The sequence below is a fragment of the Coffea arabica genome, chromosome 10e (genome assembly GCF_036785885.1).
Source record: "Coffea arabica cultivar ET-39 chromosome 10e, Coffea Arabica ET-39 HiFi, whole genome shotgun sequence".
NCBI lineage: Eukaryota > Viridiplantae > Streptophyta > Magnoliopsida > Gentianales > Rubiaceae > Coffea > Coffea arabica.
Window position 1 is genome coordinate 30,479,113 of NC_092328.1, and position 72,089 is coordinate 30,551,201.

The 72,089-nt window shown below is 36.1% G+C and overlaps 2 protein-coding genes across 7 annotated transcripts; both read right to left on the bottom strand.

The window, feature by feature from the left end:
• Positions 1-2,791: 2,791 nt before the first annotated feature.
• LOC113712412 (beta-1,3-galactosyltransferase 7) lies at positions 2,792-9,313 on the bottom strand. 3 transcript variants are annotated; one of them, XM_027235827.2, is made up of 11 exons: positions 8,989-9,313; positions 8,802-8,898; positions 8,581-8,642; positions 8,276-8,481; positions 8,118-8,181; positions 5,652-5,724; positions 5,399-5,519; positions 5,214-5,301; positions 4,906-5,031; positions 4,461-4,570; positions 2,792-3,555 (listed from the first exon to the last, which is right to left on the bottom strand). In XM_027235827.2, exons 1-11 carry the CDS (start codon positions 9,078-9,080, stop codon positions 3,407-3,409), a joined length of 1,188 nt encoding a protein of 395 aa, XP_027091628.1. In that variant the 5' UTR covers positions 9,081-9,313; the 3' UTR covers positions 2,792-3,406. The 3 variants fall into 3 exon arrangements, with proteins under 3 accessions (XP_027091628.1, XP_071923393.1, XP_027091629.1); XM_072067292.1 differs by having other exon boundaries at positions 3,027-3,555; positions 5,652-5,709; positions 8,989-9,237; XM_027235828.2 differs by lacking the exon at positions 8,989-9,313 and having other exon boundaries at positions 3,027-3,555; positions 8,581-8,665.
• Positions 9,314-16,728: 7,415 nt separating this feature from the next.
• On the bottom strand, positions 16,729-48,129 carry LOC113708095 (uncharacterized). 4 transcript variants are annotated; one of them, XM_072068147.1, is made up of 10 exons: positions 47,701-48,129; positions 47,554-47,617; positions 46,022-46,064; positions 45,258-45,357; positions 44,850-44,939; positions 43,574-43,697; positions 34,976-35,063; positions 34,331-34,395; positions 20,311-20,371; positions 16,729-19,682 (listed from the first exon to the last, which is right to left on the bottom strand). In XM_072068147.1, the coding sequence occupies exon 10, from the start codon at positions 18,612-18,614 to the stop codon at positions 17,361-17,363; it is 1,254 nt and encodes a 417-aa protein (XP_071924248.1). In that variant the 5' UTR covers positions 18,615-19,682; positions 20,311-20,371; positions 34,331-34,395; positions 34,976-35,063; positions 43,574-43,697; positions 44,850-44,939; positions 45,258-45,357; positions 46,022-46,064; positions 47,554-47,617; positions 47,701-48,129; the 3' UTR covers positions 16,729-17,360. The 4 variants fall into 4 exon arrangements, with proteins under 4 accessions (XP_071924248.1, XP_071924247.1, XP_071924246.1 ...); XM_072068146.1 differs by lacking the exon at positions 44,850-44,939 and having other exon boundaries at positions 43,612-43,697; XM_072068145.1 differs by lacking the exon at positions 44,850-44,939.
• Between the last annotated feature and the right edge of the window lie 23,960 nt (positions 48,130-72,089).

Sequence of the window (72,089 nt, forward strand, 5' to 3'; positions counted from 1 at the left end):
CATGTAAATATTATTCACTCTTAATTGTCCCGAAATAAGGGTCTAAAGTCCCTCAAATAAAGTCGCGCGTGTGAAAACGCGTACCGTCAATTTTAACGATATAACGCGAAACTTCCGAGAAATTCTTATAACGATTGTACTACTAACTATCACTTGAGTATTTATTCATAAGATTACCTATTTTAGGACCATAGTACAAGTCTTCAATATTCCAAGCTTATTGTGCTACTACGCGGATAAAATCTCCAAGTACTATTCACTATTTTTACTAAACGTACTCCAGGAAATTAATTTTCAGAACGAGTCACTTTAAAAATATAACGAAGTTATATTTCCATGTATTTAGGTCTAATAAGGCTAGAAAATATTCCTCGTGGCAAAAATTCAATTAAATAGTTTATTAAGCCATAAATTAGGCATAAAATAATAGTTTTTACGAGTCCTCACAATAGACTTATAGATGAACCGGATGATGCCAATCAACCAGGAATAACACAACTTGACTAGCCATGCACGTGCGATGAAGAAGCTCCTCTTAGTTTCACTATTGCTGGACCTATCTCTAAAAGAATAAAATTGTAACTTGTTACTGGCCGTTGTCCAAAATGATAGAGCATGACTGAATTTTGTGGTGCTGTTGTTCTTTGGTTCAACCCACATTTTGTATAGCTTTTGTTAGCATGGTTGAACCCAGAATTGTGTTTAGCTTTTGTTAAGTTACAATTGACTTCTTCAGTGAACGAGTGCTTTTGTTACTAGCTGGAAATGTAGCTAACCACATGTATTCATGATTTTGGTTTTATATATTGTGTATGTATTAAAATGGTTGTTTGGTTGGCAGGTGAGATTGTTCATTTTTAAGGCGAAACTCTTTCGAAATTTTTTCAAATTTTAACACAATATAATGTTATGATATCCAATCTAGCCTTATATACCATATAAATTATCATGTCCAACAACAAGAATAAACAAAGACATCTTTACAAACGAGAACATTACATTACATACCAACTTGGCCTTGCACAAGTTTGTACCTACACAAATTTGTAGCAACATGCCTAATCAGTTTAAACCTACTAAAGGCTATTTTTTTCCAGCAACTACACTATTTTTAATGCAACATTTTGAGTCCTAGTTCCACAGGCTTTCTTCTTGCATTGTGAACCCATACTGCCATTAATAAGATGCAATCTCCTACCAGTACCAACATCAACATCTGGGCTTTTTCTCAATTTTTGAATTTTTATCCTCATTTCCTTGTTGTCTCCTTCGGCTTTCCTTAGTTCCCTTAACAATTTTGAAATCGTATTCTTTGTATACTCTGACAAGGGCGGATCGTACCATAAAAAAAAATTGCAACAATGAGATGTCTGCATTCAAAATTAATCCGTCATTAGTAATAAAACTTAAATAAATATACCCCAACCACTACGAAGATTATTAAAATTTAAGCATTTGGCTGGTCTCATTACACCGTAATTTCTACATCCACGGAACCTTCTTGACGGATTTGCTGCAGTCCAAGAAGACACTATTCCGCAGGATTCTTGGCAATGGCACTTCACAATTTCCTCTCCATTGTAGTATTCAGCTTTTCCTAGGCTAGATCCTCCAAAATGTGAACTTCCATATGCCTCCTTCCTTGAAGACCGATTTGTAGCTGAGCTAGATGATCATGCGTCCAAATTTCTCCATCTGTTATGCACTTCATTCTGTGTACTTGAAGACATTTTAGTTGTAACCTTGAATTGGGAATAGGTGGAAGAACCCTAATATCTTCCTCTAGCTTCTCGCCAAAGGTTTCCCCCAATTTGGATGCAAAATGTTTAGTGTCTTGCTTCCCGTAGAAATCCTACTGAATACTTCCAAAAAGCCCCTGCCTTGCCGTTGGTTTGTGTACAGAAACATGTGTTTTGGGTGGCGACACCATATAGGTCCTCAATTGGCACAATAATTTTAGTTAAGGGACTTAATTTATGCGATAAAATTTTAAGGGACCAAATCAGCTTTAGTAAAATAGTTTGAGAACTAAATTGACGATTTTCCCCCATGAACTTTTCAACATTCTTGTTTTAGAAAGAAAATGAGGTGAACTTGATTGAACAATTATTTAGTACAACTAATACATTATTATGGCTTCTTGAGAAATACCTTTTAAACTTGTTAAAAGAACTTAATATTAATTAATAGCTTTTTTTTTTTCCTTACAAGGGAATTGTGAAGTCAATCAGCTGAATTCAAAATTACCCGAGTAATGCCTCTACCGGTCGAACAACGTATCTTTCATGGCTTTAACATTTTATTCATCATAGATCTAGCATATGTTAATTTATTAATGTATTCATTTGTGTTTGAAGTTTATCGTGATAGTATATGAGAAATAGCTTGTTAGATACCCCTGCTAAGTTGGCGGTTTACCAACAATCAAATTTACAAGACAAAACAAGAAGCAAAAGAGAGAAAAGGAAAGAACTAGAAAACCGAAAACCCAAAGAATACAAGATCTTGAGTTTATTCTGATCGGTTCGAGGGGTTATAGTCTACCAGGAGATGTTTAATTTCTATGCTTGCTCGGCAAGTTCTTTGCAAGCATCAGATTTTTATTTACATGGGTGAAAAGTATGCATACAGTCAAACACATACTAAATTCACAAACGAGAGAAGAGAGAGAGAGAGCACATGAGTAAAATTGTGCTTACAAAAATAAGTGTCAAGTGCTTACATGTTTTTTTTTTTTTAATGTTTGGGATGTAATACTAGTTAAAAATAAAAAAGAACTTGCCAGACAAACTTAAATAACTTACCCAACCCTTCATAGGTGATTTCATACTTGAAAGTTTCACAAGAAGTTTGCGAAACTGGAGAACTACTGAGCTAGGAAGACTATCATAAGACAGAAAAAGGAAAACAAGAATGTGCTACATTACAAGAGATACAGAGCTACATGCCCAGGTAAAACAACTAAGAAGCGAAGCGGAAACAATATTAATTTTGCCCAAGGGCTGGCAAAGCCCTTGGGCAAAGGATTTGGAGGTGAGGAAGGAGTATTGATTTTCAGTACCAAGTATTCCATCAATACTGATGCTAAATACAGCTACCTCTTACGGGAAAAATTGTTAACAAATCCGGCATTCTCCAATAAGCTGAGCAGAATTCCAATCATCGCAAAATTACTATCTTCTCAGACCCCATCCTTACGTTAAGCTACACTGGGGTCAAAGCCAATGGGTTTCATATCAGACGGGGACAGGCTCTCTTAGCTACGACCATCCAGGGGTAAAATAGCAAGCCTTCATTGGTCTGAATGACGCCCTCTTGTTAGAGCATTAGGTGGCCAACTCAAGACAATGGAAACTGGAATCTCAGCCCACTGTCTCTACCCACAATTATCTGCAACCATACAAAATTAAAATAAAGCATTCCAGACGGCTTCTTCTCCCTCACCACACCTTTCATGTACAAATCTGATTTTCTCTACTGATTTGCAAATTCCACTGCAGCTCCAATCAAATGAAGCAACACATACATTTCCAGCCTGCGCCTTCCATTCACATTCTGCAAGACAACAATGAAGTAAAGAGATGAAAGTGATGGTGAAATAATACTTCAATGAATAACATGTTCTGTACTAAGTACATATCTGCCTATTATTATAGCATCACATATGAAGATGTAAGCTAGTGGTTCATATAACTCCCTGACGCTGACCATATTTTGTGGAAACAAAATTCAAGAGGTGATTGCTGGATAAATATATTAGGAGGAAATGCTAAACATAGTTACGCCAATGCATGAACTGGCCATGATTTCAGGTCCCATTAGGTGATTGTAGGGAATTTAAGCAGAATAGAAGTGAAAATAGTACTTTCCAACCATTAGTTGCCTTTTTTTTCAGTAAGTGCGAATCATTTTGAAAACAAACAAAAAAAATAAATCTCATCATGAATGAGAAAGTCAAAACTAGAGAAACAACAGGCTGGTCTACCACCAAAAAGCATCAAGCTCAATGTCAATGAAAAGAGAGAGTGGAATTCCTCGTTTTGTCAACAGACAAATAGGACTAAAAGCAAGAACTATTTTTTGTACAAAAAGAAGTCTTCCCATAACCTTAAGTTCATGGTTCACTCTCTGCTTCCAGATACCATCTTGATCTTTCAGAAAAACCGCATAAAATTAGGAACAACCATTTTTCTCGAGCTTGATTGCTTTCCTTCTAATAGGGGTAACAGTCTAGAGAGAAAACAAAAGGCTACAAAATTAAGGCCTTAATCTGTCTCATGCTGCAGCCCTGCTTTTTGCAGCTTAAGTTGTTATTTTTGCAGCCTCTCTCATATAATATATCCATCCATAATTACCAGTCCATGTCTAACCCCTCACTAACTCATGGTAGATTTTCTTCACCATAGAAAATATGCAATAAAAAGCAGAAAAGCTTTAATCATACCAACCAAGGAGAATACCTGGTGGGGTTGCACAGCACATGCTGCGCTCATCAATGTGCTCAACTTCAAGACCTATAAACCACGAACCTAGTGATACATCTTCATTTGCATACTTGTGCAATATCGGCCTGTAATTACAGTTATTAGAGAAACAGAATACTGAAAGTCTAACAAGAAATCAGAACAGGACATGCAAAATATGAAACTGTCAAACAAGTGTTGCACAATATTTTCCATTTTACTGTTGGCCCTTTACTAAAGAGGATTTGCAATCAGTTTCAGTTTCAAATTTCATTCAACTGAGACATCCAAAAACTTAAGAATTAGGTCCATCATCAACTTTGATCAAACTTTCAAAGCCTCAATTCACTATTCTTCTGGTGAACAGAATTTTATTTCCATTTACAAGTCACTAAAAAGAAAATAACAGGAATAGTTCAATCCGGAAATAAGTAAATCTTACTGGTTAATTGAGATGTAAGTAGCTAAATCCTTTGAAATCGCATAAATCTGCCCAGTTGCATGTCTAAAATACTTGTTTCCTTCTTCTCCAAATTTCCAGTACTCCGGCTCATGGTATTTGACATTCCTAGACAACAGATATTCATAGCACATAAGAAACTATTACCAGAAGCAGTAGAACAGAACCACCCCCCCCCCCAACCCCCAAAAAAAAACCCAAAAAAAGAAAACAAAAAAAGGGAGCATAATGTGAATGGAGTAAAAAAATAAACACATAAAAAGAATCATTGTAGAAAGCTTCATTATTACTTTGAAGAAAGAACAGGCCCAGATTTCATACATCCAATGTAAATTCTTGGTTTTGATCTATGACGCGCAAGAGTTGCACCTAGCACACCTGAAAGAGACAACATTGCTGACTAATGAGTTACATCATCGTAAACAGAGAGATCCTTAATCTGTATAAAATGAAAGGAGAGTAAGCCAGAAAGTACCCAGATTCACATGTACATCATCATCAACCTTGACATAGAAATCAGCATCCCACTTTGCTACAGCAGTGGAGAAGAAAATTTTTGTTTTAGCTGATAATTCATGGTATCCTTCTACATGCTCCTGCAAGAGATTGAGACTTGAGCACTAATAAAAAGGTGCTTACATGCGAAGGGTTGGACCGACAAAAGGGCAATGGCAGTAAATTCTTTTATCTTTATCCTGTTCAAACTGGACGAAGGGATTATATATTACCAGCCTGAGGAAATCCTTGTGTTGAGCTTCTTCAGAATCAATAGCTCGGTCCAGTATGCTGTTAGATGTTGCACTGGATTAATCAACATAGACAACTATCAGCTCAACTTTGTTTTCCAGTTTTACCTATAACAGCAATAGTGTCTGAAACGATATGCACAACCAGTATGTTCCATGCATCTATTTGAAGATGAGAAGAGAAGCTATGCAGCTATGCTAAGTTCTTGTAACAAGCGAGAAACCATAAAGACACTAAATTCTCAAATTAACATCAAGGAATGGTTCTGATGCCCGTTATGCTTACATTAATACGGCCATGTCTAGGGGGGGTAATTTGTCATGCCATTTAATTTTGTGGGGTATCAGTAACTGTTTGGACGTCAAAAATCTTAACCCTAGATCTGCCTCTTTAATTTGATTGCTTGTGATGGCACGAGTTATTTAGCTCATTCCTGTTAGTGTCTGTAAACATTACAGTATTGATTGGAAAACTTACCAAAGCAAACACTACTTGACCTACGTACAACCTTCCCCTTCCATTTACAATTCACACACCCTTACTCCATGTACAATAGTCTAGCTCAAAAACCAATAAATTACCATATTCACTTGATTCCCTGTTCATCTTCAAATATCAGGTAATGCACATGATGCCTTCAAACACTGATTTAACTTGCAGCTAACCAAAATTGTAAAGTTCATCCATCAAAGCAGACAATAAACTAAAATGTGGTCTATCTTTGGCTTCTTGATATTAACAATATATGAAACTCCACTCCTTAAGTATCTTCTCTGGCATACCAATAAACTAGAGATTTTTTTCCCAAAAAAAAAAAAAAAGATTCTTGCTTATGATGGCCTGCCCTAAATTTCAATCAAATTCAGGGCATCTAAAAACCTAACAAAGCCGTTTCTGTAACTAAACACTAGAAAATGCAGAGCACCGGCTAAAAAGCTCATGAGTTTTCACCAAATTAGGCTCAATAAATATCATTTTATATTCTAAAAGTAGCTTCTAGCTATGCTGAAGCAAACACTTTTTCACAAAGCTTATCAGTTTCCCCATTTAGAAGTTGTTGATGACCACGATAAAGAAAACGAAGCATGCTGGGTTCACGAGCTAAAAATGCTAGCATAGTACTGAAGGCAAACAAGAAAATGCTATTGGTTTCTAGCTTTAATCAAATTTTGGGAATTAGTGCACGCTGAAGAACTGGTACTCCAACAGCCATCCTACATAGACTAGAATAGCCCAGGTATAAATACCACAAAGGGACCCTACATGGGTTCCTAGGACTTAAAACGGAGTGTCTCTTTATGACCACCAAAAAATATATTTCTGCTTATATTTGACAATACACGAAAAATGAAAGAGAACAAATGTCAATCGTCCTGAACTCCTACCAGCATGTTACTCTTACAACAGAAAAGAAACTTAAGATTATTACAAGTCATGTATTCACCATGAGCCAACCCAATATGATATTTCCAGTGAAGCTTCTAAAATCAGATAGACTCGTGCCAAAATCCATTTCTAGAAGCCCGTGATAGTTGTAATGGGATTTTCCTAATAAGCATAAGCCAACTCAATTCAATAATCCTCATGATGTTTTTTCACGATCAAAAACTCCAAAATCTTAAGTCACTTATGTGTCCGTGAAAAGTGCAACAACTGATTTTCACCTAACAACCCCAGAAGGCACATCAGAAAACCCTCCCCTCCTACTAGATCAGAGAAATTGTAAGACAATACTCTTACATCTATTCAAACAGGGAAGCATGTTTTACAACAATACACTAGCACACACTGAAAGAACTAACTTTCGGTCATTGTGGCATTATCATGATCAGGAATTAGTTATTGTAGACAATAATTCATTTGCAAGAAGCTTGCTATTTGCATATTGAGATATATGCTTCAAAAGTCTCCTTAAAAAGAAAACATAGCTTAACCACCATCTAGTTTGTTATCATTCTGTGTTATCATTCTGAATACCCTTTAAATTCAAGTGCTGTTGCTTGGAAAACAAGACAAGCTTTCTCTGTATTTTGGGTTTATGATAAAACCAATAATTGGAGAAATCTGAATAAAGAACCATAAGGAGACTGTAAGCAATTCCTTGCTTACGAGTTGCCATATGTGGACCAAACACATAATTTGTTATGAACAAAAGTGGGGTTAAAATTATGATTTAGTGATCTGTTGATATACATCCTACACGGGGCTGTTAACTCTATTGGCAAGCCACACAAAAAAGACCTAGAGGAGCGCAACAGAATAGTTGCTGCTAATAAATTTGACCTTTTGCACAATTGATGTGAAAATAAGTCTTAATTTTCACAAATATGATCAAACATTTCTAGGGATGGAACAGCATCTTGGACTGGCACTTTGACATACGCAACTCTTTAAAGAAAAAATTCCTCAACAATTAAGCTTTTGAAGTGAACGAAGTTGCAGATTACCTATGGCCAATCATAAAACGGACAACAATCCCCTTCTCTTCCTCCAGTTTGACAAGCTTTTCACCTAATGTAATGACAAGAAAAGAAAAAATCTTTATATCTGAAAAGTCTGCAGCGTCTTGAGATCCATAAGGATGTGAAGAATGAATTTTAATTACCTTGAGGCATCCATGTCTCTCTAACTGAATCACGCCTTTTCCTGCTACTAAAAGCAGTATTGATTCCAATAACTATGAACGCCTTCTTTCTTGGAGCCCCTTCTTTGGAAGATGCAGATGAACTCCTATCAGGTTTCCCCATTTCCTTGCTACTCCTACTGGCCGCCAACTCCATCTGAAGCATCGAAATCGACTTGTCCAATGTCCTAGTAAAATAACATTAGCAATCTACTCAATATAAAAGTTCCACTAAAAAGACAAAGAACAAGAAAAAAGAGGAACAAAAATAATGAAAATTAACTTACTGAATTGCTTCATGGGTTTTATAAACCTCATCCATCACATCCTTATCCTGTTCTCCTGATTTCTAATTCAACCAAAAATCGTATTCTGAATATAGATAAGCATCAAAAGATCTGTACTTTTTTCACAATTCTAACTGCCCCATTAAAATTGAGCAATTGTGAAAAATAAACTCACAAAACAGAAAACAAAACTTTTTAAACTGGAATTGAACTAAACTGACCTTCTTGGTTGTACAGTCCTCAGAGATGATCTGAAGCTCTTGCTCCCGTCTGTGCTGAGATATCAGCTGACCGCCAGATTCTGGTGGGACCCAAAATCTGCAAAACCCAGATCAATTGAAACACCAAAAAAAAAAAACTAAACTAAATCAAAATCCAATTTTCCAAATTGATAAAAAGGCCGCTGACCTGTTAGTAAAGAGCATGCCAATAAAGAAGAAGGAAATAGAGAAAATAGGAATCCATTTCACAGACACTTTTCCACTGCTTCTGCTCTTCATATTTTTCTCTATCTATTACTATTACAGAAACAGTGGCAGTGCCAAATTCCCCACAGAGTCAAGCCAAGATCAAATTTTGATCAAGTGGGTTCCAATTATTTGCGTATTTTTCCTGGGTCGGGACGTGAAAGATGGCGCTGATGGAGCTGAAGGCCTTAAAGGAAGGGGAATATGGGAAAATACTCTATTTTGATTGAAGAATTGATGGAAGATGGGAATAATTTGAAATATTCAAAGAATGTGGGTGGGATACATCGGTCATATTCTAAAAAGTCATAACTCGGAGACGGCGTGGCCGTCAGCAGGCGTCAACAGCTGAGCTGCCTGGCAAATGCCGAACTTTTATTGTTAGTACTTTTTTTTATTGTGCTTTTGGTTCTCTCCTTTTTTTAGATGGTATCAATTTGGTCCTCTCACAATTGAGTTGAATCAGGGTATAAACTAGGGTTAATATCAGAAACCTCCCTTGAGGTTTCTTCTAATCACACCTAGCACCCTTCAAGTTTTCGAAATCACACTTAGCACCCCTGGAATGACAATTTTGGTATCATTGTCAACCCCTCATTATTTTTGTTCCACTTTTACCCTCCTTGTGAACTCTATTTACGTAACTCACATCCCACCAACTTTGGTAACACTACAAAATCGTGCCTGAACAGTGTAACATGTTTTGAACATTTTGTAATTTTATGTAAGTTTCTTGTACATCTTTATAATAGATTGTGTTTTTGTTATTAAGTTTTACAAATAATTCACATAGAGTTACACATTGTTTAAAAAATGTTACATTGATCTGAACGGAGATAAAAGAAAAATGTGAATATGGATTCTCATAATGGCAACAATAGTTTCAATATGTGGTTGTAGTTGTAAATAAACTTGCTCTTCCATTTTTGTGAAAATGAGGTAGTATAAATAGCTTTTTGTGCATCCTAGTTGAATGGAGTTTATAAGTTATTAATATTGCGATACCCTATTGTCAAGTAGAAATTGCTTGTTGATGCTATATACTCATGAATTCCCATCATCTTTGAAATACTTTCAGATTGTGTTATTATTCACTTAGGAATTGCAAAAAGTTAACATTACTGGAAACTCCATGACTATTTAATATTAGGGAGTGGGATAGGAACAGTTGTTAGATCAACCATCCCTATATAGTGTAACATTTTTTGAACATTTTGTAATTTTATGTAAATTTCTTGTACATCGTTACAATAGAAATGTGATAAATTGTTAGTGTATATATGGGTCCAATATGTAATAATCGTATTTGTGTTGATAAGTTTTACAAATAGTTCAATTAGAGTTACACTTTGTACAAAAAATATTACATAATTACAGAATAGTTTTACATAATTTAGGGAAAACCTCAAGGGAGGTTTCCGAAATTAACTCTACATAAATAGAGTTCACAAGGAGGGTAAAAGCGGAACAAAAATAATGAGGGGTTGACAATGATACCAAAGTTGTCATTCCAGGGGTGCTAAGTGTGATTTCGAAAACATGAGGGGTGCTAGGTGTGATTAGAAAAAACCTCAAGGGAGGTTTCTGATATTAACCCGTATAAACTAGTCTAATTAAGGTGAATACCTTATTGTTTAAGCAAGTTTGATTATTTTGATGAATTTGAGTTGCTATTCAAATTTAACTTATTTACTTACCTAATCGAGTTCAAATAAGTTTTTACCAAATTGAACTGAGGTTGAATTTTTAATTTATAAATTCTAATTTATGCTAAATTAGCTAAACTCGAACTGAATTTAAAAGTTTATCAAATATAAAATACTATTCAAATTTATTTTGCTTAGTTCACAAAACAAGTTCAAACGAATTCGTACTTAGTCGCAAATCGAGTAGTTTAATGGGTCTTTCAATCCTAAGTTGAACCTTGAGTTATTGAATTTTTTGAATGGGATATGAATGGCAAAAGCTTTTCTCTTTTGACGTCTAGAACTTTTGAAAAGGCTATATGGACCTTTAAGCATGCTTAGTCTTTATTTTTGGACTTAATTAATTATATTAAATTAAAAGAATTAGTCATAGTTGTTTAATCCACATATATGCGAAGATGCCTAATGCAAAATTATGTTACCTTTTTTTCTAGATCACATTTAATTATCTTTTTTTAGGACAAATTTTTATTTTTAATACAATATCCATTAGTATTTGGACTTGTCACATAATCTCCTCCTTAATGATATTATAACTATGTAATTTGGTAGAGCTCTTTCTGAGCATTAATAGATTCATTCTTTTTGTTATGTTGTTAATTTAAAAGATCAAGTTGGGTGTAGTGTAAGAAATTTGGAAACAAGACTAAGAAAGAAGAAAAAAAACACAAATATATTAATTGTTACAATCATCAATGTTTCCCCTAAAAGCAATCTTAGCAATTTGGGATCAAATAAGTCCTTACTTCTCCATCCTAAGTTCAAACTTTTGTTGCATTGAAAACTTGTACCTTTAGAATAAATAATTAAATAAGGTATGAATTTGAAAATTTAGCATTTTTAATATTTTTTAATTATATATACCATGAGTAATTTTGTCAACTAACATAGTTCAAATTGGTTAAAAAAATAAAATATTCAAATAATATTCAGTTAAAATTCAAAAGCAATTTGTCAAATCTATTGAATTTACAAAGTTTAAATTGCTGAGGTAATAATACCACCAAATGAAACCTTTGGGGAACATAATAGGATAATGCAAAACCGATGGACTCAAATGGAGATTGGCCCATTTAGTTCATTTGTCTTTTTACATATTAGATTTATTAGATACATCGAAGGTTGCAAATGGCGTGGATGCATGTCCACGGCCACAACGTTGGAGCCGCTGATCGGTAGCATTCGGCTTTTTCCTGAAAACCGGATTAGATGTCGTGTGGAACTTCTTGGTATTTGCGTAGAAAGTCCGCTGTCTTAGACATAATTTTAGAAATGCAAAAGGCGTGGGACAGTTTGGACCGTTTGGTTTCCGTTGTTTGAAATGAGCTAGGAGGATAACACCGCACGATGTGCGGTGTGATTTTCAATATTGCCTATAAATGCTCAATTATTCAAATTTAGATATTAAATATGAAAAGTTACATAAAAATGCATCAATATCTTTGCAGTTATGTTTTTGTAATTTTATTAAATAGTAAAAATAAGCTACAGTTTTAGCTTTTTGTAGTTTTAGAAGTTTTTTTTCATAAAAGGAACTTTAAAATAATATACAATCATACAAAATGAGAATAAAATCCCCAAACAGTCATCTTGCAACTAAAAGATGGTGGGGCATAACATCATAATAAAAGATATCCTATTGTTAGCATCCTATACATTAGCTAAACAATCTACCATCTGATTTGCTTCACTGCTTACATGCTTTGATCAAGACTTGCTGCCAAAATACGATAAGATACCTACAATCAGTTATAACCATAGCACATTGTAAATAGCAGTATCATATTGGTTTAAAAGATTAAAAATATTAATAGCATCAACTTCCAATTCCAGTTTGTAGCAATAATGATCTATGAAGATTAGAAGCTATTCCCGATCTTTTACTGATCCGATGGTCCAAAATCCATATCAATTCCTTACAACTACAGCAACTCCAAAATTGCCTTTTGAAACCCTACCAGTGATAAGTTTTCAAAAGCCATCCTTAGGACGAGTCTCTATAGAATCATAACTTCATATTTTTCCCTAGCCATGGTCTGTTTGGGTTCTGAAAAGGAGTAATTAGAGGTATTCAAAAGAGGAGAGGATTGAAGTTTGCCAAAATAGAAAGATTAGATTTGTTTTTGTGACAGCCCCACCTCACCCTACGGCGAACCAAAGGGTTCAGCGGACCGCCTGTCCAGCTCTCGCCAGGACTACGGAGTCGAATCACACAAATCCGATATTACGCGAGATAGGATCCAAAAGAAATCAACGATTGAAGACCGCCAAGCTTAAACATGGAGAAAACGCTTTCATATATACATGTCACTAGGTTTACAATTCAAATGGAACCAGTGAAACGAAATACATTTAGGGTTTGCTCATTCTCGAGGAGCTATACAACAGAACAAAAGATTTTCTAACTAGCTCAACTCGCTTCTCAAAATCATGATTTCCAAAGGAGGTTCCTGTAAGGAAAACAAAGATAACGAGGAGGGGGTGAGCTTACGCCCAATGAGGTACCAAACATGTAGCAGAAAAATCAGGTATTTCACGTTATACAAACCAGATACACATGCTCGCTATAAAGTAAGACAGGTAAACACAAGAACTCAAATAGGAAGGATACAGGTGACTCTCAGGAGCCAGCTTTCCAGCGCAGTACTTGATCCAAGCCGGTTGACTCTCCGTCAACGTATATAGAACCAACACGTCCGTAGATCCCATTTTACACCAAATTCCGTCCACCAAACACCCCTTTACCGGGCCCGCTCACCTCAATAGAAACAGAAATGGTAATACTCGAGTATACCGGAATCAAGGGTCTCAATACCGAAAGATCCCAAAACAGACTACCGTGGTTCGTTATCTAATCGTCCAGGCCTTTGCCGGCCCGACTCGAATAATTTAGCCACAGGATTTGAGCTCATAGGTCACAGAAAGGTCGTTGGTTACAAGTGTCCAAACGACGTCCGAACAGATACAGATACAGATACAGATACATATATCAGATACAGATACAGATTCAGATTGACACCAAAATTGGCATATGAACAGACAAGAGAACGAGTGTGATAAAGTACACCCTCGTCTCAAACAAATTAAACAGATTGCAGAGCAGAAATCAAGTTAAACAGCAATGGAGGGGAGTGGTACACTCACCGGTTCAAGTACAGATACCTCAAAAGTTTTCACTTCGGATTGGCTTTAATCGCCAAGAAACCCTAAAATAATCAAAGTAAACCAATTGAAGGTTTCACATCCAGAATCGAGTAAACAAAATGCACATGTAAGGCTCGACTACTAGTCGTATGCCTCGCCAAATAATTACTAATGCAAGGGTACAAAACATGATTTTTGGGAACAAAAAGGTAACATGAAGCCCTAGGTTCAACAACCCAAAAGCCCTTCATTTCTATCACAAGCCAATTCAAACTTAAAGGAACCAATCGGCCTAGAAAAATTGGACAGCACTTCCCCTAAATTTGTGACGACCCCACCTTCCCCTAAGGCGAACCAGAGGGTTTGGCGGGTCGCCTGCCCAGCTCTCGCCGGGACTCAGTCGTTCCTTAATCAAATTCGAAATAAAACCACAAGAATTCATATAGCAAACATCGAAACTTATATACATTGACAAACCCAAACGGAAGTGTAAAGATTGAATATACAAAGGTTCTCAATCCTTCATACGTCCAGCCCGTGCCAAGCACAAGGCGAGAACCACTACAAAAGAAACAAAAGAAACAAAAGAACTAAACTGGCTAGTCTGTGCTCTCATTCTGCTCGCCGTCCCCTGTTAAGGAAAACAAAACTAAAGGGGTGAGCTAAAAGCTCAGTGAGGTTCCGAACAGGTAATCAAACAAACAATTCAATATATCGCACATGGAGTATCAATAATTCAAGAAACATTTTCAATGGAAAGCGATAGTAACATTCATTAAAAGGATACGGGCTCACATGGAGCTATTTGTTTGTTCGTTCTCTTGACATTTCCCCTTATTCCTCCAATCGTTTCCAATATATTTTTTTGTAAGTAGAATCCCTCGTTCATCTCTTTTTTTTTTCTTCCGGACGTTGGCCGGACTCCACCCATCCGGACATTGACCGGACTCCTCCCATCCGGACGTAGCCGGACTACAAGGTAATACTCGAGTATACCAAATTCACCCAGGGTCACCATATCGCCCGATTCGATCGGTAACGAAGGGCAGTGGCCAGTTCAGCCAAACGGCTTACATTCATGCACAACTAGCATTTAATCATTAATCATTGAAAATTTCATATTTATTTAGGTCGAGTGCGATAAAGTACACACTCGCCTAGAAAACGCGTTTTAACAATCATTGAAAGCACGTAACACATTATCAATTCATAATAACAGGCCAATAAGTCAAGGGATATAGCAAACAAGGAACACTCACCTAGGCACGCAAAATAATGTGTAAAATATCCCTCCGGATAACCCTCAGTCACTGAAAAAACCTAAGATTGAACAAGAGAACACATTATAGTTTATCGAGCAAAACAAAGAAACCCGACTCATTAGGAGTAAAACGTGTAAAGATGACTTCCAAGTAAGAAGAGGGTTGTTGGGAACCAAGGATGAAAAACATATGGAAAAACAAAAAGACTCTTAAAATCGTACTTGAAAGTAGTTCACTTGTGACCGATAAAACCCTAACTCACACTTCTATATTTTGGGTACGGAGTAAGTAAACATTTGGCGTTTTAAATCGAAGAGGTATCATGTTTGGAAATGATAAAACAGTCATAATATTTGTCAAACGAAAATATACAAATTCCAATAAAAACTTAGTCCTTGAGTGAAAATTTGGGCAGCACACCCTTTGTGTTTACCTAATTTCCCAGCCATTTTGGCTTCATTATTTTCTCAAATCAGTCCCAACATCTCATACAAAAATAATCTCACTTCCAAAAGCCGTTCACTAGGCTTCAAGTCATTCAAGTCATTTAGCTAGGAAATTAACCGGAAAGGAAAGTCAAGCCCTAAAATATGCAAGCAAGTACAATGAGACTCGATAACGAGTCGTAAACCAATGCCAAATATGACCCCAATAGGGTTCCATAAACATATACAATCATTAGAGAAAACCAGAAAATTCGGAAATGCAATTAGCTTTGGCCCTAAAAAAAACAGTTTTTGACTTCCTTTTTGCGGTAATGGCACCAAATGCCCTATGATTATCGGACGAAGGTGTAAGACCCACCATTTCGAAGCTAAAAGATAGGGCTACAACATCACAGAAGGTCACTCAACCCAAATCCTAGCACAACTAGGTCAAAAATGCAAAATACTATACCAGAATTCCCAAAACAGGTTTGCAAATCACACAAAACTGTAATTACTATAACTCAGTCTATACAAGTCCAAATGCCGAAATTCCAAAGGAATATGATAGCTAAGACATCCAGTAACATTTCATCAGAAGACACCAACTTCAAAATCCAAACCAAATCCAGTCAAAATAGGCAATTACTATCGCAGTTCCGCACATTCTGTTCACCAAAAACAGCAACAGTAAAAACGGCATAACTCTCTCTATACTACTCCAAATGCCCTGAAATTTTGTAGACACTTCATACTCACCAATACCTACAACTTTCATGTTTTGAGCAAAGTCCAATTCGGCCTCTAGCTATGACCTAAAATTTCGGACAGAATGTAGCTTCAAGAACCCTAATTTTCCAGAAATTCTTCCAAATCCAAAATTGATTGCAATTATCAACTAGTCACACCTACTAGAGTCAAAGCCCCTTATTACCAACCATCAAAAACAACCACACCATCAAGATCATATGCAACCAGAAAATTCCTCATAAAATGGAAAACTTCACCAAATCAAGCCAAACCAAGAAATAAATCATATATTCCAACACTCAAGCCACTTCTAAGCATAAGATAACCATCATTAGGTGTAGTAGAGGTTCAAGTATCACTTACCAAGTAATCAAGAGAGATAGGGAGTGTGGACACCTTAGCTCTCCAAAAAAAACTTCACTAAGCACTCAAGAGCACCAAAGGAAGGAATTTTATGGAGTAGATTCTAGTTTAAGCACTTGAGTTGGGTGATTTGAGCTTGTTGGAAGCTTAAACTTGGAAGAGTTTTTCTTTCTTCTTGGATGAGAGGTTCGGCCATCAAGGAGCAAGAAATGGTAAGTTTTGTTCAATTTTTAAGATATTTAAACAAGTGGTCAAAAGGTCAAAAAAAATAGAATAGTAAACCATAAAGTCCACCCAATGGGAACATGACACATGGCACCTCATTAAATGCATTCTTATCATTCTTTTCTCTCTCACATCAATCACTTCACACACACTACTTATCTCTTAACACCCGACAAAATTTCCACAGTATCCGAAACTTAACCGTATTGGCCGAATTTTCCCGAACTTTTCGCACTCGTGGGTCCCACGTCCAATATATATTCTTACTGTTCTAAAACTACTCCAATACTAGAAAAATCATCTTACAACTCTAATTGCTCATAAAATCCATCAAGAAAATATTCCTAAGCCAGAAAATGCAGAAAACATGCAATTAAGGGGAAATAAACCCTCGGAAAAAAATATTAGGGTTTTACGGGTTCTCACACTCTCTCCCCCTTAAGAAATTTCGTCCTCGAAATTTTTACCTTCATTTGCCTCAGACGAGTCCGGAACTGCTTGGTTGCCTAACGCATAACTTTTTGCTGGCCCATTCATTCGGTTCCTTCTTTCATGGGTTTGTTTCAGTTTGGTTCCTTCCACTTGTTGAGCACTACCCTCTCGTGGCTGTTTCTTCGGGCAATTGATAAGTTGATGACTGCTACTCCCACAAATCAAACATTTTCCCCTTTTCCGCCAGCAATCATTCTCAGTGTGATTTGCCTTTCCACAGTATCCACAGGCCAATCGAGGAGCTACTGTTGGATCTTCTCGAGAAATGTCCTTCGATCCGATCTGACTTCCTTTCATAGACCTTTCATCTAATGCTCTTAATGTCCAAGGTGGGCGAGGTGAATGGTTCACTTTTTGCACTTTGGAGAGCATTGTCTTTTCTCTGGATTCCTCAGGTGTGCTGTTGGATGTATCTCTTTTCCGCGTTTGACAGGCTTTTACTTGGGCTTTCACATCCTCAATTCTTTGGGCCTTCTCAAGAGCCTCTGTAAAGGTATTAACTTGGACTGCCGCTAATGCCTCCTGGATTTCCAAATTTAGTCCTTGTATAAATCGTCGTATTCTCCGTCGCTCCGTAACCACCAATTCGGAAGCGAATTTAGACAGTCTAGTAAATTTGGTCTCATATTCGGCCACACTTAGGGTTCCCTGACGCAACCCAATAAATTCGTCCTCTCTCCTTTCTTGGACTAAAGGTGGGAGATACTTTTCGTTAAATGCCCTTACAAAGTTCGCCCATGTCCATATCGTCTGTTCTCTTTCCCACTTGGCCTTAATTACATTCCACCACGCGCGGGCTGGTCCTTCGAATTGAAATACAGCAAAATTTACTTGTCTTTGCTCCGTATAATTCAAAGCCGCAAAGATATTAATCATCGCCTCCAACCACTGCTCAGCTATATCCGGATCAGGCCCTCCTTGAAATTTCGGAGGTAGAAACTTTTGGAACCTCTCAAGAGCCTTATCCTCTCCGATCTCAGGATTCCGGGGTTGATTCACTGGCATTTGACCTTGTTGATCTACCAGTCGTGCTAAGATATTTGTCATTTGGTGCATCGCCGTCGCCATTTGATCTCCAGCCTCAACCCTCGGTCCCTGTTCTTGCTCGGCCACTGTTTCCCTTTCTTCTCTCGGTTCTTGAGCTTGCCTAGCTCCACGGCCGCGACTAGCTCCACGTCCACGACTACGTCTCCCGTCCATATATATGTTTTTCCCCCTCTCTTTTCTTTTCTTTTCCCCCAAAAAGGTAATTGAGTAAATAAACAAAGGAAATTGACTACAATAACAAATTCTTGCACTCCAAATACACAATTAAATATATACGCACATAACACGCCATATCAAGAAGACAGATAAGCAAATACACATCTACATATCAAGTTGGACAGATAATCATGTACACACAGGTATACTGACGTCATGTAGTAACAATATATAGGTAAATCAAAAGGAAAAGGTGAAGTCGTCCCAGTATCAGCCCGTCCGGTCTCTCACGTCACTTACTATCCAAACCAGATGGCCCTAACCTCTTGTGCCCATTCTAGTCAGACAAAGCCTGTTCATGTTCCTAAAATGCAAGTCTCAAGTACTTAACAGCACCGCAACTCAAGAGTACTCAGGCACGAGAATCCGAAATAAGATAATTCACATCTCGAGCTGCAGTCCCAAGAGTAAACTATCTACGATCGGAATTCCTACCTGACATACCTATCTGTGGTCCTCAGATACCATGAGAAAGATTTAAGGCCTATAACATTCGCAATTCAAGGCTTCACTTAATCCCTCATACTTATTCACCACTTAGTCCAGGGTCACTCCACGCAGAGACCACGCGAAGCAGCTATAGGTTTTATTGCTCAATCACTTAACTTTCAAGTCAAATCAAATCCCACAGTCCGGCATCCTAAACTTCAAGCCTAGGATACACTACAGAGATCTAAAGCCTAAGCTCTGATACCAACTGTGACGACCCCACCTTCCCCTAAGGCGAACCAGAGGGTTTGGCGGGTCGCCTGCCCAGCTCTCGCCGGGACTCAGTCGTTCCTTAATCAAATTCGAAATAAAACCACAAGAATTCATATAGCAAACATCGAAACTTATATACATTGACAAACCCAAACGGAAGTGTAAAGATTGAATATACAAAGGTTCTCAATCCTTCATACGTCCAGCCCGTGCCAAGCACAAGGCGAGAACCACTACAAAAGAAACAAAAGAAACAAAAGAACTAAACTGGCTAGTCTGTGCTCTCATTCTGCTCGCCGTCCCCTGTTAAGGAAAACAAAACTAAAGGGGTGAGCTAAAAGCTCAGTGAGGTTCCGAACAGGTAATCAAACAAACAATTCAATATATCGCACATGGAGTATCAATAATTCAAGAAACATTTTCAATGGAAAGCGATAGTAACATTCATTAAAAGGATACGGGCTCACATGGAGCTATTTGTTTGTTCGTTCTCTTGACATTTCCCCTTATTCCTCCAATCGTTTCCAATATATTTTTTTGTAAGTAGAATCCCTCGTTCATCTCTTTTTTTTTTCTTCCGGACGTTGGCCGGACTCCACCCATCCGGACATTGACCGGACTCCTCCCATCCGGACGTAGCCGGACTACAAGGTAATACTCGAGTATACCAAATTCACCCAGGGTCACCATATCGCCCGATTCGATCGGTAACGAAGGGCAGTGACCAGTTCAGCCAAACGGCTTACATTCATGCACAACTAGCATTTAATCATTAATCATTGAAAATTTCATATTTATTTAGGTCGAGTGCGATAAAGTACACACTCGCCTAGAAAACGCGTTTTAACAATCATTGAAAGCACGTAACACATTATCAATTCATAATAACAGGCCAATAAGTCAAGGGATATAGCAAACAAGGAACACTCACCTAGGCACGCAAAATAATGTGTAAAATATCCCTCCGGATAACCCTCAGTCACTGAAAAAACCTAAGATTGAACAAGAGAACACATTATAGTTTATCGAGCAAAACAAAGAAACCCGACTCATTAGGAGTAAAACGTGTAAAGATGACTTCCAAGTAAGAAGAGGGTTGTTGGGAACCAAGGATGAAAAACATATGGAAAAACAAAAAGACTCTTAAAATCGTACTTGAAAGTAGTTCACTTGTGACCGATAAAACCCTAACTCACACTTCTATATTTTGGGTACGGAGTAAGTAAACATTTGGCGTTTTAAATCGAAGAGGTATCATGTTTGGAAATGATAAAACAGTCATAATATTTGTCAAACGAAAATATACAAATTCCAATAAAAACTTAGTCCTTGAGTGAAAATTTGGGCAGCACACCCTTTGTGTTTACCTAATTTCCCAGCCATTTTGGCTTCATTATTTTCTCAAATCAGTCCCAACATCTCATACAAAAATAATCTCACTTCCAAAAGCCGTTCACTAGGCTTCAAGTCATTCAAGTCATTTAGCTAGGAAATTAACCGGAAAGGAAAGTCAAGCCCTAAAATATGCAAGCAAGTACAATGAGACTCGATAACGAGTCGTAAACCAATGCCAAATATGACCCCAATAGGGTTCCATAAACATATACAATCATTAGAGAAAACCAGAAAATTCGGAAATGCAATTAGCTTTGGCCCTAAAAAAAACAGTTTTTGACTTCCTTTTTGCGGTAATGGCACCAAATGCCCTATGATTATCGGACGAAGGTGTAAGACCCACCATTTCGAAGCTAAAAGATAGGGCTACAACATCACAGAAGGTCACTCAATCCAAATCCTAGCACAACTAGGTCAAAAATGCAAAATACTATACCAGAATTCCCAAAACAGGTTTGCAAATCACACAAAACTGTAATTACTATAACTCAGTCTATACAAGTCCAAATGCCGAAATTCCAAAGGAATATGATAGCTAAGACATCCAGTAACATTTCATCAGAAGACACCAACTTCAAAATCCAAACCAAATCCAGTCAAAATAGGCAATTACTATCGCAGTTCCGCACATTCTGTTCACCAAAAACAGCAACAGTAAAAACGGCATAACTCTCTCTATACTACTCCAAATGCCCTGAAATTTTGTAGACACTTCATACTCACCAATACCTACAACTTTCATGTTTTGAGCAAAGTCCAATTCGGCCTCTAGCTATGACCTAAAATTTCGGACAGAATGTAGCTTCAAGAACCCTAATTTTCCAGAAATTCTTCCAAATCCAAAATTGATTGCAATTATCAACTAGTCACACCTACTAGAGTCAAAGCCCCTTATTACCAACCATCAAAAACAACCACACCATCAAGATCATATGCAACCAGAAAATTCCTCATAAAATGGAAAACTTCACCAAATCAAGCCAAACCAAGAAATAAATCATATATTCCAACACTCAAGCCACTTCTAAGCATAAGATAACCATCATTAGGTGTAGTAGAGGTTCAAGCATCACTTACCAAGTAATCAAGAGAGATAGGGAGTGTGGACACCTTAGCTCTCCAAAAAAAACTTCACTAAGCACTCAAGAGCACCAAAGGAAGGAATTTTATGGAGTAGATTCTAGTTTAAGCACTTGAGTTGGGTGATTTGAGCTTGTTGGAAGCTTAAACTTGGAAGAGTTTTTCTTTCTTCTTGGATGAGAGGTTCGGCCATCAAGGAGCAAGAAATGGTAAGTTTTGTTCAATTTTTAAGATATTTAAACAAGTGGTCAAAAGGTCAAAAAAAATAGAATAGTAAACCATAAAGTCCACCCAATGGGAACATGACACATGGCACCTCATTAAATGCATTCTTATCATTCTTTTCTCTCTCACATCAATCACTTCACACACACTACTTATCTCTTAACACCCGACAAAATTTCCACAGTATCCGAAACTTAACCGTATTGGCCGAATTTTCCCGAACTTTTCGCACTCGTGGGTCCCACGTCCAATATATATTCTTACTGTTCTAAAACTACTCCAATACTAGAAAAATCATCTTACAACTCTAATTGCTCATAAAATCCATCAAGAAAATATTCCTAAGCCAGAAAATGCAGAAAACATGCAATTAAGGGGAAATAAACCCTCGGAAAAAAATATTAGGGTTTTACGGGTTCTCACAAAATTTCTTACTTTTCCAGCCATCACGGCTTCATTACTTTTCTCAATCAACTCCCAAAGTCATACTCAATATACATTCATCACCACAGCCGTTCAATAGGCTCAAGGTTATCCAAGTACAAAAGTTAGCTAGGAAAATGACCGGACATAAAAGTCAAGCCCTAGAATATTCCAATAAGCACAAGAAGACTCGATTACAAGTCATAAACCGATGCCAACATGATCACAATAGGGTTCCATAAGCATATATAAGCAGTAGAGGAAACCAGAAAAATCCGGAAATGGAATTAGCTTTAGCCCTGAAAAAACAGTTTTGACCTCATTTTGCGGTAATGGCACCAATTTCACTACGATTATTGGATGAGGGTACAATACCCACCATTTCGAAGCTAAAAGATAGGGCTACAACATCACAGAAGGTCACTCAACCCAGTTTTGAGTGCAAACAGGTCAAAAATGCAAGATACTAAATCAAAACGTAAAACAGATTCACCAAAATGCATTCTAGCGGAAACATCACAACTCAGGCTCTCCAAGTCCAAATCCAGAAATTCAAAAACCAGATGAAAGCTAAGAAACAGGGCTAAATTTCATCAGAAGGCCTCAACAACCAATTCGGAAGCAATTCCAGCCAAAATAACCCATTACCGACGCACTTCTCAATTTCGGGTAAAACCAGAACAGCAATAGTAATTTTGACTTATCTCATTCTACACTACTCCGATTGACCTGAAATTTTGTAGGCACCTCTAAAATGTCATTCCCTACAACTTTAATGTTTTAAGCCAAGGCCAATTCGGCCTCTATCTAGGACCTAAAAATTCGGACAGAATGCTCCTTCAAGAACCCTAGTTTTCTGAAATTTCTTCCAAACCAGAAATTGGTTGCAATTAATCACTTTTTCCACCTCCTAGAGTCATTATATACCATTTCCAATCATCATAGATAGCCACACAATCATGCTTATATTAAAACAGAAAAATTCCCAAAAATAATAAAACTTCATCATTTCAACCACAAATCAAGAAATAACCCATAAATTTGCATCTCATACAACCACTAAGCATGATTTAAGCATCAATTAAGGGAGGAGGGTGGTTCTTCACAACTTACCTTTAAAACAAGAGAGAGAGAGCTAGTGGTCACCTTAACTTTCCAAATAACTTCACCAATCACCTCAAAATCACTAAGTGGAGGAGTTTTATGGAACAATTACAAATTTAACCGGTTGAAGTTGGAGATTGAGCAAGGTTGGAGACCAAAATTGTGAAGAGTTTTCTTTCCTTTGTGCTTGAAAGAAGTCGGCCAAGAAGAGAAACAAATGGTGAGTTTTTGGTCAATTTTGATATTAATTTGGTAAAGGCATGAATAGTGGTCAAATGGCAAGACTTACTCTTATGGTGACACTTGTCACCTTTTATTAAATATCTACCTAACTTGTCTCTCTCATATCAATCCAAATTGCAACCTCTACTTATCTCTTAACACCCGGTAAATTAACTCCAGTATTCAAAACTTAATCTAGTTGGCCGAATTTTACCGAACTTTCCGCACTAGCGGGTCCCATGTCCAATATACGCTCTTAATTTCTTAAAAACTAACCGATACTAGAAAAATCATTTAAAAGCTATATTTACTCATAAAATTTATTTGCACAATTTTTCGAATAAAGAAAAGGTGGGAAAAACGTATAATTAAAAGAAATTAAAACCTAGAAATTAAGAAAATTACGGGTCTTCACAGTTTTGATAATTCAATAAGGACCAGCCAGTGAAAGAAATCACAATGCCCCAAAGAACTTGAAAAATGGTGAAGGGTTTTCTGCTAGGTATGCTTTTTTTTTTTTCATTCATTCCTCAGCTTAAATGATGATCAATACCAATCTCCCAAGACAAGCGTCCATGTAATAAAATCAATAAACAGAATAACTTTTCAATTTAACTTGAGAGAAGAAAATGTACGACCGAAGCAAATCTCATGAGGAATAGAAAAAACCACCGTTTGGATATATAACTGAAGCTCATTTCTCAGCACATCTTTATCAATAATGCAATCAAGATATGCTAAATTCGGTGAGAGAAACTATTAGGTGAGAGATGTTACAAATCTAAGAGAACATCATGTTTTGTAAATACATATTTAAATCAACTAAAACTGAATTTTCTAACAAGAATTTCTAAGCTACCAAACATCATAGTTAGAGGTGGCAATTATACCCAAAACCCAACAACCCACCCACTAATTTAAGAGGTTGGGTTGGGTAAATTGGATGTTGGGTTAATTTTGGGTTGGATAATTAAAACCAACATGTATTTTGGGCGGTTTGGGTAATTAAGTTGGGTACCCATTACCCAATTTAAAAAAACAAATAAAACAAAAACACCAGTTTCTAGCGAATGAACCTCCACAACCACCAGCTTCGCACCTTTACTCTTTAGCAAATTCACAAGCCTCTCGACAAAGAGTTCTTTCTTTATTGCTAACAACGATTTCAATCAAAAGAAAGAAATTTTCAATCCTACTTTGGGTTCATTTCTGCTACCTTTTTTGCAGTTCTATCATCCCAAATCCAAGCAGAAGTCACAAAATCTCAGATTAAAGCTGTCGAACCTTAACCCCATTTGCTCCTGTGCTGTCCTTGGCTATTGTTCCTACAGGTATAAAGCCTTTATTTGTTTCTCTATATTTTTAGTTTCCCAGTACTATTTTATTTCCTACAGGTATAATCCGAGGTAGCACTTTCACGCTCATATATTTTTGCTCAGGTCTTCATGTTGGATTTGGTCAAGATTTGGTACTTCGTTTATGCATTTTTAGTTTTTTTTTATGGTTTGTTTAATGGTCTTGAAATTTATTGTAAAGAATTATTTGATTCCACGATAACAATATAAAAATATTTTTATGCAACCAAAAAACCAAGTAACTCGCTCAGTTTGGGATTGAGATATCAATTTTCCATGCTTGTGGGTGGGGGCCTGGTGGGTGTTTGAGTTGGGCTTATGCGAATTTGATTTGATTCTTTATTTCTTAACAAGGGATTTGATTCTTTCTTTACCATACAAATCCCATGTCAATTTTAGTATTGTTTAAGTGACTTATGTACACTGATAACATTTCATTACCCCATGATCTGCTGGCTTAGAGTAGTTGATGATGATTAGATGGATGAATTTGAACTTTGATGAGTTTGAGTGACTTGCATGTTTTCCGTGCTTAGATTAATAGTAGCAGTAATTAGTGCTAGACTTTCTCATGTTCTCCTTGCATGTTGACCCGTGGCTTCAATTTTGAACTTTTCTCAAATCAGTTCATCATATTAAATTACTATGATATAATTAATTATATTTCTAGTGCTTACCTTATTATATATATAACTGCTTGTGTTTGTGATCTGTTGGTTAGGGCTTTAAATAACTAGCTTCCTATCTCATCCTACTGTTTGTAAACTGATGGCAGGATATGTCAGTTGCTTGTGATCTTGATGATGATGTCGATTATTGCAGTCATGGGTGTAATACGGAGACATATAAGAGATCCCATTCAGCAGTTTGGCCTCATTTTCATAGGTTAGAACCTGATGAGCATGGTAGACGGAAAGCTATATGCAAAACATGTGGTAAGAAGTACTTAGCATATAATGTGAGTGGCACATCTAATTTATTACGCCATTTGGCAAGTCATGCTCATAATGAGGAGCAACCTACGGGATTAGCTACGGTTGATCATGAGTTATATCGTGATAAGGTGGCTATTGCAATTGTTAACATAATTACCCTTTCCAATTTGTGGAACACATTGGAATTAGAGAATTGCATTTATTTTTAAATCCTTCTGTGAAAAGCATTTCGCGAAATACAGCTAAATCTAATGTGTTAAAGATATATAGAAGAGAAAAAGAAAAGGTCAAAAAAGAGCTTGAACTTGTACACGGGCGAATTTGTTTGACATCTGATCTATGGTCTTCTATTACTAGTGATGGATACATGTCAGTACATTATGTTAATCAGAATTGGAATTTACAGAAGAGAATAGTTGTGTTTCGTCATGTACCCCCTCCTCATAATGGTCCAAATTTATCCGAGAAGCTGATTAATTTTCTAAAAGATTGGGGTTTTGATAAAAAAATTTTCACCATCACTCTAGATAATGCAAAATAGAATGATAGAGTGACTAGATTATTGCAAAATTATTTTTTATTTAATGGTTCTTCTATTTGTGGAAGTGAATTTCTTCATGTTCGTTGTGGTGCACATGTGTTGAATTTAATTGTAAAGGCTGGACTGGATGTGATTGATGACGCAATTTATAAAATTAGAGAAAGTGTAAAGTATGTGAAAGGATCTGAAAGTAGGGTCATAAAGTTTGCCGAATTGGTGAAACAACTATCATTGGAGACAAATAAGAAATTGCGACAGGATATAGTAACTAGATGGAATTCTACCTATCTGATGCTTGAGAGGGCCTTACTTTTTAGACATGCATTTTCTCGACTTCAAGATGTAGATGATGACTACAAGTTGTGTCCTTTAGAAGAGGAATGGCAGAGGGTCGAAAAGATTGCAGAGTTTTTGAGGCCTTTCTATGATATGACACTTTTGTTCTTGGGAAGTAAATACCCCACAGCTAACTTATACTTTCCCAATGTTTGGAAGATTCAATGTCTCTTAAATAAAGAGGCCAATAGTCCAGATTTTTTGATTAGTGAGATGGCTTCTAATATGAAGACCAAATTTCAAAAGTATTGGGATTGCTATAGTGTTATCTTATTGTGACGCCCCGAAAAGTATGAGTGTGAGAACCCGGAAATTTTCTAATTTTCTAGGGTTTATTTTATTTAATCGCCCGCCTTTTCTACATTTTCTTTATTAGAAAAATTCCCCAGATAAAGTTTATGAGCAAAAATAGTTTTAAAATGATTTTTCTAGTATAGGTAGATTGGCTTGTAATAGTTGAACAGTTAGGATGTTTGTTTTTGTTTTGGTGGTTGTATATATTATGAATCGTGTTCTTGTGGCTTAGAAGAGTTTTATTAGCTTTAAGTTTTGAGTCCTGGCGCGAGCTAGGCAGGCGGCCCGCCGATACCCTTGGGTTCGCCCTTGGGAGAAGTGGGGTCGTCACAGTTGGTATCAGAGCTTAGGCTTCAGATCTCTGTAGGGGTGAGCATTCGGTGCATATTCGGTAATTCGGTGCACTGAATTCGGTGAATTCGGTTATTCTACCTGTAAAATTTTAAACCGTTTTCAATTCCGAATTGGGGCATAACCGAATTCATCCGAAACCGATTTCAAATTTGAAAATGGTAATGAATTCGGTTAAACCAAATTCATCTATTTAAAAAAAAAAAAAAAAAAAAAACCTGTTATCAGCTTAAGAAATATGTTACCAGATTCTAAAGCTTCAAGATCCTCCAATTCTTCTTCCACATTCAATTTAGAATCCTCAATGATTTATAAATTATTACTAATTTGATCCCCAAATTTATTCATAATTGAACACATTACTTATGTTCTAATCATTTTGTGGTTTAATTGGCATTTATTTGATCACTTATACCTACAATCCTTAGTCTATGATTTAAGAAACACATAAAAAGTGATTAACTTAAACTAGAATAAACCTTAGACTATACAATGATTGGTGATAATTTATGAATTTATAATTTACAATGACTAATAATAAGCAATATTAGTTAGTAGTTACAATGAATTTATAATTTACACTGATTAATAATAAGTACTATTAGTTACAAACTTACAAATTACAATGACTAGTGATAACTTATATTAGTTACAAACTTATAATTTATTTCAAATCAAAATAAAAACTTATTTACTTACACATGTTATTGTGAAAGTCAATACACTAGTACATTCATTTGCAATTCATATGCATTCACTTACACTGCTAAGTGCTAACTACTTAGCTGTCTTATCTATACTTAAAGTCTTAAGAATTAATATTAGTGAATAGATAATATGAATTTTTAAGTTAAATATGTAGAGTGCACTAATACTTGCAAGTTAGAGATTACGCATTCAAATATTCAATAATTCAAACATGAATGATGTATCAAATTACCAATATCTAAATTTAATTACTAATTATGTTTATTGTTTAATATTTAGTATTATGCAATATGCATATATGACATATGTGTTAATTATTATCTAATTCTAGTCATGTTACTCATGTATAAAATAATAAGTATTATAGTTATCTTATATTGTTATGTATTACTATATATTTGTATTATTATAGTCATATAACAATTAACAAATACTAAAATAATATATTGTACATTATTATATATTATTATTATTATAAGTACATGATATGATGATAAATTGATAATACCATATACTAATTATTATTAATAGCATTTACCTATATAATATAATAAAGTATTAGTAGTATATACTAATACTAAATAGCATTTATCTATATATTATATAATTTTATATGCCAATTTGGTAATTCGAATGCGGTAATGCGGTACCCGATTTCAATTACCGAATTGGAATGCGAAATCGGTTATTACCTAATTCATAATCTCATTACCTATTTCATACCATATTAGAATTCGGTGAATTTGGTACGTACCGAATTTGTACCAAATTACCAAATTCCCGATTTCAAATTACCGAATTGAATTTGAAATCGGTTATGAATTCGGTAAGAACCGAATATGCTCACCCCTAGATCTCTGTAGTGTATCCTAGGCTTGAAGTTTAGGATGCCGGACTGTGGGTTTGATTTGACTCTTGAGAGATTTTTGCGGGATGTCTCGACTTGATTGGTACAAGATGGAATGTCGAGGACGACATTCTTTTAAGGAGGGGAGATTGTGACGCCCCGAAAAGTATGAGTGTGAGAACCCGGAAATTTTCTAATTTTCTAGGGTTTATTTTATTTAATTGCCCGCCTTTTCTACATTTTCTTTATTAGAAAAATTCCCCAGATAAAGTTTATGAGCAAAAATAGTTTTAAAATGATTTTTCTAGTATAGGTAGATTGGCTTGTAATAGTTGAACAGTTAGGATGTTTGTTTTTGTTTTGGTGGTTGTATATATTATGAATCGTGTTCTTGTGGCTTAGAAGAGTTTTATTAGCTTTAAGTTTTGAGTCCTGGCGCGAGCTAGGCAGGCGGCCCGTCGATACCCTTGGGTTCGCCCTTGGGAGAAGTGGGGTCGTCACACTTATCATTTGCCATTATCTTGGATCCTCGTTACAAACTCCAGTTTGTGGAATATTGTTTTTTTGTGTTGGATCCTCAATCACGGGATGAAAAGGTTCTTAGTATTAAACAAAAGTTGTTTCGTTTGCTCGAAGAATACTCTAAGACCAACACTGGTATTACTGCTGCACCAATGGAGAGTACTTTTAATGGTGATAATGGACAAACTAGAGATCTCATGGATGTGAGTAAAATTGATTCTTATGTTTTTGTATTTTGTTTCAATTTATATAACCTTAAACGTTCAATATTTATGATATTTGCAGGGTTTTGATGTGTACCAATCTCAACAAGAGGCAAGTGGTAACAAATCTGAGTTGGAGTTGTATCTTGAGGAGCAACTAGTCGATCGTAAGCAACAACCAGATTTGAATGTTTTGACTTATTGGAAGGAGAGTAGAATTAGATATCCTGAACTTTCACTTATGGTTTGAGATATCTTAAGTATTCCTATTACCACTGTCACGTCCGAGTCTGCTTTTAGTCATGGTGGGAGAATTCTTGGAAAATTTCGAACTTCTATGTTGCCGGATAATGTGAAGGCACTACTGTGTTCTCGAGATTGGTTGTATAATAGTGAAGGTAAATTAGATATTTAGTTGCATTGACTGTTAATTTTCAGTAGCTTAGAATCTCTTTAATTATTTTCTGCATTGGTTGATTAAATCTGCTAAATTTTAGAGAGTCCTGATAAAGATTTTGAAGTTGAACAAGAAGACGAGGAGCAAGATCTTGGAATTGATATTAGTAGATTAAGTGCTGAACAAGATGCATCTTCAAATGTTGATACTTAGTAAGTATGTCATGTGAACTCGATATTTTAGAATACTTGTTATTGCTTTCTACTGTTATTTTAGTTAGAGCTGTGATTTGTGCTCCTGGTGTATAATGGGTATGGTCATGGAATGTCATGATTTTTCAAGTTTCACTTTTGTTGTCGTAGAATACTTCTTTGTCTTGCCACCAGGTTTGGGTATTATCACTAGTGATTCACTACAAAAGCTGATTCAGAGTGCATGTCTTTTTCCGAGCAATATGTCAGCTTTATTGGCATTTTTTACCTCTGTGATGTTGATTCTTTGACCTGCCAAAAGCATTATTAGTGAAACATGATACAATGATCTAAGATTGGTATTAGCAACTAATTTGACTTTCATAATAGCATGATCTTTGGCTCCACTATGAACTACTGACTGCGAAGTCTTAAGAATGTGCTACTCTCTGTGGAGTGCCTAGTTGGTTTGGAAGATTGATTTAGGATAATTTGTTGTTTTCACTTGTACGCATTTGAAGTGTTCTCAAGTGGATATCTGCATATGATTGCTGTGCTTTCTAGTTACACGGAAAGTGGTAACATGAGTTCCATGTGTTTATTTAGAATGTGGTTGTCTTTTGTGTGTCCAATTCTCCCGTTGCTTCTGCTTATTTGTTGGTTGCTAATACTTGCCATCTTATTTTTGCTGCAGATGTTCCAGTGTATGTCCATTTGTTATATCACTGGGTTTGTGTGACGCCCTGAAAAGTATAAGTGTGAGAACCCGGAAATTTTCTAATTTTCTAGGGTTTAGTTTATTTAATCGCCCGTCTTTTCTACATTTTCTTTATTAGAAAATTTCCCCAGATAAAGTTTATGAGCAACGATAGTTTTAAAATGATTTTTCTAGTATCGGTTAGTTTTTGAGAAATTAAGAGCGTATTTTGAACGTGGAACCCGCAAGTGCGGTAAATGCATTATATTTTTGACAACTTGTTGGAATTTTGTATTAAGTGCTATTATTTTACAAAGTGTTAAGATATTTGTATTGGAGAGACAAAAAGATAAGTTTTAAACCAAAAAGGTGACAAGTGTCACCTTGTGATTTAATCTTGGACTTTGACCATTATTTCTTACCTTTACTAATACTCAATTTTGACCCAAAAATCATCCTATTTCTATGCTTCATGGCCAGCTCTCTCTCAAAGGAAAAGAAGAAAAATCTCTCAACTTTCTAGCTTCTCATCTCACTCAATCTTTCAATTAAACCGATTAATCTTCCAATTACTCCATAAAACCTCTTAGTTTGGTGGAGTTGAGCTTGGTTGTGAAGTTGTTTGGAAAGTTAAGGTGACTAGTTGCTCTCTCTCTTGTATTGCTAAGGTGAGTTGTGAAGGACCCCTCTCCTTCCTCTAATGATGTTCAATTCATGATTGGTGGTGGTATAAGATGCACTTTTATGGATTATATCTTGATTTTGGTTGAATTAGTGAAGTTTTATAATTTTTGGAGATTTTTCTGTTTTAATATGAACATGGTTGTGTGGTTATATATGATGATTGGAAATGATGTTTAAGGACTCTATGAGGTAGAAAAAGTGGTCAATTGCAATCAATTTCTGTTTTGGAAGAAATTTCAGAAAATTAGGTTTTGTGAAGGAACATTCTGCCTGAATTTATAGCTCCTAGTTAGAGGCCGAATTGGCCTTGGATTAAAACATGAAAGTTGTAGGGAATGACATTTTAGAGGTTCCTACAAAATTTCAGGTCAATCAGAGTAGTGTAGAATGAGAAAAGTCGAAATTACTATTGCTGTTCTGGTTTTACCCGAATGTAAGAATTGCGCCTGTAATTGGTTGTTGTCGCTGGAATTGCTTCGGAATTGGTTGTTGAGGTCTTCTGATGAAATTTAGTCCTGTTTCTTATCTTTCAGCTGGTTTTGGAATTTCTGGATTTGGACTTGGATAGCCTGATTTATGATGTTTCCGCTAGAATGCGTTCTGTGAATCTGTTTTTGTGATTCTGGTATGGTATCTTGCATTTTTGACCTGGTTACACTCGAAACTGGGTTGAGTGACCTTCTGTAATATTGTAGCCCTATCTCTTAGATTCGAAACAGTGGATCTTGTACCTTCATCCGACAATCGTAGCGCCTTTGGTGCCATTACCGCAAAATGACGTCAAAACTGTTTTTCTAGTTTTGAGCTTAACTTTCATTTCCGGACTTTTCCCTGGCTTGACTTGTACTAGTACTACTTGTAGCTTGCTGAATGGCTATTGGATGAACTTGTTGTTGTGTGTGTACCTTTGGGTTGGAATGAGGAAAAAATGAAGCCATGATGGCTGGAAAAGTTAGCAAATTCAGGGGAAGTGCTGTCCGAACTTTGAAGGGATTTGTTTGCATTGAGTTTGTGATCTAAGACTTGGATTTGAGCAAGGCAATGTTATATGATGGATGATTTCTGAGCCGTGGAGGTGAGTGATCCTAAACTATTTCCAAAGTACTTGTGAAATGTTTCTTGCATTATGTACTCGATTGCATATCATGCGTGCTTGCATGTGAGTTCATGACATGATTTGGCTTCAATGAGTTCTGGGAAAGTCTTGTGCTGGACACCAACGTCTCCACTCTGTTTATGGTTCATGTTCATGTTTATCTGGAGCTCAAGAAGGGGCTCCCTCTTAATGTTAATGTTAATGTTAAATGATCTATTTGAGCGTTGGGTGTTCAAGTGCTATGATTTCCCTGGCTCACGAGAGCACTAAACGAACATTTGATCTCTGAATCATGACATCATCGAAATGATCGAAATGCAACATTGTGAAATATATTTGTTTAATGATTTTACTGGTTACTCGCTGAGCTTCCAGCTCACCCCAAAAATATTTTATTCCCCTCCACAGGGCTCAAGGCGAAGGAAGGGCTTGTAGTACTTGTGCACGTGACTGGATGGCCTATGTTTTGTATAATTTGGATTTGGAAATCATTTTATGTATAGTTGGGAATTATTTCCGCTTTGCTTTTGACATGTAATTATTGGAGAATTTGATGTAATATTTGAGTTTTATCTTGTAATTTATTTGAGGATTGTAGTGAACGACTGAGTCCCGGCGAGAGCTGGGCAGGCGGCCCGCTGAACCCTCTGGTTCGCCTTAGGGGGAGGTGGGGCTGTCACAGTTTGAATGCTGCCTAAGTTCCATAAAGCAAATTAGTTTCAGCTTTGAATTCTAGCATTTTTGGGGTGTTCAGTAGTTATTTATCTTTCCTTAATGAGTTGTTGAAGGAATAGAATGTGCTTTATTGGTGACTAGTTGATGGTTGTGTTGTCATTGGACCTGTTCTAATGTTGCGTTAATTTTTTGAAGAATTTTCAAATGAATTGGATAGTGATATTTGAACTAATTGGTTGAGAATTGTATCTCTCTTATCAAGTTTCAATTTAATTAAGGAGTGATTGGATCTTGTTTAATATTGGTATAACATTTTTTCATGCAATATTGAACTTGGACCAAAATTGTTTTAGTGTGTGAAAAAAAAAAATTTTATATGCAAAAATATATTTGAGAGAATTTATGTATCAAAATCTATTAATTAATATATTGGGTCATATTTGGGTCTTGGGTTTGAGATGACCCAATATGACCCAACCCAAAACTAACCCGATTTAAAGTTGGGCGGGTTGGGTATAACCCATTTAAGTAAAAATCCAATATCAACCCGCCCAATTGCCAGGTATAATCATAGTTTATGATTAAAGAGGCAAAACTACAGTACTGCAGTAAGTTAATTCTTTTTTCGGCAAATGAATAGAACATTTAAGGTGTTAAAACAATAACTTACTATTTCAAGCAGGTGCTTAGAATCTAATATTTGAGAATCCTTGTCTTGGGCAAAACTTTAACCACCTACAAACAGGAAAACCATTTATAAGATCCAGTGAATCAGAAACAATTAATCAAAAAAAGATTGCTGAAAATACTTGGTTTAATATCCACTTAAGGCTCATAAAACAAATATTCAAAAGGTTTTAACAAGAGACAATTTTCTGTGCTAAAAGACAAAAAATTGAACACAGCATTCAAAAGAGTAGCATCCCAAGATCTTTTGTAACTCAAAATTTTGGCCAATGTCCAACTTGGCAGAGAATTCCTGATTCCTAGAGAAGAAATTCATTAGATCTTTAAGTGTTGGAAACCCAATGAAGGAAAAAGAAACAGAAGAGCTGAAGCAAAAAGAAATACATTTTGAAGATGAAGAAATATATTTTAAACAAGTGTATCTTTTTAGTTACCATTGGGAATGCTTTTTTTGAGCAGATCAACAAAATACCTACGTGAAAGACGCCAAAAAATGATTAAAAAGAAAATTTGAATGAGTTTGAAAAGAGCAAAGGCCATTGAAAATGGCCAACGAGAAAAGCATACTAGGTCTCAAAAGAGCAATTTAAAGGAAAAAATTAAATCAGAATGACACAATAAAACTTACGTTTTCTCTCACCAGTTGTTCTTCACAGGTGGCCATTTTTGCTTCCAACTCCAGAAGAAATCCAAGAAAGGCAAAAGCTTAGGTTGAGCTAAATAAACAAAAGGTCATTTTCTTCAGCAAATTATAGGCACATAAGTAGGTGAGATAATTTAAGAGAGCACTCAAGTTTTGAGACTTCAATCTTACCAGTCTCAAATGCAGGTAAGAATAACATAAATCATCTACAACTAGACAACACCATGGAAAAGAAAATTTCCTAAACAATCCAACTTGTAAAATTACTTAAGAGGTAATCTATAAGCTTAAGCAGCAGTCCATCGGAGGGGAAGAGCTTATATTGTCCTCTAGGCAATGCAATAAATGAAGGAAAATATAGGCTGCAAAACCATGTAAAACCCATAGTTGGCAAGGGTAGCCTCAGCACAAGTTAGGACACTACTGAGTCATGAGAAATTTTGTGATTACATCTTTAACAGACATTATTCATGAAGCAACAATATACATTGGCAAGTAGAACACAAAAATGAAAATCCTATCCCTTACAATGCTTGATAATGAACAAAACGGAAAGATGATTACCAACTATCACTAAGAAGCTCTATTTTGTTTGGCTATGAGCTCAAAACTATCACTAAAAGATTATCGTTAAGCACCTGATGATCCAAATGTCCAAATAGTGGAAAATATACAGGAATACAAGATTTATTATTCAATCCTTTATCAGCTATGTAATAGTTGTACCCTGAGCTGATTCGCCTATATAATGGAATAGAGAATCATAGAGGTTAAGCCAATACCTTAAAATTCAATCACCACAAAAAATTGCACAAGAAAGTAATACCTTAAGGACCACTACGAGCTAAAAGATTGCAACGACTATGGCAGTTTTTTTCCTACATGATTAGTATATCAATCTAATAAAATTCCCCACAAATTAGAGACCAAAACAAAGTAAACATTGAATTTGCAAGATCCATAAACCTAATTACCACTTCCATACACAATGTAGCAAGGTCAAAGAAAATAACACCATTCAAACAAACAAAAATTTACACTAAAATTAACTATCCAAAATATCAACATTTCAATTTCTACCTAATGAAAACAACCTCTGATGAGATGTTTCTGCACATGTGATAAGTGCCATTTTGTTAACATAGTTCAGCAATTGAGTTTCTTAATCTGAGAAGTCACCATGAAAGAAAAGAAAAGCTTGAGTTTAGTCAGATTTACCAATCCAATATCATCATTTTTGATGATGGAGTGCTTCATTATGCGCTTGCAGATATCAAAGTAGTCATAGCAGAATGGAATAGAGTAGCTTACATAAAGGCCAATCGGGACTTATGTACTGCACTTGGAATTGATTTTTCTATCTTCCAACCAAATAGTGTTTGCTTATTAGTGTATTTCAGGTAATATCTTGATGTATTGTTGTGGGTATTCCCTTTGATGCTGATCAATCGAAAGTAAGCTCATTAGAAAAAAGGGATAATAAGTATAGAAATGTCTATGACCCTGTGAGGTGAATCGTGCACCACTCCAAAGAAAACAAAATAAAAAAGGATAAAAACCATCCCTTGATTGTATATCTCAATTCCTCATCTTGTAACCAAGAAAAATGGATATGTAGAAACCAAAAAAAAGGGTTCCGAAGAAGAAAAAAATACGGTACTATATACAGTTTATAGACAGCACCAAACCAGTAACTTTGAGTGCGGAATTTCTAGGAGATCCCCCTAAGGCGAACCAAAGGGTTCGGTGGACTGCCTGCCCAACTCTCGTCGGGACCGCTGCGTGCTGCCCAAATTTACGCTCGAGAACTAGGTCGATATCCTTGCGACTTAAGTAAGGCTTGAGAGCGAATACCACGTGAACCATTTAGGGTATTTACGTTTTCCTTGCCACTTCGACTCAAATAGCGATTTTATAGTTTTACAAGTGAGTCTAAGTTTTACAAATATTTTACTTATGTCCTTTGGTTTCAATGTACTCTTTTCACTACCAAAACCATATTTATACTTTGTACTAGTACGTATTCGACTTGTCTTTGACTCACTTACATCTTTGATGGTTGAAGCATAATGTGTTCGTTTGATTATTAGGGTTCCTTGGTGATTGAGAGTATTATCCGGAAGGAATCTTTGGACGTTATTTTGCTTAAATAGGTGAGTGTTCCTTGTTGTTATGTTACTCTTGACTATATGCCTTGTTCCATGTTATGGATATTTGATTGAATGTTAAATGCTTTCAATGATTGCTAAAAACAAGTTTTTTAGGCGAGTGTGTACTTTATCGCACTCGACTTAAATGAATGTGAAATTTTCAATGATTGAATGATTATATATGCATGAATGTAAGCATTGGCTGAACTGGGTCCTGCCCTTCGTTACTGATCGACTCGAGCCAGAAGCGGACTCGGTCGGGCGATTTAGTGACCCTGGGTGAACGTTTGGTATACTCGAGTATTACCTTGTTGTCGGGTAGAGTCTGGCCAACGTCCGGAAGGGGGTGAAATGAAATGAATGAACGAATGTCAATGCAAACGAGGGTTTTACTTACAAAAACGCATTTTCAAATAATTGGAGGAATAAGGGGAATGACAGGAGAATGAACGAACGAACGAACGAATGGCTCCTTGTGAGCTCGTATCCTTTTAATGAATGTGTTATTATCGCTTTCCATTGTAAATGTTTCTTGAACTATTGATACTCTATGATTAATGTATTGGATTGATTGTTTGATTATGTGTTCGGAACCTCACTGAGCTTTTAGCTCATTCCTTTAGTTTTGTTTTCCGTAACAGGGGACAGCGAGCAGGACGAGAGCTCTGTATAGACTAGCCTAGTCTAGTTCTTTGATTTTGTAATGGTTCTCGCCCTAGTGCTTGACACGGGCTGGATGTGATGCGGATACAGGTGTGTAATAATTAACTTCAACCTTGGGTCAAGGATCCTTTGGTCCACATTGGCGGTCCGATGACAAGATCAAGATCCAAGAGGGTGAAGGAAGCTTTACGAGCCTTGATCATTCACCATACAAGCAAGGAACAAGCTAAGTTTGAAGATTTGATGGACCATGAAGTTACTTTGTTCACTTGTACGTTTGAAGTAAAGGAGTGATCTCATACTTGTTAGCTTAGTTGGTAGTTGTTTTAAGACTGTCCCGTTTAGTAGTTGTTAGGCGTTGAGTATTTTATTACTTATCGGGCCTTATCGGAAAGCCTTAAAGAGCTAGCTCTTTAAGCTCTTTTATGCGGACCGAATCTCTTCCAGGTTTATGTGGGCCGGATTTTGCCCTAGTTTTTAGCCTATAAAAAGGCACCTCTTGTAAGAGTAAAGGACAGAATATTACAACCAGAAATCGTGAGGAATTTTCCTTCAAGTTCTTAACCGAACTTACTCTTGAATTCTTGAGTTCATAGCTTAGGATTCAAATCAGACTTTATCGATTAGCTTGTTCCCTAATCGTGGTGTCGCTTCTTCCATCCTTATTTGCTTAATGTTGCTGATTACCTTTGTGTGTCAGAGGTCTTGAGTTCATGAGAACAATCGAGTTCAATTTCTGTTGGGAGGAAAGATCCAACTCTGATAATTACAATGTTGGGAGGTTCTAGGAGGGTCTTCCCCTAGGGTTGCCTATATCAGTTGGTAATCAGAGCATCAGGTTAATTCTCTTTTAATTGAAGTTGTTCATATCTTGTTAGTTTGTGTCTTTTGTCAAAAAAAAAAAAAAAAAACTGTAGCGATTACTGTTCATCGTACTGTTCCGTACTGTTCACGTTACTGTTCATCCGAGTCAAAAAAAAAACTGTTTGGGTGTTGTCTTTTTTTGTGTTTTCTGTCCAAGTTCTTGGGTCTATTATACTTGTGTTTGGGTTGTTAGGGTTTAAAGACAAAAAAAAAAAAAAGAGTCACGTACCTTATCTTGTTTTAGTGTTCAAGTTGCTAGAGTATTGTTGGAATTTTCTTTTGAGTATTGCTGAAATTCTGTTTTGCCTATTTCTTGAGAATTGGTTGTTGTTTTTACAAACCCTAGACACCGCAACATAATTTGGGGAAATTCTTGTGTTTCTTGAACAAATTCTTGAAGTTCTTGGACCACCAAGTCTTGTTTTGAAAATTCTTGAACAATAAACCAAGAACTAGGGATTTCTTGGAATTGGCATAACCTTTCATCCGTTTTCTTGAACTTGTTGGTGTGATCTGAATTTGTGTTCCTTGAAAAGCCGAAAAAAAAAGGAAGAAGAGAAGGAATTGGCTCTCACACAAAGGAAATCAAGTTTCCCAAATCTTGAGTTTCCAATTCTTGATTGGTCTCCAATTCTTGATTAGTCTCCAAATCTTGATTGGTTTCCCAAAAAAACTTGAGTCTCCAAATCTTGATTGGTTTTCAATTCTTGAGTTTCCAATCTTAATTGAATTTCAACGACCTCAAACTACCTAACCAGACCCCAAGCACCCCAAAATCAGTTTCCAAAACCAAACCTAAACCGCCACAAACACCTTAGCCACACCGCCTTTAAATTCTTGGGTTTCTAAAATCGGTTGAGCTAGTCTTTGCGAGCCGATTTCCCTGAAATTTGAGGACTGGTTCTTGCATTATTTGAACATCCCAAAAGCACCACTTACCCTCCAAAATACTGACCAGAAACTCAGCAAAACAGCAGCTCAAAAAAAAAAAAAAAGTTCCAGCTTCGGGTAGAGTTTTTCTAGGATTTACAAAATTTTGCTGTGTCTTATTACTTGCTTATAGGGTAATTAATTCTGGAATTTTTTAGAGTTTGAGTTGTTTTAAGAACTTCGAGAAGGAAAATTGAGAGTGAGTGTGTTTTCTTGAGTGATACACGAGTGCTTTGCAAGGTAGACTAGGATACATTTGTTTTGCAGGTTTGACAATATGTCTCAAGAGGGGAACATGGCCGAGCCGTCTGAGACCGACGTGTCACTCAAACTGGTGCTCCAAACTCTTCAAAAACAAGCGGAGAGACATGAATTTGCAATGGCACAAATATCGGACAGGTTGGCTGCCATTGAGATGCGAGGTACCGGAGATACACACCATAGGGTTTCGAGTGTTCAGAGTGCTGATCATGATGCGGATGATGAGGGGTATCATTCTCACATCTCATTTCGATCAAGGAGAAGCCAAGAGGGAGCGAGGGAAGGTTGAGGCCGACCTAGGAGAATCGATGACAATCTTGGGTCCATCAAGACCAAGATGCCTACCTGTCATGGGAAAAATGATCCTGAAGCTTACTTGGATTGGGTTAGGCGAGTTGAGCAAGTGTTTGAAGTCCACAATTACTCCGAAGATAAAAAGGTGAAACTTGCAGCTATTGAATTTCAAGATTATGCATCTATTTGGTGGGAGCAAGTATGTGCCACAAGAAGGAGAAATAGGGAACAACCGATTGCCACTTGGACTGAAATGAAGCAAGTAATGAGGAAACGATTTGTACCCTTCCATTATACGACGGACTTGTACAATCGAGAGAACGAACATAAACTCAAGCAAGAGAATGAATCTCTCAAGAGGAGGGGTTCCATGCAATCTACCTCTTTAAAGCCGGTTTATGCAAGAGGTGATAAGAAGGTTCATTCAGCATTTTCTAAGACTAAACTTAGAGTTGAACCACCTCATGCGGAGTCATTTTGGGAGACATATCAACGTCTTCTACACAAAAAACAAATGGAGTCAAATGGATGCTATCAAAGTGAGTTTTCTAAGAAGGAGATAGCTGACCCTATTCCCAACAAAGGAGTATCTCATCCTATTGAACCATTTGTTGAGGAGGTTGATGATGAGAAAACAATCGAGGGCGTTAAACTAGATAAAGAGATGAAAAAATCTGATGAGATGAGTGGTAAAAAGGAAGAAAAGAGAGAAAGTGAGACGATTGTGAGCAAAAATGTGAGGGCTTATTGTTTTTCTAACGAACTTACCTTTGCTTTATTTAGTGTTTCTTCATTTGTGCAGATTAAGCAAAGTCAAGTGAAGTTAGTCATGCCATGCTCCATTCCAAAGTCACTTGTACAATTCACTAGTTTCCATGGAGTTTGTCTTTTAGGAATTGAATCTATTTGGAATCATCTCATGGAACAATCTCAATTCAAATCTGTCCATACCAAAGGGGAATCACGCCAAATCCACCATGAAGGGAGAATTCCGAAATTTGACTCTCATTTGCTACCTATGGGTCATTCATCATCTTTACCTTCTTTTGAGTATAATTTCCATCCTAACACTTGTATTTCTTATCCAGATTTTGAAGAAAAGTGTAAAAGGCTAGCAATGCCTTCTCAAATTGAATCAATTGGTGAAAGGAATGATGAAGTGTCAAAGGGAGTTTTCACACTTAAAACTTGTTCCATACCTTCTTACCATTTAGTTGATAATGTACCATTACTTCTTTACCCGATTTCAAATTTGTTTCAAGTTGAAGTTTATTTTGTTTTTGTAGGTTGTAAAGCTGTCCACAATTTTCCAGTTTTGATTCAAGACTTACAACCTGATTTTGTGCTTATTCCAACTAAATGTGGTGATCTTTCATGCTTATTCACTCCGCCAAAAGCTGGTGGCCAAGTGCTCAATTTGTCAACTTCAACTTGTGCTAGTTCGAGTAACTCTCATGAAGTGGAATTCAATTGTTTGCTACCTTATATGTTGGAAGATGAGAAATTGTGTGTCACGCAAGATCCCAAAGCTGTCCTTCACAAGTTGTTTAGTGCCTCATCCATGCAACAAGTTACTCCCATTTTATCCAAGCAAGATGATTCAAATCACTGTCAACTAGTGCTGGATTTTACACCTTTGCACAATCAAGGTGTCAATGTGAAGATCCATGACCAAAGACTAATTAGAGAGTTTTGGATTGCCACTTGGGATTTTCACACGCCTTACACAAGTTCTTTCCTACCTTGGCGCATGTCCTTGTTTGAGCGCTTCCCGAAGCTGACCAAACGACATGCAACATGGCTCGTAGTCATTCGTCTACTTCCAACACTGCTGTCCTTTAAGCGCACCATCGATTTGTGGACAACTCACTTTCAAGAGGAGACTTTGAAGATTCGAGGACGAATCTTTTCGAGGAAAGAGGGAATGATGCGGATACAGGTGTGTAATAATTAACTTCAACCTTGGGTCAAGGATCCTTTGGTCCACATTGGCGGTCCGATGACAAGATCAAGATCCAAGAGGGTGAAGGAAGCTTTACGAGCCTTGATCATTCACCATACAAGCAAGGAACAAGCTAAGTTTGAAGATTTGATGGACCATGAAGTTACTTTGTTCACTTGTACGTTTGAAGTAAAGGAGTGATCTCATACTTGTTAGCTTAGTTGGTAGTTGTTTTAAGACTGTCCCGTTTAGTAGTTGTTAGGCGTTGAGTATTTTATTACTTATCGGGCCTTATCGGAAAGCCTTAAAGAGCTAGCTCTTTAAGCTCTTTTATGCGGACCGAATCTCTTCCAGGTTTATGTGGGCCGGATTTTGCCCTAGTTTTTAGCCTATAAAAAGGCACCTCTTGTAAGAGTAAAGGACAGAATATTACAATCAGAAATCGTGAGGAATTTTCCTTCAAGTTCTTAACCGAACTTACTCTTGAATTCTTGAGTTCATAGCTTAGGATTCAAATCAGACTTTATCGATTAGCTTGTTCCCTAATCGTGGTGTCGCTTCTTCCATCCTTATTTGCTTAAGGTTGCTGATTACCTTTGTGTGTCAGAGGTCTTGAGTTCATGAGAACAATCGAGTTCAATTTCTGTTGGGAGGAAAGATCCAACTCTGATAATTACAAGGTTGGGAGGTTCTAGGAGGGTCTTCCCCTAGGGTTGCCTATATCAGGATGTGTGGTGAATTGAGAACCTTTGTATATTCGATGTTTGTACTCCCTTTTGAGATAGTAATGTACATAAGTTTTGCTTTAAGTTTTGGATTGTCGTTATATTTATTCTTGTGGGTTTATTCTGGTTTTGTTTGAGGGTTGAAGTGAACGACTGAGTCCCGACGAGAGCTGGACAGGCAGTCCGCCGAACCCTTTGGTTCGCCTTAGGGGGAGGTGGGGTTGTCACAAGATCACGAGAGAGTGAAGCACAAAAATATAAAGAGAAAGTGGAGTTATACAGTACCCATACCACATGGCCAAATCTAGTTAATATTTTCTTTTCTTGACTGCAACTAACTGAGAAAAATTCTGAAGGGAAAAAATTTTCAGAACATAACGTGAACTTTATAAATACCAGATCTTTGAGAAACAAAACAACAGACCTGAAAAAGTAAAAATCATGCTAAAAGATAAAATTGACTCCAAATTTCCGATTGCTATCAGCCAAGAATTGAAAAAATAATTAGCAAGTACTTCCAAAAAATAATTATTAGCTGATTATAATTAGCCAAGAGAAAACCACCAAAAAAGGCCAAAATCCTAAACTTCCAATTAGCAAGCACCGATTGTTTATGCTTGATCCCTCCCCATCAAAAAAAAAAAAACAAAAAAAAGGATAGAGACAGGCTAATGCATTTCAAACATTAGCAGTCATGCATTAGAAAAGCAAAAAGTTAACCACAGTATGTGACATTAAATGTTGGCAAATTCACCTGCTAAATACATTCTCTCAATTAGAATTGTGTACTACCATCCATAAACCATTCACAATTTGAAGAAATGTAAGCTCATTTAAGTATCTTGTTCAAATCCACAAGAAATTTTAGCACCATCAACCTGCAAATTACATACAAACAAGCTCAAATTTGGATGGAATCAACCATAATTAATGCAAACTAAGTACTACATTTCATCACGAACCAAATTTAACAGAAAAATAATTACTACTATCACCTTTTTGGATGAAAACATTATGCATTATTATCATTTTCATATCCAAATAACTACCTTTACCAAGCATCCACCTCATTGTAATATAACTCCTTTCCCCTTTACCCAACCCCTATAGCATCATGTAACTCACTTTTTACATTATCATCGAGTAAATAAAAACAGATCATTAATTGAAGCCGTCCCGCTCAAGGAATAAAAACTTGCATTACAGTTCCCTACCCATCCTAAACTTGGCATCAGACCACATCAATTTGCATAAATGATTATTCTAAGCAATTATTTCATGTGAACAGATACGGGCCATAAATGTACACACATAACAAAACAAAAAATCGTATTTTCCATGTAAAAATGTGAATATGGCATTTTTCCCAAGGACTAAATTTTCTCATACTGAACCTTACCATAACTTAATAGAAAACTCATTATTCTTGCCTAAAATCTAATAAAAAAACCTTTGGCAGGTAGTGTAGGCAGATGATCTAGTGTATTGCTGGCATAATAAAGCTCTAATAACTTAACAAAATTGTAAACCCACTAATAAGTATTCATTAGCTAAAATGAGTCTCATTTTGAAAATACTCCAGAATATTCATGTTTTTGCACGAATATACCTTGGCTCTGCATTTTCCAGTAATTATTGCAATAGCAAAATGATAAGAAATGATTGCAAAAGATCCTCTCATCTGATTTAAATAAATAAAAAAAGCAATCTGTTCCAATACAAATCTAGATTTGGTCACAATGAACGAGAACCAATCTGTCATGCCATCGACATAAAACATATACGATCCAAAATATTCAGTTCAAGAGAATTAACCAACTAATTAAAAACATTGCCTGCAATTCATCAATTTGTTATAATAAAAATAAAAAATTCACCATAATTGCATTCACAAAATAGTCACACCAAGGACAACCTCAAGAAAATATGTGATACCCTATATTAAAGAACAACATATGGTAGAATTTGTTGATTCACATACCAATTCAAGTTCAATGGTAAATTAGAATAGCCAAAATTGTTCAAAATACCAAGAAAATAACAACTTGGGATCCATTTATCTCTAATGGCAGCTTGCTCAACAAAATCCACTAGCAAGGAGGCAACGGCCTTTTTGTTCACTGATATTGCAATGACAAATACAAGAAAAATCAAAATGATTTAGTAATTTATTCAAGACGGCACAAAAATGGAAAAACAAGACCCATAACTCAGTATCATAGAGTGCCAACAACCAACTACAAAATTCTTAAATTGGCATATACTCGTATCTAGAACCACAGGTACAAGAAAATTTAAATGCAAAATCAGATCCTAACATGAATATGAATATTAACATGACAATGAAAACAACAACCACATCATAGTAGCTCTATTAGTTTTTTTTTTAAGAAGGTAATAATATGATCATTCCTTTCTTAAAACTTCGAATCCATTACCTTAACTAATCCAATCTCCTTAGTGTTGCTGCGGAAGCATTGTCTGCACCACATCAGGTCATACTTTCTGATAATACCATGGGAGTTTCCACACACAAGGCTGTCAAAACAAACCAACGTATAACCATAAGCAACAAGTCAAATCATCAAATAATTCAATCAGGTATTTAAAAAAGAAAAAGCACCAACCACCAGGAGGAGAAAATATCCACGTGGTTAGGTACAATTCTTAAAATGCCATAGTGAATAATACCGTTATCACTACAAAATACTACTTACAACAGCTTACTAAACTCCCAAAATTCAGTCGAGCCATCAACGACACAAGGCTTTTTTAGCATGAAAATCACATTGACCTGTCATTAGGACCAATTTAACTTGAAAACAAGATTATATACCATATGATCTAGTATACAAGGCAGTACACCATGAACCTACAATTTCTTGAAATCCAATCAAGGACTCCAGCATCACTGATACAAACACCAGATTATACTGGTAGACAAAACCACAATAAATGGGACTAAGAACGATACAATAAAAAAAGATTCAAGAACCCCACATGATAAATATTCAGACAGAATTAGACAACTGAAAAAAGATGAAAAACAAGTATTTTATTTCAGGAACATTGAACTGCTTTTTCTATTTTCTTCCTTAAACTGAGAAGGTTCGAGAAGCATGGGAAACAATGTTAAAGAATACACTTTTTTGAGAAAATAACCTTATAGAATCTACCTTCAAAAGGGATAAACAAAACTTACAAAACCACATGAAGATGGTGGAGGAAATTTCCAGATTATGTACCTGCAACATCACAACATCATAAAAGGGAAAAAAATTAGACAACTAATCTGGTAAATAATAGGAGACAAAAAATACCAAAAGGCCAAATATCTGAGGAAAGGACACGAGGTGTCAGAAAAGACAGCAATCATGATACTTATGCAATAGCAATGAAATGGAGGCTACATTTCCAAAAGAGGGCAGTAAATGCAACAGCACAAGTATGATCAGTCTAGAACAAAATTTTCATTATATGCTAATTCAGAGCCAACTACAATGTCACAAAGTAATAGGCAATAGACATGAAACTTCCAATACAAGCCCTTACACATAAACTCCCAATTACAAGGCTAATTTGTAAGAAATTCCTGGGGAAGTGTTACCATATCAAAAAGAAAAGAAAGTTAACTGATTTAATCCAGTTCTTTGGATTATAGGGATAACAACACATTTTCTGTGTCCTAGTTGGCCCAAACAGAGACAAAAGAAATCTAGCAAAATTAAAACAGAGAGGATGAAGCTACAATCTTTGCAATTTCAAGGCCTATACATTTAAAATAAGGTTAACGACTACTGATGATGGTCTTTTTTCATTTAAATAGGTTTTGGGAAGATTTTCAGTTCAAATATGTCTGAAATTTTCTATATTTCTGTCTAATTTCTTTCCATAACTTTCCACAGAAAAAAAGTGAATATAATAAGTAGAAAACACAAAACAACATTTCACCAAAAAAGAGAAATGCATTCTTATAGGATCCCATCAATAATACAAAGAATCCCATCAATAATTTCAATTTCATAACTCTCATTAAAAAGAAGCAAACAAAATTCGAATCAGTGATCAAAACTTGGACTTCATAAACGTCCATGCACTAGTCTAACGTTGGCGAATTCTGGGACTTGCGCATAATATTTACTATAGTTTCTTGACCTAATATAAGTTTGCCAGTGTCAAGTGAAAAAGGCGAATAATCTGCAACTCTAACCATCAAATGCTACCACCACGAGATGGGTTAAAAATTCTTCCGAGTGCAGTTCAAGAACTCAATAGAAACTGCTGAATCGAGTTACATTGCTCGAAAATTTACAATGAAACAAGAATAGAGAAGCGAAAAAGGAACTGCTTAGAATCAGAGGGAGAAAAGGGACTTACGAGGGCAGCACTAATCGGCGGGGACAACACTGGCAAGTGGCACGAGGTGTCAAAAATAATAGGAGAAAAAGAACTAAAAGACTAATAAACATAGTTTGGAAAAAATGAAGCAATAAGAGAATTTGAAGCAAAAAAATTCCAGCCAACTTTTCGATTTTGTTGTTGTCTATCAGAAAGAAATTGGAGAGAAAAAGTGCAGCTTTCTTCGTGATGATGAGGATGAGGATGAGGAAAAAGACGAGAAGAAAGAGAGCATGGGTCAGAGAGAGGGAGTCGGATGGCTAATTCTTCTTCTCATAAAAAATAATTGATGGCTAATTGATGGATTAAATTAAAATAAAAAATAAACTTACAGACCCGATTAGGCTGAAGATCCATTCTCTTCTCTTCATCTGCTTATTCTTCTTCACATCTTCTTTCTCTGATTAGGGAAAAAATTAAACGAAAAAAGACTCACAGAACCAACTTAAATTTCATGAAAAAAATGTAAAAACAAAAGCATACATGTTCTGATGAAGATCCATTTTTCCCCTTTCTGCTTCTTTTTTTCATGGCTTATGTTTTTCTTTGTCCCATTTCTCTTGCTGTAATATAAATCCAACAGATAGCCATGATATCTGGGAAAAAAAATTGAACTCAAACAGGTGGGCATTCGACGGTTGGACTGTTGTTGGCTTGTCCCTGGGGAAGAAAAGCAAAGAGAGGAAGAAGAGAGAAAGAAATGAAAAGAGGAAAGAGAAAGAGGAAGAGAAAGATGGAACCTTTCTTGGTTTCGAGCTCATCGGCCAAAAGAGAAATCGTGTGGCTCGAAAAAAGAAACAAAAATTGAATGACAAAGAATATAGACGGCAGCGGTGGTTTACCAAGGCACAGCTATCCCAAAAAGAAGATAAATGAACATTGCAACCAGGGCAAATGAGTAAGACATGACCCGTCACATTGAGCTCATTAACTACTCCAATTTTTATCACAATTTATTAGTCCAATCGGTGTCACCAAAAGGCTGCAAATAGGTACGGTGGGAAGAGAAATAGACCCAAATGTTTGAAGAAAAAGGACAGCTATTAATTATTGCTCTTTTGGTGGGTTCCATACAGCAAAACACTCAGGCTTACAAACGCACGACCCAATTTGCAGCCTCTGCATTAAAAAAAAACAAGCAAACACACACACACACATGGACGAACACACTCCAGCCAATAACAATTGGCCACATCAGCAAAACAACCATCCCTTTTGAGCCATAGCATTCCCTCTTTTATACATATGTTAATAAATAAACCAAAATATAGTGGGTTTGTTTAAATTTGAAGGTGTTTGGAGAGAAAATTATTTGAAAAGTTATTTAGAATAATTACATTAGCACTTTTGGTGATTTAATATATGTGAGTTGAAAAGGTAGTAGAAAATACACAAAATAGTTGTAAAATATATTTATGATACAAGTAAAATATTAATTGAAATTCTTTTTTATATCCATACACAGGTTATTTGGAAAAAAATTTTAGTATTATTTATTGTAGCATTTTGAAATGATGTATGTAAGATTAAAAGAAAAAGTGTCCTGGAAATAATAACAAAATTTTCTAAATAACTATTTGCAGATGAATTTGGTTTGTTTGAAAACAAAATTACAATGGTAAACAAAATTTGTTAGTTTTGTTTTCCAAGTGGCTATTTTTTTTTACCTTTCTACCTCACCCCACACCCTTCCTACCCATGATTGTCAACCATAAGATTCGAACCTTGGACTTGAAAGTGTGGAAAACTCTAGTAGTTCTCTCTTAACCAACCAACTTACTAAATTTTATTAATTGGTTTTCTTTTACTTTCTTCATAAATAATGGTAAATTATATTCGGTCCATGTGGATAGGAGATAATATGGAAAAAATTATCTAAAATAATACTGTACCAATTTTTGTAATCTGATGTATGCAATATAAAAAAACGGTTGAAAATAGTCTTTATCATGTAAACAGAATAAAATTTAGATTTTTTTTGGCAAATCTTAATAACCAAACATATTGTGGATAAGAATAATGTCTAGAGTGCATAAGAATAATGTATGGAAAAACCACATGAACAAATGTCTATTCTGATCCAATTTAGAGCACACTTTTAGATGATTCGCATTTTCACCTAATGTTATTACATTCAGACATGTAATTGTGGGCTCCAAGGAGGGTATGCTAGGAGTGTATTTCCTGTCAATAGTAACTAGCACTTTTACGCTTCTAGTGCCCGCAATTGTTTTCTCAATGCATGTTCCCGTTCATTAAAAGTATATCCAGTTTCTGAAAAATTGGAGAAAAGTAGATAGGGTTAATCAATTTTGACTTCCTGAATTTTGAAGGTAATCACACTTTACCAGTTCTTAGCCTTAAAAATATACACTTTATCCCCTGTGAAAACTAGTCAAAGTTAGAAATGCATAAAAAGTGACTGTAATGACATTATTGCCTTTTCTTTATGGAATTATCTATAACTTACTATTTTATCTCTTTTATCGCTAAAAAATATACATCTTCTATATGGTATCTAGTATATAAAAATAGCAATGTACAAATGATCAATTTTAGAGTTGAATGTTAAAATACAGAAGACCAATAAGGTATTAGATTGGTATTGTCAAATATTTATATAAATACTATAAGAAACAAAAATATCATTATCCAATATTTTCACACAATCTCTAAATACAGCTCAGGAGTCAAGCTTACAAAATAAAACCAAGAAAACCCACTAAAGAGTTAAGGAGTGCTCATGCGAGCGACTAACCAAATCTTAGACAAAGACTTTGCCTTCTCCACTCCCACTCTCACGTTCTCACTCCTGTAAGGAAAACAAAATTCACAAAATGAGTTAGAAATCTAGTGAGATTCCAAGAAAACAGGCAAGTAAACTAGCAGGCATGATACCATTAAGTCAAACCCAAATAGAGCAGGACATAATGCATAGTAAAGCAAGTAACCAGATAGATCATGCAATAGTATACAGTAAAGAACACGTTCATGGTAAAGGATATGGGCTGCTCTCAGGAGCAGGTTCCACCGCAACTTGTCCAGGGTCCGTTGACTCTCCGTCAACCATGGATTTATAATGTCTGTAGATCACCACTAAACGTCGATCTCCGTCCACCAATCTTCCCCCTACCGAGCCCGAACATCAAATAAATACCTAGGGTTCGTCAATCTTCTCGATCAAGTCCTTCCCGACTCGATTCAACCAACTAGCCCTGAGTTGGGTTGATAGCCTCAAGTATTCAAGTATTCAAGATTTGGGCTTATAACCCCAAGTATTCAAGTATTTAGGATTTGGGCTTAGAACCCCAAGTATTCAGGTATTCGGGAGTGGAGTCGTTGACTGTCATCCAACGCTCATACAGGTAATGATTGAAAACGTTAGTTATCACTTAACGCTTCGTATTCAGAAATGTCACGAGTAAATAGGTTAGAAACTACGCCTTTTATCCAAGGTTGCCCAACTTACCCGACCTCTCTGAAACTGGTCTCAAGCAAGAGTCCAACGAGAGCCTAGTTCAGCCGTTACCGACCTACATTCACGCATACCCATGAGTAGCCCAAATTTTCACTTATCCGACGTCTCGGATAAGGGTCCAAGGGTCTAATTCAACCACTACAAGAGGAATGCAGCCGGTCTACAATCATACACATATACATGCAAGTACGCATGCTGATACGAGCAGTGGGACCATCAGTAACTCATGCCAAGATGCTTGAGGGCTTTTTCAATTCAATCCATGATGTTCAAGACTCTATTAGAATACATGAAGTCGTAGAGGTGATGGAGCACTAGCTATTTGATCTTCATGTTTTTAGTATCACACGCAGGATCAATTATTTCAAATTCATGGAGGTCAAGTGCAAATAAGGACACACTCGCCTAGCCATGACCAAGTCACAAATAATGCCCAGCATGTCACATTTTCAAGCATTTCAACTATTTCAAGTCAAGATACAGGTCACATGCAAATCAAGTTTCTTGTACATGCATGAATGGGATATCAAGTGCTTAGTCAAGTTAGGTCAAGTGCGATAAAGTACACACTCGCCTATGAAATGCCAAATCAAGTGTCTAGTAAATTTCTAGCAGCAATGAGCATGGAACATGCAGTTAGAACACTTATCAATAGTCAAGTAAGCAAGACAAGAGAAAGCTTTGACAAGTTCTCCGCGGGGTTTCCTTCGAATTCCTCTTGAATACCTGAGACATGCACAATCAACGATTACCAATAATCGTTCAACCAAGGCAAAACAATTCCCCTCAACCTTTCTCTCAAGCATGCTCAATCTCTTGTCAAATTAAGAGAGAAACTCTTTTCACTTAACTACTAAGGTAACACTCAAGGGAAGATTCAAAAGTGCTCCATTTGTAAGTCAAAACGTGGCAAGAGTTTTCAATTCAAAAGTTAGCCAAACAGCCCAAGAGTTTAACAAAACACACTTGGGAAGGAAAAACCACTTTCACTTCCTTAACTCTTAATCTTTTGTCCAAGTTTTGATATATAAATATATAAATATAAATATATATATATAAATGAGCGTTCGAGTTTCCTAAAACTTATGAAGTCCAAACTTCACCAAACCACCATTTATTTCTTAGCAATAACACCAACAAATCCTCCAAGTTTTGAACATCAAGCAAGTGAAATTTTTTCACAAAACTCTTGGCATGGCGCTCCACTTTTCACCCCTTTTAATTCAAACTTGTTGCTCCTTTTAAAAGCACATTCGAGGGCAATTGATTAGCAAATTATGTTGAGCAAAATTTCACTTTAAAGTTAGAGGAAACGAGACAAATTTCAATCCAAGATTCGGCCAAAACTTTCCAAGTTTTGTTTGCCATTTCATAAGAAAAATCCAAGTTTTTGTAATGCTCTTTGAAAAGTCATAACTTGAATTTTGTAAGTCCAAAAATCATAAATCTTATATCGTTAAAAAATGGACTCAAAAGTCTGCAACTCTCTGGAAGACACCTTTATAAAATTCAGCCCATAACTTAGTCAAATCTTAGCCTCAATTCACGGCTCAACCGAGTGCAAAAACAGGACAGTCTTGGATTTTCAGCCCACTTGAAAATTTTGTTGGTATTTATACAAAGTGAATCAAATCATGAATTGCACACGGTTAAAAGAGCTATGAATCTAGTTTCAAATGTAACAAACGGGACTCAATTTAAAATTTTCTACACCAAGATATAACAGATTTCCCAAAAATACTCAGAGTCTCTAGCGGGAAAAATTTTCAAAAACACTTGACTCAACCTTGCTACTTAAACTCATGATTTTTGGTTCAAATCCAACTCACAATCAAAGTTTAATGTCTAACAAAGTTTGTGGAGCAAGATTTTCCCTAAAAGTTTTGAAAAATAAGGGCTAATAGCACTCAAAAGTTTTGGCCAGCAAGAAGTTTTCAAAACAGAAATTTTCCTCAAGTCATCTACCTAAATCAAGGTTTCAAAGAAACCCATCATCAACCCATCAAAGATCCAATCCACCACAATTAAAGACCATAAGTTCTAGGTTATAAAAGACACTAGTTCTAGATCATAAGGTTAGCCAAAATGTACAAATATCCAACCCATATATTGTCATACCAAGGCTTGAAAAATGCAAACCCTAAGTTGAAATTCATGGTCACAAGCTGAAATTTCTATAATGAACCTAAAAAAAGATACAAAGGTTAGATAATCCACATGGTAAAGCTAATAGATCATAGCAAAATTGAAAGGACCATATCAAAGCTGGAATTCATCATTTAAAGCTGGAAATTTCAATTCACTACACAAACCATGAAATTTTTCATAGAATCCACCATAATTAAGCCTTAAATCTACTAAAGTGCAAGTTAAAAGTGAAGAGATGGTTTCAAGCTATGGTTACCTTTAATCCTATGAAGAAGAGCAACCAAAGCTTCCTTTTTTCTCCAAATTCCTCCACCCAAGGTCTTCCTCCTTCTTTAAAGTTAATGCCTATGGATTGGATTGCAAGCTTATGGTGAAATCTCAAGATTCAAGCAAGAATTTCTAGGTTGCAAATGGAATTTATTTCCTCTCCTTTTCTTCTCCAAGAAGTCGGCCAAGAGGTAAGAAAGGAAATGAAATTTTTGGTCAATTTTTTTCTAAGATGAAGACTAAAACTAGTCTTAGTGAAAGTCAAAGCTCCAAGGCTTTAATGACAAATGGCATCCAAGGATTAATCCTCATCCTATTGTCTTTCAATTACTAAAATATCTAACCGACCTCTAATTATCCCTTAACACCTTATAAAATAATATCTGTTTGCACAAAACTCTTTCTAATCTTAAAAAATTTATGGCACGCACCTCACTAGTGGGTACTACTTCCATAATGCATTACGACCTTAACATGTACTAACTTATACAAGGAAAATGATTTAAAAAATTGACTCACTTATAAAAATATCTAGGAAATTAAAGCAATGAATTAAAGTAGAGAAAATGTATTCAAAGAAATAAAATAAATTATAAAATAATTTTCGAGTTCTCACACTTTCTCTCCCTTAAAAGAATTTCGCTTCCGAAATTCTCACCTTTACTCACAAAACTCAATTTTTATACGATTTTCTCTATTTCTTAAGAGTTTATCCTCACTCATGCCACTACCACGAATTTGTCTAGAGGAAAATCTTAATAATGTAATAGTTAAATTAACATGCTAAGAAAGATCAATGAAGGTATCAAAAGGTGTAAGATGATATGAACATAGGACTCGTTGATAAGAAGAAATCATAACTACGCAACTTGGTTACTACTCTCACTAGCCCTTAAACTCATACACTGTATATTGGCAAATCATCAACAACGTAAAGCCCTTTTCCTTTACAATTGTACCACGAGACCCGAATCACCCTCTCTAATCAAAATTTCTTCCTTTCAAATCACAAATGAAAAATTCTCGCTTAAATCCAAGGCTAAATTATGGTAATTGATTCATGCATGAGGACTCAATGCCGCTCAACCACAGACATTTAATATTACTAACTAAAATATCAGGCACCAAACTCACTGTTTCTAATGGTGTTACAACTTACTACACAAAGTTTCACAACACATAGTCCAATAAATGCAACTATTTTGGGTAAAATATCACTACTTGCAAACTTTGACTATTGCAACAGTTTTACCATCACGAAACTCATTTATTGGGCAATTCCTCACTTGATGTCCAATTTGGCCGCATCTAAAACATGCACTAGTTTTCAGATAACATGATCCAGAATGAATTTTGTCACAGGTTTCACACTTAGCAGCTACATCTCTCTTCTTAAAGTGTCCATTCTTTCTTTTCTTCTTCTCTTTATCCTTCATATCAAATTCATTTTCACTAATCTCTTTACGTTTTTCTTTAGTATCATGGGAGATTTCTTCACCCCATTTAATTTGGTTATTAGGAATGTTTTGAGATGTTACTTGACTAGGCAAATGCACCAATTCAAATTTATTCCGCACCTCCTCCGGTATCCCTTCATATTTCTTTTTCATTTCTATATTCTTATGCAGTAGCCCAATTTTCTCTGAATATTCTTGTTTTCATCATCCTTTCCAGTGCTCAGTTAATCTCTTTTGGAACTCTACTTTCTTTTGAAAAATCTTTATTTTCTTATGTATTTCAACCAAATTTGTCATCTCACCGGTTCACTTAAACTCAAGGTATAGCCTGCTAGGCAAATCAAAGGATCGAGATAAGTAACTAATTATAATTGAAAACTCTAGTCATATAACTTTTAAGTTCATTCACTCCTAATCCAACCACGAAAGGTTAAACTTAGCTATTCTCAAATGAGATAGACAAGGAAGTGGAATACAGATAAGGCAATACCTCAAGATGCTATGTCACTTATTCCTATTCTAAGGTCTTAACACAAGGGGTACCACTATCACTTATGCACATAGCGAAACCCTAAAGCATATTTCGTACATCAAAAGTTTCACACCCTACCTTAAACTTTTGCATACAGGTAGAGAACCTTAATCCTTCTTCTCAAAATCTTTATACATAATTCCAAAACTCTCAATCTTGGACGATAATAATCAAAGCCAAGTTTATACTTTGACGTAAATTGATAGGTATCATGGAAGTATAGACAAGGGTAGTTCATCAAGAACCGAACTACATTATCTAATATCACAAGAGGGGTAGAAATGCCAATATAGTTGCTGTTAAACTGCCTCAAAATCATGTAAACACCTATCAAGTTCTCGCGTTCATAGGAGAAGGAAAACAGGTCTTCAGTGCTAATTTCTCAACATACACTACAATCTAACCACCGTCTATAGAAACCCTACCCAAACTATTACTAGATTAGTCCATGATAGCAATCCTCAATCCAAATTTCTTGATCGGTTCAATTCCTAAAGTCAAATATTAGAATCTTCTGTGCCTTAACCTTTGCCATCAAAACTTATTTCAATTATAATCAAGAAACTGACCTTTATTCTAGTGCTCTCCACTTTTTGGTAATAGGGTATAAAAATCCGAAATTAGGAGAATTCATGTCTCAGGCCAAACGCTCCTAAGTGCAAATCAACCAAGTTGAGATTCCTACTTGGCGTACATATCTATCTTCCCCAAGTATCATGATAAAGACTTTACACCAAAAACAGTTATGATTCACAGTTTACGCTCAAGAATAGCATCTAATTCTTCACACTTATTCACATAATCGGGACCATAACACTACTTGGCCCCACACTCAGCCCGCGCAGAGACCACACAAAACTTTTCTGATACCATCTGTGACAGCTCCACCTTCCCCTAGGGCGTATCCAAGGGTTTGACGGACCGTCTGCCTAACTATCGTCAGAACTCACTCACGTACCATAAATTTAATAAAATAATAACCTTAAGTAATAAGAGCAATAACAATTACAACCTTAGATATATATAACCATGGACATCAAATGTTCACACAATCTCTAAATACAGCCCAAGAGTCAAGCTTACAAAATAAAACCAAGCAAACCCGCTAGAGAGTTAAGGAGTGCTCATGCGAGCGACTAGCCAAATCTTAAGCAAAGACTATGCCTTTTCCATTTCCAATCTCACGTTCTCACTCCTGTAAGGAAAACAAAATTCATAGAATGAGTTAGAAACCTAGTGAGATTCCAAGAAAACAGGCAAGTAAACTAGCAGGCATGATATCATAAAATCAAACCCGAATAGAGTAGGACATAATGCATAGTAAAACAGGCAACTAGATAGATCATGTAATAGTGTACAGTAAAGAACACGTTCATGGCAAAGGATATATTCTACTCTTAGGAGTAAGTTCCACCGCAGCTTGCCCAGGGTTCGTTGACTCTCCGTCAATCATGAATTTATAATATCCATAGATCACTATTAAATATCGATTTTCGTCCACCAATCATTCTCCTATCGGGACCGAACACCAAATAAATACCCAGGGTTCGTCAATCTTCTCGACCAAGCCCTTGCTGCCTTGATTCAACCAACTAGCTTTGGGTTAGACTTATAGTCCCAAATATTCAAGTATTCAAGATCTAGACTTAGAGCCCCAAGTATTCATGTATTCAGGAGTGGAGTCATTGGCAGTCATCCATCGCTCACGCAGGTAATGATTGGAGACATTAGTTGTCACTTAATGCTTCGTATTCAGAAATGTCATGAGTAAACAGGTTAGGAACTTCGTCCTTTACCCAAGGTTGCCTAATTTACCTGACCACACTGAGGCTGGTCTCAAGCAAGAGATCCAACGAGAGCTCAGTTCAGCCATTACCGACCTACATTCGCGCATACGCATGAGTAACCAAAGTTTTCACTTACCCGACGTCTCGGATAAGGATCCAAGGGCCTAATTCAACCGCTACAAGAGGAATGCAGCCGGTTTATAATCATGCACATATACATGCAAGTCCGCACGCAGGATCAATTATTTCAAATTCATGGAGGTCGAGTGCGAATAAGGACACACTCGCCTAGCCGTAACCAAGTCACAAGTAATGCCCAACATGTCACATTTTCAAGCATTTCAACTATTTCAAGTCAAGATATGGGTCACTTGCAAATCAAGTTTCTTGTAAATGCATGAATGGAATATCAAGTGCTTAGTCAAGTTAGGTCAAGTACGATAAAGTACACACTCGCCTATGAAATGCCAAATCAAGTGTCTAGTAAATTTCTAGCAACAATGAGCATGGAACATGCAGTTAGAACACTCATCAATAGTCAAGCAAGCAAGACAAGAGAAAGCTTCGACAAGTTCTCCTCGGGGTTTCCTTCGAATTCCTCTTGAATACCTTAGACATGCACAATCAACGATTACCAATAGTCGTTCAACCAAGACCAACAATTTCCCCTCAACCCTTCTCTCAAGCATGCTTAATCTCTTGTCAAATTAAGAGAGAAACTCTCTTCACTTAACCACTAAGGTAACACTCAAGGGAAGATACAAAAGTGCTCCATTTGTAAGTCAAAACGTGGCAAGAGTTTTCGATTCAAAAGTTAGCCAAACCGCTCAAGAGTTTAACAAAACACACTTGGGAGGGAAAAGCCACTTTTACTTCCTTAACTTCTAATCTTTTGCCCAAGTTTTGATATATATATAAATGAGCGTTCAAGTTTACTAAAACGTATGAAGTCCAAACTTCACCAAACCACCATTTATTTCTTAGCAATAACACCAACAAATCCTCCAAGTTTTGAACATCAAGCAAGTGAAATTTTTTCACAAAACTCTTGGCATGGCGCTCCACTTTTCACCCCTTTTAATTCAAACTTGTTGCTCCTTTTAAAAGCACATTCGAGGGCAATTGATTAGCAAATTATGTTGAGCAAAATTTCACTTTAAAGTTAGAGGAAACGAGACAAATTTCAATCCAAGATTCGGCCAAAACTTTCCAAGTTTTGTTTGCCATTTCATAAGAAAAATCCAAGTTTTTGTAATGCTCTTTGAAAAGTCATAACTTGAATTTTGTAAGTCCAAAAATCATAAATCTTATATCGTTAAAAAATGGACTCAAAAGTCTGCAACTCTCTGGAAGACACCTTTATAAAATTCAGCCCATAACTTAGTCAAATCTTAGCCTCAATTCACGGCTCAACCGAGTGCAAAAACAGGACAGTCTTGGATTTTCAGCCCACTTGAAAATTTTGTTGGTATTTATACAAAGTGAATCAAATCATGAATTGCACACGGTTAAAAGAGCTATGAATCTAGTTTCAAATGTAACAAACGGGACTCAATTTAAAATTTTCTACACCAAGATATAACAGATTTCCCAAAAATACTCAGAGTCTCTAGCGGGAAAAATTTTCAAAAACACTTGACTCAACCTTGCTACTTAAACTCATGATTTTTGGTTCAAATCCAACTCACAATCAAAGTTTAATGTCTAACAAAGTTTGCGGAGCAAGATTTTCCCTAAAAGTTTTGAAAAATAAGGGCTAATAGCACTCAAAAGTTTTGGCCAGCAAGAAGTTTTCAAAACAGAAATTTTCCTCAAGTCATCTACCTAAATCAAGGTTTCAAAGAAACCCATCATCAACCCATCAAAGATCCAATCCACCACAATTAAAGACCATAAGTTCTAGGTTATAAAAGACACTAGTTCTAGATCATAAGGTTAGCCAAAATGTACAAATATCCAACCCATATATTGTCATACCAAGGCTTGAAAAATGCAAACCCTAAGTTGAAATTCATGGTCACAAGCTGAAATTTCTATAATGAACCTAAAAAAAGATACAAAGGTTAGATAATCCACATGGTAAAGCTAATAGATCATAGCAAAATTGAAAGGACCATATCAAAGCTGGAATTCATCATTTAAAGCTGGAAATTTCAATTCACTACACAAACCATGAAATTTTTCATAGAATCCACCATAATTAAGCCTTAAATCTACTAAAGTGCAAGTTAAAAGTGAAGAGATGGTTTCAAGCTATGGTTACCTTTAATCCTATGAAGAAGAGCAACCAAAGCTTCCTTTTTTCTCCAAATTCCTCCACCCAAGGTCTTCCTCCTTCTTTAAAGTTAATGCCTATGGATTGGATTGCAAGCTTATGGTGAAATCTCAAGATTCAAGCAAGAATTTCTAGGTTGCAAATGGAATTTATTTCCTCTCCTTTTCTTCTCCAAGAAGTCGGCCAAGAGGTAAGAAAGGAAATGAAATTTTTGGTCAATTTTTTTCTAAGATGAAGACTAAAACTAGTCTTAGTGAAAGTCAAAGCTCCAAGGCTTTAATGACAAATGGCATCCAAGGATTAATCCTCATCCTATTGTCTTTCAATTACTAAAATATCTAACCGACCTCTAATTATCCCTTAACACCTTATAAAATAATATCTGTTTGCACAAAACTCTTTCTAATCTTAAAAAATTTATGGCACGCACCTCACTAGTGGGTACTACTTCCATAATGCATTACGACCTTAACATGTACTAACTTATACAAGGAAAATGATTTAAAAAATTGACTCACTTATAAAAATATCTAGGAAATTAAAGCAATGAATTAAAGTAGAGAAAATGTATTCAAAGAAATAAAATAAATTATAAAATAATTTTCGAGTTCTCACACTTTCTCTCCCTTAAAAGAATTTCGCTTCCGAAATTCTCACCTTTACTCACAAAACTCAATTTTTATACGATTTTCTCTATTTCTTAAGAGTTTATCCTCACTCATGCCACTACCACGAATTTGTCTAGAGGAAAATCTTAATAATGTAATAGTTAAATTAACATGCTAAGAAAGATCAATGAAGGTATCAAAAGGTGTAAGATGATATGAACATAGGACTCGTTGATAAGAAGAAATCATAACTACGCAACTTGGTTACTACTCTCACTAGCCCTTAAACTCATACACTGTATATTGGCAAATCATCAACAACGTAAAGCCCTTTTCCTTTACAATTGTACCACGAGACCCGAATCACCCTCTCTAATCAAAATTTCTTCCTTTCAAATCACAAATGAAAAATTCTCGCTTAAATCCAAGGCTAAATTATGGTAATTGATTCATGCATGAGGACTCAATGCCGCTCAACCACAGACATTTAATATTACTAACTAAAATATCAGGCACCAAACTCACTGTTTCTAATGGTGTTACAACTTACTACACAAAGTTTCACAACACATAGTCCAATAAATGCAACTATTTTGGGTAAAATATCACTACTTGCAAACTTTGACTATTGCAACAGTTTTACCATCACGAAACTCATTTATTGGGCAATTCCTCACTTGATGTCCAATTTGGCCGCATCTAAAACATGCACTAGTTTTCAGATAACATGATCCAGAATGAATTTTGTCACAGGTTTCACACTTAGCAGCTACATCTCTCTTCTTAAAGTGTCCATTCTTTCTTTTCTTCTTCTCTTTATCCTTCATATCAAATTCATTTTCACTAATCTCTTTACGTTTTTCTTTAGTATCATGGGAGATTTCTTCACCCCATTTAATTTGGTTATTAGGAATGTTTTGAGATGTTACTTGACTAGGCAAATGCACCAATTCAAATTTATTCCGCACCTCCTCCGGTATCCCTTCATATTTCTTTTTCATTTCTATATTCTTATGCAGTAGCCCAATTTTCTCTGAATATTCTTGTTTTCATCATCCTTTCCAGTGCTCAGTTAATCTCTTTTGGAACTCTACTTTCTTTTGAAAAATCTTTATTTTCTTATGTATTTCAACCAAATTTGTCATCTCACCGGTTCACTTAAACTCAAGGTATAGCCTGCTAGGCAAATCAAAGGATCGAGATAAGTAACTAATTATAATTGAAAACTCTAGTCATATAACTTTTAAGTTCATTCACTCCTAATCCAACCACGAAAGGTTAAACTTAGCTATTCTCAAATGAGATAGACAAGGAAGTGGAATACAGATAAGGCAATACCTCAAGATGCTATGTCACTTATTCCTATTCTAAGGTCTTAACACAAGGGGTACCACTATCACTTATGCACATAGCGAAACCCTAAAGCATATTTCGTACATCAAAAGTTTCACACCCTACCTTAAACTTTTGCATACAGGTAGAGAACCTTAATCCTTCTTCTCAAAATCTTTATACATAATTCCAAAACTCTCAATCTCGGACGATAATAATCAAAGCCAAGTTTATACTTTGACGTAAATTGATAGGTATCATGGAAGTATAGACAAGGGTAGTTCATCAAGAACCGAACTACATTATCTAATATCACAAGAGGGGTAGAAATGCCAATATAGTTGCTGTTAAACTGCCTCAAAATCATGTAAACACCTATCAAGTTCTCGCGTTCATAGGAGAAGGAAAACAGGTCTTCAGTGCTAATTTCTCAACATACACTACAATCTAACCACCGTCTATAGAAACCCTACCCAAACTATTACTAGATTAGTCCATGATAGCAATCCTCAATCCAAATTTCTTGATCGGTTCAATTCCTAAAGTCAAATATTAGAATCTTCTGTGCCTTAACCTTTGCCATCAAAACTTATTTCAATTATAATCAAGAAACTGACCTTTATTCTAGTGCTCTCCACTTTTTGGTAATAGGGTATAAAAATCCGAAATTAGGAGAATTCATGTCTCAGGCCAAACGCTCCTAAGTGCAAATCAACCAAGTTGAGATTCCTACCTGGCGTACATATCTATCTTCCCCAAGTATCATGATAAAGACTTTACACCAAAAACAGTTATGATTCACAGTTTACGCTCAAGAATAGCATCTAATTCTTCACACTTATTCACATAATCGGGACCATAACACTACTTGGCCCCACACTCAGCCCGCGCAGAGACCACACAAAACTTTTCTGATACCATCTGTGACAGCTCCACCTTCCCCTAGGGCGTATCCAAGGGTTTGACGGACCGTCTGCCTAACTATCGTCAGAACTCACTCACGTACCATAAATTTAATAAAATAATAACCTTAAGTAATAAGAGCAATAACAATTACAACCTTAGATATATATAACCATGGACATCAAATGTTCACACAATCTCTAAATACAGCCCAAGAGTCAAGCTTACAAAATAAAACCAAGCAAACCCGCTAGAGAGTTAAGGAGTGCTCATGCGAGCGACTAGCCAAATCTTAAGCAAAGACTATGCCTTTTCCATTTCCAATCTCACGTTCTCACTCCTGTAAGGAAAACAAAATTCATAGAATGAGTTAGAAACCTAGTGAGATTCCAAGAAAACAGGCAAGTAAACTAGCAGGCATGATATCATAAAATCAAACCCGAATAGAGTAGGACATAATGCATAGTAAAACAGGCAACTAGATAGATCATGTAATAGTGTACAGTAAAGAACACGTTCATGGCAAAGGATATATGCTACTCTTAGGAGTAAGTTCCACCGCAGCTTGCCCAGGGTTCGTTGACTCTCCGTCAATCATGAATTTATAATATCCATAGATCACTATTAAATATCGATTTTCGTCCACCAATCATTCTCCTATCGGGACCGAACACCAAATAAATACCCAGGGTTCGTCAATCTTCTCGACCAAGCCCTTGCTGCCTTGATTCAACCAACTAGCTTTGGGTTAGACTTATAGTCCCAAATATTCAAGTATTCAAGATCTAGACTTAGAGCCCCAAGTATTCATGTATTCAGGAGTGGAGTCATTGGCAGTCATCCATCGCTCACGCAGGTAATGATTGGAGACATTAGTTGTCACTTAATGCTTCGTATTCAGAAATGTCATGAGTAAACAGGTTAGGAACTTCGTCCTTTACCCAAGGTTGCCTAATTTACCTGACCACACTGAGGCTGGTCTCAAGCAAGAGATCCAACGAGAGCTCAGTTCAGCCATTACCGACCTACATTCGCGCATACGCATGAGTAACCAAAGTTTTCACTTACCCGACGTCTCGGATAAGGATCCAAGGGCCTAATTCAACCGCTACAAGAGGAATGCAGCCGGTTTATAATCATGCACATATACATGCAAGTCCGCACGCAGGATCAATTATTTCAAATTCATGGAGGTCGAGTGCGAATAAGGACACACTCGCCTAGCCGTAACCAAGTCACAAGTAATGCCCAACATGTCACATTTTCAAGCATTTCAACTATTTCAAGTCAAGATATGGGTCACTTGCAAATCAAGTTTCTTGTAAATGCATGAATGGAATATCAAGTGCTTAGTCAAGTTAGGTCAAGTACGATAAAGTACACACTCGCCTATGAAATGCCAAATCAAGTGTCTAGTAAATTTCTAGCAACAATGAGCATGGAACATGCAGTTAGAACACTCATCAATAGTCAAGCAAGCAAGACAAGAGAAAGCTTCGACAAGTTCTCCTCGGGGTTTCCTTCGAATTCCTCTTGAATACCTTAGACATGCACAATCAACGATTACCAATAGTCGTTCAACCAAGACCAACAATTTCCCCTCAACCCTTCTCTCAAGCATGCTTAATCTCTTGTCAAATTAAGAGAGAAACTCTCTTCACTTAACCACTAAGGTAACACTCAAGGGAAGATACAAAAGTGCTCCATTTGTAAGTCAAAACGTGGCAAGAGTTTTCGATTCAAAAGTTAGCCAAACCGCTCAAGAGTTTAACAAAACACACTTGGGAGGGAAAAGCCACTTTTACTTCCTCAACTTCTAATCTTTTGCCCAAGTTTTGATATATATATAAATGAGCGTTCAAGTTTACTAAAACGTATGAAGTCCAAACTTCACCAAACCACCATTTATTTCTTAGCAATAACACCAACAAATCCTCCAAGTTTTGAACATCAAGCAAGTGAAATTTTTTCACAAAACTCTTGGCATGGCGCTCCACTTTTCACCCCTTTTAATTCAAACTTGTTGCTCCTTTTAAAAGCACATTTGAGGGCAATTGATTAGCAAGCTATGTTGAGCAAAATTTCACTTTAAAGTTAGAGGAAACGAGACAAATTTCAATCCAAGATTCGGCCAAAACTTTCCAAGTTCTTTTTGTCATTTCATAAGAAAAATCCAAGTTTTTGTAATGCTCTTTGAAAAGTCATAACTTGAATTTTGTAAGTCCAAAAATCATAAATCTTATATCGTTAAAAAATGGACTCAAAAGTCTGCAACTCTCTGGAAGACACCTTTATAAAATTCAGCCCATAACTTAGTCAAATCTTAGCCTCAATTCACGGCTCAACCGAGTGCAAAAACAGGACAGTCTTGGATTTTCAGCCCACTTGAAAATTTTGTTGGTATTTATACAAAGTGAATCAAATCATGAATTGCACACGGTTAAAAGAGCTATGAATCTAGTTTCAAATGTAACAAACGGGACTCAATTTAAAATTTTCTACACCAAGATATAACAGATTTCCCAAAAATACTCAGAGTCTCTAGCGGGAAAAATTTTCAAAAACACTTGACTCAACCTTGCTACTTAAACTCATGATTTTTGGTTCAAATCCAACTCACAATCAAAGTTTAATGTCTAACAAAGTTTGCGGAGCAAGATTTTCCCTAAAAGTTTTGAAAAATAAGGGCTAATAGCACTCAAAAGTTTTGGCCAGCAAGAAGTTTTCAAAACAGAAATTTTCCTCAAGTCATCTACCTAAATCAAGGTTTCAAAGAAACCCATCATCAACCCATCAAAGATCCAATCCACCACAATTAAAGACCATAAGTTCTAGGTTATAAAAGACACTAGTTCTAGATCATAAGGTTAGCCAAAATGTACAAATATCCAACCCATATATTGTCATACCAAGGCTTGAAAAATGCAAACCCTAAGTTGAAATTCATGGTCACAAGCTGAAATTTCTATAATGAACCTAAAAAAAGATACAAAGGTTAGATAATCCACATGGTAAAGCTAATAGATCATAGCAAAATTGAAAGGACCATATCAAAGCTGGAATTCATCATTTAAAGCTGGAAATTTCAATTCACTACACAAACCATGAAATTTTTCATAGAATCCACCATAATTAAGCCTTAAATCTACTAAAGTGCAAGTTAAAAGTGAAGAGATGGTTTCAAGCTATGGTTACCTTTAATCCTATGAAGAAGAGCAACCAAAGCTTCCTTTTTTCTCCAAATTCCTCCACCCAAGGTCTTCCTCCTTCTTTAAAGTTAATGCCTATGGATTGGATTGCAAGCTTATGGTGAAATCTCAAGATTCAAGCAAGAATTTCTAGGTTGCAAATGGAATTTATTTCCTCTCCTTTTCTTCTCCAAGAAGTCGGCCAAGAGGTAAGAAAGGAAATGAAATTTTTGGTCAATTTTTTTCTAAGATGAAGACTAAAACTAGTCTTAGTGAAAGTCAAAGCTCCAAGGCTTTAATGACAAATGGCATCCAAGGATTAATCCTCATCCTATTGTCTTTCAATTACTAAAATATCTAACCGACCTCTAATTATCCCTTAACACCTTATAAAATAATATCTGTTTGCACAAAACTCTTTCTAATCTTAAAAAATTTATGGCACGCACCTCACTAGTGGGTACTACTTCCATAATGCATTACGACCTTAACATGTACTAACTTATACAAGGAAAATGATTTAAAAAATTGACTCACTTATAAAAATATCTAGGAAATTAAAGCAATGAATTAAAGTAGAGAAAATGTATTCAAAGAAATAAAATAAATTATAAAATAATTTTCGAGTTCTCACACTTTCTCTCCCTTAAAAGAATTTCGCTTCCGAAATTCTCACCTTTACTCACAAAACTCAATTTTTATACGATTTTCTCTATTTCTTAAGAGTTTATCCTCACTCATGCCACTACCACGAATTTGTCTAGAGGAAAATCTTAATAATGTAATAGTTAAATTAACATGCTAAGAAAGATCAATGAAGGTATCAAAAGGTGTAAGATGATATGAACATAGGACTCGTTGATAAGAAGAAATCATAACTACGCAACTTGGTTACTACTCTCACTAGCCCTTAAACTCATACACTGTATATTGGCAAATCATCAACAACGTAAAGCCCTTTTCCTTTACAATTGTACCACGAGACCCGAATCACCCTCTCTAATCAAAATTTCTTCCTTTCAAATCACAAATGAAAAATTCTCGCTTAAATCCAAGGCTAAATTATGGTAATTGATTCATGCATGAGGACTCAATGCCGCTCAACCACAGACATTTAATATTACTAACTAAAATATCAGGCACCAAACTCACTGTTTCTAATGGTGTTACAACTTACTACACAAAGTTTCACAACACATAGTCCAATAAATGCAACTATTTTGGGTAAAATATCACTACTTGCAAACTTTGACTATTGCAACAGTTTTACCATCACGAAACTCATTTATTGGGCAATTCCTCACTTGATGTCCAATTTGGCCGCATCTAAAACATGCACTAGTTTTCAGATAACATGATCCAGAATGAATTTTGTCACAGGTTTCACACTTAGCAGCTACATCTCTCTTCTTAAAGTGTCCATTCTTTCTTTTCTTCTTCTCTTTATCCTTCATATCAAATTCATTTTCACTAATCTCTTTACGTTTTTCTTTAGTATCATGGGAGATTTCTTCACCCCATTTAATTTGGTTATTAGGAATGTTTTGAGATGTTACTTGACTAGGCAAATGCACCAATTCAAATTTATTCCGCACCTCCTCCGGTATCCCTTCATATTTCTTTTTCATTTCTATATTCTTATGCAGTAGCCCAATTTTCTCTGAATATTCTTGTTTTCATCATCCTTTCCAGTGCTCAGTTAATCTCTTTTGGAACTCTACTTTCTTTTGAAAAATCTTTATTTTCTTATGTATTTCAACCAAATTTGTCATCTCACCGGTTCACTTAAACTCAAGGTATAGCCTGCTAGGCAAATCAAAGGATCGAGATAAGTAACTAATTATAATTGAAAACTCTAGTCATATAACTTTTAAGTTCATTCACTCCTAATCCAACCACGAAAGGTTAAACTTAGCTATTCTCAAATGAGATAGACAAGGAAGTGGAATACAGATAAGGCAATACCTCAAGATGCTATGTCACTTATTCCTATTCTAAGGTCTTAACACAAGGGGTACCACTATCACTTATGCACATAGCGAAACCCTAAAGCATATTTCGTACATCAAAAGTTTCACACCCTACCTTAAACTTTTGCATACAGGTAGAGAACCTTAATCCTTCTTCTCAAAATCTTTATACATAATTCCAAAACTCTCAATCTCGGACGATAATAATCAAAGCCAAGTTTATACTTTGACGTAAATTGATAGGTATCATGGAAGTATAGACAAGGGTAGTTCATCAAGAACCGAACTACATTATCTAATATCACAAGAGGGGTAGAAATGCCAATATAGTTGCTGTTAAACTGCCTCAAAATCATGTAAACACCTATCAAGTTCTCGCGTTCATAGGAGAAGGAAAACAGGTCTTCAGTGCTAATTTCTCAACATACACTACAATCTAACCACCGTCTATAGAAACCCTACCCAAACTATTACTAGATTAGTCCATGATAGCAATCCTCAATCCAAATTTCTTGATCGGTTCAATTCCTAAAGTCAAATATTAGAATCTTCTGTGCCTTAACCTTTGCCATCAAAACTTATTTCAATTATAATCAAGAAACTGACCTTTATTCTAGTGCTCTCCACTTTTTGGTAATAGGGTATAAAAATCCGAAATTAGGAGAATTCATGTCTCAGGCCAAACGCTCCTAAGTGCAAATCAACCAAGTTGAGATTCCTACCTGGCGTACATATCTATCTTCCCCAAGTATCATGATAAAGACTTTACACCAAAAACAGTTATGATTCACAGTTTACGCTCAAGAATAGCATCTAATTCTTCACACTTATTCACATAATCGGGACCATAACACTACTTGGCCCCACACTCAGCCCGCGCAGAGACCACACAAAACTTTTCTGATACCATCTGTGACAGCTCCACCTTCCCCTAGGGCGTATCCAAGGGTTTGACGGACCGTCTGCCTAACTATCGTCAGAACTCACTCACGTACCATAAATTTAATAAAATAATAACCTTAAGTAATAAGAGCAATAACAATTACAACCTTAGATATATATAACCATGGACATCAAATGTTCACACAATCTCTAAATACAGCCCAAGAGTCAAGCTTACAAAATAAAACCAAGCAAACCCGCTAGAGAGTTAAGGAGTGCTCATGCGAGCGACTAGCCAAATCTTAAGCAAAGACTATGCCTTTTCCATTTCCAATCTCACGTTCTCACTCCTGTAAGGAAAACAAAATTCATAGAATGAGTTAGAAACCTAGTGAGATTCCAAGAAAACAGGCAAGTAAACTAGCAGGCATGATATCATAAAATCAAACCCGAATAGAGTAGGACATAATGCATAGTAAAACAGGCAACTAGATAGATCATGTAATAGTGTACAGTAAAGAACACGTTCATGGCAAAGGATATATGCTACTCTTAGGAGTAAGTTCCACCGCAGCTTGCCCAGGGTTCGTTGACTCTCCGTCAATCATGAATTTATAATATCCATAGATCACTATTAAATATCGATTTTCGTCCACCAATCATTCTCCTATCGGGACCGAACACCAAATAAATACCCAGGGTTCGTCAATCTTCTCGACCAAGCCCTTGCTGCCTTGATTCAACCAACTAGCTTTGGGTTAGACTTATAGTCCCAAATATTCAAGTATTCAAGATCTAGACTTAGAGCCCCAAGTATTCATGTATTCAGGAGTGGAGTCATTGGCAGTCATCCATCGCTCACGCAGGTAATGATTGGAGACATTAGTTGTCACTTAATGCTTCGTATTCAGAAATGTCATGAGTAAACAGGTTAGGAACTTCGTCCTTTACCCAAGGTTGCCTAATTTACCTGACCACACTGAGGCTGGTCTCAAGCAAGAGATCCAACGAGAGCTCAGTTCAGCCATTACCGACCTACATTCGCGCATACGCATGAGTAACCAAAGTTTTCACTTACCCGACGTCTCGGATAAGGATCCAAGGGCCTAATTCAACCGCTACAAGAGGAATGCAGCCGGTTTATAATCATGCACATATACATGCAAGTCCGCACGCAGGATCAATTATTTCAAATTCATGGAGGTCGAGTGCGAATAAGGACACACTCGCCTAGCCGTAACCAAGTCACAAGTAATGCCCAACATGTCACATTTTCAAGCATTTCAACTATTTCAAGTCAAGATATGGGTCACTTGCAAATCAAGTTTCTTGTAAATGCATGAATGGAATATCAAGTGCTTAGTCAAGTTAGGTCAAGTACGATAAAGTACACACTCGCCTATGAAATGCCAAATCAAGTGTCTAGTAAATTTCTAGCAACAATGAGCATGGAACATGCAGTTAGAACACTCATCAATAGTCAAGCAAGCAAGACAAGAGAAAGCTTCGACAAGTTCTCCTCGGGGTTTCCTTCGAATTCCTCTTGAATACCTTAGACATGCACAATCAACGATTACCAATAGTCGTTCAACCAAGACCAACAATTTCCCCTCAACCCTTCTCTCAAGCATGCTTAATCTCTTGTCAAATTAAGAGAGAAACTCTCTTCACTTAACCACTAAGGTAACACTCAAGGGAAGATACAAAAGTGCTCCATTTGTAAGTCAAAACGTGGCAAGAGTTTTCGATTCAAAAGTTAGCCAAACCGCTCAAGAGTTTAACAAAACACACTTGGGAGGGAAAAGCCACTTTTACTTCCTCAACTTCTAATCTTTTGCCCAAGTTTTGATATATATATAAATGAGCGTTCAAGTTTACTAAAACGTATGAAGTCCAAACTTCACCAAACCACCATTTATTTCTTAGCAATAACACCAACAAATCCTCCAAGTTTTGAACATCAAGCAAGTGAAATTTTTTCACAAAACTCTTGGCATGGCGCTCCACTTTTCACCCCTTTTAATTCAAACTTGTTGCTCCTTTTAAAAGCACATTTGAGGGCAATTGATTAGCAAGCTATGTTGAGCAAAATTTCACTTTAAAGTTAGAGGAAACGAGACAAATTTCAATCCAAGATTCGGCCAAAACTTTCCAAGTTCTTTTTGTCATTTCATAAGAAAAATCCAAGTTTTTGTAATGCTCTTTGAAAAGTCATAACTTGAGTTTCGTAAGTCCAAAAATCATAAATCGTATACCGTTAGAAAATAGATTCAAAAGCTGTAACTCTCTAGAAGACACTTTCATAAAATTTAGCTCATAACTTAGTCAAATCTCAGCCTCAATTCACTGCTCAACTGAGTGTAAAAATATGACAGTCTTGGATTTTCAGCCCACTTGAAAATTTTGCTGGTATTTTTAAAAGTGGACGAAACCATTAATTTTACACTATTAAAAGAGCTATGAATCTAATTTCAAATGCAACAAACGGGACTCAATTCAAATTTTTCTACACCAAGATATAACAGATTTCCCAAAACTGTTCAGAATCTCCTGCGGAAAAAATTTTCAGCAACACTTGACTCAACCTTCCCACTTAGGCTCATGATTTTTGGTTCAAATCTAATTCACAATCAAAGTTTAATATCTAACAAAGTTTGTGGAGCAAGATTTTTCCCAAAAGTTTTGAAAAATAAGGGTTAACAACACTTAAAAGTTTCGGCCAGCAAGAAGCTTTCAAAACAGAAATTTTCCTCAAGTCATCTACCTAAGTCAAGGTTTCAAAGAAACCCATTATCAACCCATCAAAGATTCTGTCCACCACAATTAAAGACCATAAGTTCTAGGTTATAAAAGACACCAGTTCTAGATCATAAGGTTAGCCAAAATGTACAAATATCCAACCCATATATTGTCATACCAAGGCTGGAAAAATGCAAACCCTAAGCTGAAATTCATGGTCACAAGCTGAAATTTCTATAATGAAGCTAAAAGAACATACAAAGGTTAGATAATCCACATGGTAAAGCTAATAGATCATAGCAAAATTGAAAGAACCATATCAAAGCTGGAATTCTTCATTTAAAGCTAGAAATTTCAATTTACTACACAAATCATGAAATTTTCCATAGAATCCATCATATTCAAACCTTAAATCTACTAAAGTGCAAGTTAAAAGTGAAGAGATGGTTCAAGCTATGATTACCTTTAATCCTATGAAGAAGAACAACCAAAGCTTCATTTTTTCCCCAAATTCCTCCATCCAAGGTCTTCCTCCTTCTTTAAAGTTACTTCCTATGGAATGGATTGCACGCTTATGGTGAAATCTCAAGATTCAAGCAAGAATTTCTAGGTTGGAAATGGAGTTTATTTCCTCTCCTTTTCTTCTCCAAGAAGTCGGCCAAGAGGTAAGAAAGGAAATGAAATTTTTGGTCAATTTTTTTCCAAGATGAAGACTAAAACTAGTCTTAGTCAAAGTCAAAGGTCCAAGGCTTTAATGACAAATGGCATCCAAGGGTTAATCCTCATCCTATTATCTTCCAATCACTAAAATATCTAGTCAACCTCTAATTATCTTTTAACACCTTATAAAATAATATTTGTTTGCACAAAACTCCTTCTAATCTTCAATAATTTATCGCACGCACCTCACTAGTGGGTCCTACTTCCATAATGCATTACGAACTAAACATATACTAACTTATACAAGGAAAATGATTTAAAAACTTGACTCACTTATAAAAATATCTAGGAAATTAAAACAATGAATTAAAGTAGAGAAAATATATTCAAAGAAATAAAATAAAATATAAAATAATTTTCGGGTCCTCACAGTCTGGATATTCAATCTTCGATTCTTCCTTCATCTACTTGTTTTTTGTTCATTCATGCTAAGTGTACTATTTAGAAGTGGGAGAGCACATAGTCTGCTTTGAACTAGATTCTCTATCATGGTTTCTTGCTGGGGATTTCAATGTGATTGCGAATGCTGAAGAAAAAAAGGGAGGTTTGCCTTTTTGGCCTTCTGAAAGGGTAGATTTTCTAAATT

Bases quoted from the DNA above. Each gene is read 5' to 3' on its own strand.
- LOC113712412 (XM_027235827.2), bottom strand. From the start codon at position 9,080: ATGAAGAGCAGAAGCAGTGGAAAAGTGTCTGTGAAATGGATTCCTATT. The intron at 5,725-8,117 runs GTAATCTGCAAC...TGATTAATCCAG, and splicing joins CGTTTTATGATTGGCCATAG to TGCAACATCTAACAGCATAC. The intron at 3,556-4,460 runs GTATTCTCCTTG...GTTGTCTTGCAG, and splicing joins GTGCTGTGCAACCCCACCAG to AATGTGAATGGAAGGCGCAG.
- LOC113708095 (XM_072068146.1), bottom strand. From the start codon at position 18,614: ATGGACGGGAGACGTAGTCGTGGACGTGGAGCTAGTCGCGGCCGTGGA.